The following is a 64,439-nucleotide window of genomic DNA, read 5'->3' on the forward strand; positions in this document are numbered from 1 at the left end:
CATGTTATGCTATATACATATAATACTGTACAATGTGCAGAATAATATGTATATAATGGTGAACATCCTCCATTCTTTAGTGTCAGGTCAGATGACGGGGCCCCCTGACACTGTGGGCCCCATATAGGCTGCTATGGCTGCTACCATTGTAATTACACCCCTGGTTTATTAATCTCTTTACACATGATCCAGTGGTGAGTTCCTATGATTTTCTTGTTCCCTTTTCATGTTTAGACATTGGGATATGTATTTGGAGATCTGGCGGATGGTTGAATTACACTATTTCCGCTTTGTTAAGAGACGGATGCTGATTCATATGTCCGTTTATAATATACTGATGTATTTATAAATATATACGATCATGTATGACTTTTTGCTTATTGACCTGTATAGACACATGCCACATATGGTATGGTTTCATATATGTGTATATATATATATGTGTAAATTTTTCCTATCGCTATGTGTTATACTAACACCAATTTACTATTGGCTATTATGGACATTTTTCTTTACCTCTTCATGGTATTAACTTTATTTACTAGCATTATTGTATTCGCTGTGTAGTTTTTGACAAAGGCCCGATTTGGCTCGAAACATCCATTGTACACTGCTTGCCTTCATAAAGAATTACATTATTTACAATACGCAGTGCATAGCCCTTTATTTTGAAGATTGTATTTGGGGTTGGATCCCAGGCTAAATACACAATTGAGAAGTGTGAACCATCTATATAACAGACAATGGAGAGGTAGGACAGCAATCTATCTTAGAGTGTAGATCGATTTGTGGTGGTGCCCGCGGCCAAAGTTTCTGATGCCGGAAACCAGGAGTCAGCAATCTTGAAGGAGGGAGCCACAGCACCAAAGGTCAAAATTCAAAAGGATTTATTTACAAGTGCATCCAAACGTGATAAGCGCGACGTTTCGATTCGCAATGAATCTTTATCAAGCATGATAATGTGGACAATCCTTGAGATTACTGTTAGCAAAACCTAACCTTGTATCCTCAAACACACTGGTTTCTAATATTGCATTAACTTATTGGTAATGTTTAGTGGTTATTATGTTTTAGAATTAAATTCTGCTGTTCTGCTTGGTCCACACCTATATCCTGACAAGGTATTTGTGTGTCTGAGTTGTACTGATCACACGCCCTAGTGTTTGGAATTTGCATTTTCTTCGCTGTGGATATGTCCTGACCAGATGTCTTACATACATGCACCAACTAGTGTTGATTTTGTGTATATTCAGTCTACTTGCTGGATACATATATATACATATATATATCCACCTTAAAATCTTACGTTTGCAAGAAATGTGTCTCAAATGTGTGAAATATAAAGATGAAAACACCCGTAAATTGCTGTTAAAACCTGAGAAAGTTAGGTGCCAACTGCTGGGGCTGCGGAAATGTAATAATCATTTGTGAATACAAGAGAGACCTCGTTTCTCCCAAACAATTTGTTTTAACCTATCTTCGGCATCATTTTCTGGGTGCCGCAGCAGATGGGTACCGCAATGGGCACGTCTTGCATGCCTATTTCTGACAGTTTATTTTTGCTGATAGAAAATATATGGATCCGGCCTAGATTCCTATAAAATGGTTTGATACTGTAGGTAAGATGAGTAATTATGCTGATGAGGAATTCTGCTTATAATAGTTACCCCAAATATATCTAAAACTATGAGTAAATGTAGTTATATTAGGGACTATGGCAGGATTTGTCTTAGCTGTTTTCCTGTTTTCATCGCTATATACAGATAACGTTGTATGGCTCACATATGCCCCCTACTGCTCTCAGCTGTAGGTTTATCCTCATCTGAAATCTTACAAAAATAGGCCACCTAGTGTTGATTTTGAGAATAAAAAAGGATGTAGAAAAAGTAATACTGCCATCTGGTTGTAGCTTTTTGTCTAGACTCAAATGTGGGGGATTATTTTATCACCTGTGCCAGAGGGCATTGCTGGCGGATTTTCGCTGAAAAAACTGTCTAAAGACCTTCTGGAACATTTATAAGGTTTTTAGACAATTTATTTCACTTTTCCCTCTCGTCCGACAAAGGGGCATGGCCTCGAGGAAGTAACGTGGTCCTATGTGAAATTGTTCATGCATCCAAAAAAAAAAGGAATTTAAGACCAACTGAATTCAGGTCTAAAAGTATACTTGACAGTATTCCCACGAAGACAAGTTTCTAACATGTACTCAGTATAACAAAATAACACATTCTCTAATTCACTGTTATTAACAAAAATACAGCATTTCACAAATATAATTCCAACCTGTCTCTATCAGTCCTGGTGTATACAATTTTAGTTGCCCCTGGACACGACCCTGTGACACAGAAATTCAAGATGGCTTCTCCAAACCTGAGTTTCTCTCTCTCTTCGCTCCCTACACTCTAGTCCCGCCTCTGCAGTACTGGACAGAGTTTTCTCACACTGATACAGACACTGACTTCCTGCCGACAGCAGCTTGAGGAGAACTACAAGCTACTGACAGATAAGTTATTTATCTGGGGATGGGGAGGAAGACACAGCAGATCTAATGTGCTGTGGAATAGCAGAGATGTAGCATAGCTGACTGTGTCATTGTGTGCAATAGGCATCTAATGGTTCTCATGATCTCTGATCTGTCTCATCTCTCTTTCTATGTGTCAGAAACTAGTAAAATGTTCAGAAGGTAAATGAAAGTTTATATACACCTGCACCCTAATAATATAAGCACATTGTCAGCTCACAACATTTCATAGCAAAGAGGGATTATGAAGTGTCTGATCAGAGAGGCCCCGCCCACACCCTGGAATATTACACTGACCATCACTGAGTGATAGGAGCTAAAACAGCAATAAAACGGCGTAAAATTGTAAAGTAAGTGGTCAAAAATGATCTTTATGTGTAAACATCACCAGGGAGATTTGAGAATTTTCTTTGATGGGAAAACCCCTTTAAACTGCATCAGAATCCAAGCCGCACTCCTGCTGCCACCCCAGGCTTGGACTGTTTCCTCCTACATCCCTGCTATCCCTGGCTTCCACCACGGGCCTAGTTGCACCCGTGGACTGACCTGGTGGCACCCCGCCTCAGCTAGACCATCCCGCCTTGCGCCGGGCTCTGGTGAAGACCAAGTGCCACTTAGACTCTGGTCCCGGGTGTCGGCTAGTACCACCTTCATCTCCGCCGTGGTCCAGAGGGTCCACTGGTCCACAGACTCCTCCTTCCGGACTTTTCCCACAGAGGATCTAGTTCTGTTGTCTGTGTACCGTGACAGTAAGATCCGGCCATGGATCCCGCCATGATCAGAGACTCTGCCAAGGATTCTCATCAGTTGCTGGCTGATCTTTCCGGGGTAGTTGCCCAGCAGTCCCGGCAGCTCATTTTTCGTGAAGAACAACTAGGCAGAGTTGCCTCCATGCTTCATCAGCTGCTTGACTCCCAGCAACTTCGAGGTCGGCTTTTACATCCGTCTCGCTTGACTCTGGCTTTCCAGAAGCCGCTCCAGTCTCCGACTTTTCCAGAAGCCATTTCAGTGTCAACCCCTGGAGGAACTGTTATAATAATTTTTGAATATTAGAATCACCTAGTTTCTCACAACCAATTTTGCTGGATACATCCTTTGTATTTTTAATTACTTTATTTCCAGTAGGAGGGTACCGCAATGGGCACGTCTTGCATGCCCACTTTTGCAAATTTAATATTTAGTAAATATATATTCCGTAGTTTACTTTTTTAAAGTTGTTATACTATGGGATTTATAATAATAATATACAGACTTTATGTAGGAAAGGATCTTTTACAACTGTAAACTGCATCCTATGAGTTGCCAAGAAAATCCCAATTGTTGGGAAACATAGCACTTGTAATTTTAGGTTTCTGTAGGTAAGATGAGTGATTCAGATTAACTCAATTGAAAGGTCTAGAGAGCAACAAAAGAGAAAATGTATAAGTGCTTCTAGCACTTGGACATCATAGGCCCCAATGATCCCTATGTACACAATAAACATGCCCATAGAAATGTACTGTCAGACAGAAGGCAAGGAGTATTCTTTTGGTCTCTAGCTGGTCAAGCTCAGCAGGAAACACAGGATAAAATACATAGGTTTCACTATCCCCTTGGATACTAACGACTTGGCCATTTTTTGTTCTTATTTTTCATTCTTCACTTACTACTTCACCACTTACAAAAATCTTGTCCTTTATGCATTGGGTTGCTACATTCATGGGGATTCCATGATCATGTGGAAATTTAAGCTTTATTGTGTTTTAATACATTTAAAAAAAATAAAAGCTTCTGTAGTGTCGTGAATGTCACGTCTGCATCTGCTGTCTCATCTGTCAGTGCTGGTAGGATTAGGAAACACTGGGGCACATTTACTTACCCGGTCCTGTCGTGATCCCCGATCAGGATGGTCCGATGAAGATGAAGTCCAGCGCGATTCAAAAAGATTGTGCGTCCGATATCCTGCATCTGTTGCTTCCCAGCTCAGGTCTGCTTGAGTTCACCTTCTTCCTGGTGTATGTTAGTGAATTGTCTTGTGACACAATTTAAATGTTAAATCCCGCACTCAGTCCGAATCCGTTGGATCGTCCGGTGGCCACGGCCCCCATTTCTGTTGCATGAAAGCCAGCGCCGATGCGCCAAAATCAGATCACGTGCGCCACAATCCCCTATTAAATGCGGCGCAAAATGGTAATCGTCGGAATATGCCACTCTCCTCACTGATTCTGTCTTGCAAGAGTTAACACTGTGGATCTGTAATTCCTTGCTCCTTCCACCTGTGGCAGGGCCTTGGTTACCTATAAGTGTCCTGTTTAGCTTTGACTCCTTGCTGGTCACACTGCTATCTTGCTGTGTCACTAGCTTCTCTTGTATTCTCTAGTTCTGGTTTCTGATTTTTTGCCTGTGTCTCAACTTCTCTATTTGGATTGTGATTTGGTTATTGTTTTTCCCCGCTGTTGCCGACCCGGATTGTATACCTCGCCTTATTGTGTGTGTTTGTCTTTATTGTTACGTGTTCACACCTTACCCAGGGAGGGAAAGCCACCCAGTTATTGGCCTCCGTTTAGGGGGGACCCAATAAGTAGGTAGGGGGTCTCAGTGCCAGAGCTCACTGTCCTTGTTTTTGTCCTGCCATTATAGTGAGGTGTCATTTATTGAGGGAAAAGCTGCCGTTTTGGAGACTATATGACCTTTTGATCACTTTTTATAAAATTATTTTATATTTAGCAAAATGGCGAAAATGTGGCATTGTTTGGATCGTTGGTCCTTGATAACGTCACCAGGAGCGACAACCAAAACCAATATGGCGACTCCCTCATGACTGCTGTCAAAAGCTTTGCCCCTGAAGTATGCTAGCTTACGGGTGTTACCAGTGCGTGTTTGCTGCAATACGCAGAAAAAAATAGCTTGGTTGGAGAGGGATCAACTCGTGGGCCCTCTACATGCTCCCGTAACAGACATGTAATATACTAATACGTCACACGTCATTGAGGAGCTATTTCATCCTGCTGACTGCTGTAAGAAAAGGTGTCCATTTGACGGATGAGCAAGAATATATTGATGGAGGGGCTGCATATGACGACATATCCCATATATTTACGTATAGGTTAGGAATTCTTCTGCTGTATACTTGTAACATCAGGAAAAAACAAGATGTGGACCCAAACCTTTGCTCCAGCACAAACCAGAAGCGCTTTCAAAAGCTGCAGAAACAGGAAATATATAACCAGGCATCTTCACACCTAAAAAGGGAAACCTCACAGGAACATTCCTTCTTTTGGTCAGCACACTGTCCAAAGGTGCAACAGGGTGAAAGCCCCGGATTTTATAAGACCTGGAAGAACCAACAAGTTTCTTGAAATAAGCAAAGGAAGGCTTAGGATTTCTAAGGATGAGAAGGGCCACAATAAACCTGAATGCTTACTGTCAGAGGAACACTGGAGTAGTGAAGCACCTTCACTGTGTGGATATTGTACTTTTATCAACCAAAGTGTTAGGCTGCATTTACACGAATACATGCCCGCCCGGCTACGGTGACCCCCCCTCTCCATAGAGATGCACAGGGGACACGGAGAAAGATAGGACATGTATTGCCCCGTAGGCCATTGCCGTCTATGGGGAATGAATGTACGGCTACAAGCTTGCAGCCATACATATGTCCCCCATACGTTTGTGTGAATTTGACATTTGGGTCTGAAAGGAACAAAGATCTACATGACTTGGATCTAACAGTTAGCCATGAGCTCACCTGTTGGCCTACCTCTCCTTGTTTCTATTCTACGATCACATGCACCTTAAATCCCAATGTGTTGTCCCTGACCTCAGCTTAGGGTATAGACTGGTAGGATTGACCCGCTAGGTACAGTGACCCTAGAGACAGCTACATCAACATTAAGACCACCACATATGAGGGACAGACACACCATCACTAATACCACCACTTTAACACTTTGTAGGCGGCAGACAAAGGACCATCAACAAGTGTCAGTGGTAGAGCAGAGAGCATAGTTTATAGTAGGGCTCAAATGTTGAGCTGCACGGAGTAAGTTTAACCAACAAACTGAGGGCCCCTACAACACCCCCTTTACACTTCCATGAAATTTGGAGAATAGTAGTGGGAGTTGGTAGGCCGCACCAAAATTCCAGCTTGGTCAAGGTTTGGTCTGACACAGTGTTCGCATATAACGTAAGTCTATGGAGGCTGTGAGACAGTTGAAGGCCAAAATAAACAGTTGTCTGAATGTAGAATAAAACAAAATCATGAAACGCCAGTATTAAAAGTAGCCAAATGACTTTGAGTAACCTGTGAAGTGCAGTGACTCCTTTGTAGATGAAGAATTCCTTGCACTCTGGGACACATTGGGCACCTATTTAACTCAGAATACAGGGAATCCATGCACAGTAGACTCATAATCATTGAATGTCCTACTGTCCAGTTATCAACTCATGACAGACAGGAATTCACCTTCTCCCCTGATCCGTAATATAACTTCATTTTTGGTTTGCGTGTTTCCAGCTTTTGTAATTCTTCCTCCTCCTCTTCAGTAAATCCATTGTCCCCCATGCTGGAACATAAAACGACCTCAGGTTAGACAGTAAATTGATCAGTCTGTAGAAGAATCTATACAATATTGTCTTGTCTCCCACACGTGTCCATCCATCTCTTATACTCACCGTATTTCTTGTATCCTGCAGGCCGGATCGGAGAGAGCTTCCACCAAGTCACTGAGGCGAGGACCAGACAGACGGTTATTATACAGGTAAAGGGTCTTCAGGGAGAGGTTAGTCTTTACCACAGAGGCCAACTGGGTGCAGGAAGCGTTTGGTAGATCATTACCATCCAAACTGTAAAAATAAGAGATGAGATTTGGGTGATCATTACTGTTGGATATCTGGCTGTAGTCGGTAGCCTACTGAAGTCTACTCACTAATGCCCTGGTCTATTATACTCACTATAATGTCTCTATCCTGGAGACTGGACTTGACAGAGCATCCATCAAGTCACTAAGGTAAGGACCAGCCAGACGGTTATTAGACAGCTCTAGAATCTTCAGGGAGGGAGTATTCCTTATTCCGGATGCCAAGTGTGTGCAGGACACGTCTTGTAGATAACAAGAAGACAAACTAAGAAAAAAGATGAGATATGGATGACATATATGGATGACATGGCGGCAGACAGTATCACACATGATAGGATTATATACACGCCCAGACAAAAGTTAAACTAATAGTGTGGAACATAAAATATCCATATACACCCTGTATACCACGTGTCGTCTCGTGTACACATCCCTTATACTTACAATAATGCCTCTATCCTGCAGGCTGGACTGGACAGGGCTTCCATCAAGTCTCGGAAGTGAGGTCCAGAGAGGCGGTTGTCTGACAGGTCAAGTATCTTCAAGGAGGGGTTATTCCTTAATACAGACGCCAAATGGATGCAGGAAGTTTCTTGTAGATCATTAGCAGAAAAACTGTAAGAATAAGAAGAAATTTGGGTGGACACATAAAATCAAGACCATTATTACCCTCTCAGGTGAAGTCAAACAACACGATTTACGTTAAGAACAAGGTAAATGGTAACAATGGAACCCAAGTGGACAGTAAGTCATTTCAGAGACAGGAAAAACCCAACTTGCTATGCTATACTATACCATGTGATGTTTTGAACTACTTGTATTCCTTGAGATCAGACATTATGGACTCAAGAGTCTTACACTGTGTATCCATGTGGGGAGACTTTTTTGAAAGATGCATCATAATTTGAGGGGTGGACTGATATAAATATGTGTTTGGGACCTCAAATACATCTGTTTAATACCACAGAGAGTAAGATGTATTTACCTCAGATAATTCAGGTTATGTAATGCTGGTGCAAGTCTTTCTAACCCTTCCAGACCTGAAGAACATCCAGTTAGATCTAGATCCTCTATATACGTGCAGGTCTCCATGATGAACGCTAGCACTGTGCAGTCTACAGCCGACATGTGAACTCCAGAAAGGTCTATCCTTACATATGATTGTAATGATTCTTGCACTAGAACCTTGTTCCGGGTTTCAAAAAGGTAAAAGAATATTCGGAGTAGATGTTGTTTCTTGTCTTTGCCTTTTTTTGGGCCTTGTTCTTCTAGAATGAGGTTCTTCAGCCAAGTGATGACTTCCCTGGAGGCCTGATCTGCTTGTTTGTCCAGGTATTCAGTTAGTATTGACCTGGTGGAGGCGTCTGATAGACCACACAGGAAACGGAGGAATATCTCACATCGTCCATCAGGATAGGACATGGCTCTAGTTAATGATTTCTGTAATTTCTCAGGAGAATATTCAGCATAATACACAAAGGCAGAGAAGAATTCCTGGACAGTGAGATGTAAGAAGGAAAAGGTCACAGGTTCCGCAGATTCTATCAAAAAACTTGATAAGAGTTTTGACTTATTGTCCAAAAAGAAAGTATTCAGATCTCGATGATCAAAAATAACCCTGTGATTCATGACTCCATGTTCTGCCAACCATCCGATGGACTGCAGGAGCTTCTGGGCGCCACTTTTCTCCAGGCTGTGATTGGACAGGATGTTGGCGACAAATATGGCAAAGAGCTGGGTCACGGTTTTGGGTAATAATGAGACCTGCTGATCATTACTCGTTGGTTGGAAGCTTTTAGATAATACTGTACAGATGATCCAGCAGTAGGACGGGAGGTAACAGAACGTGTACAATGTGTCATTCTGCTTCACATACGTAAAAGCTTTTTCTGCCAGTTCAAGATTAGGGAAGAAATTTTCAAAGTAAGTCTGTCGTTGTTTTGGAAAAAATCCAATGATTTCTACAATTCGATGGAAAACCTTACAATCTATTGATGCCAGTCTGGTCGGGCGACTGGTCATAAGTACAGAACAGCCATTAAGAAGAGACTTTCTCACCAAACTAACCACAATCTGACCACAATTTTTAGGCTCTTTAGGATCTGAGCACAAGTGGTGGGATGTGAAGTCCATTGTATGATTGCTTTCATCTAATCCATCAAATATAAAGAGAAGTTTCTCAGGGTCTTGTAAGATGTTCCCAAGCTCCTTCCACAGATATGGATATTGACCGAGGATCATGGTCTCCAGACTTGCCTTATCCAGTCTATTGAGTTCCCGAAATTTAAAGAAAAAGACAAAGGAGAATCTTTGATAGAGATCTCCCTTCACCCAGTCATAGACAAACTTCTGCATCAGCGTGGTCTTCCCTATACCGGGCACTCCGCTCACCATCACCATATGTGGTACAAGTCTGGATTCATGGCACCAGCGGAAAATCTTGTCAGGAGAAATGTGTTGGAATTCGTTTTTATTTTTCTTTAAACATTCGTCATGTTTTAGCCCGGTCTTTATGAGTTCATTCTCATAGCGTTCCCTAAAGTGATCAGTGGAGAATATGATGAGGTTCACATAACGTGTGCAGAAGGAAAAGCTGAGTTCCTCGTGGTTACATCGTGGAGGATTGTTCTCTAGAAGTTCATGAGTGATTTCATATAAGTGTTTCTTGTGATGGCTCTGGATGTCTATAGAAAAAAAAACATAAAATAAGTTTGAATATTAAACGTTGGATGAATAAATGTATAGTCAAGCAACAAACGGAAAGAAGGCCCATCCCGAGTTATAATTATGAGCACCTTAGATAGTTTCCACTTTAGTTCCATTGGGCAAATATCAGAATAAGATCTGTGGTCCTCCTGGCTCTTGAGGTATATGCAGTAATTTTAAGGAGATCTACCACCAGGATAAAAGACTGTATGCAAATGAGCCTGAGGGGCTCCAGGCTCTATTAACACTTATGGAACCTGGATTCCCTCAGGCTCATTTGGATACAGTCCTTCATCCTGGTGGAAGATGCCCTACAATAATGACTAAAGTGTCTCCCACCAAGCATAATAGGCTTTCCCTATAGGAAGGTGTCTGAGCAATATTGGATCCTAGACCATTAGTTCTACACAAAGGGGATCTGTTTTGTTATCCTTGACAGGCATAACATCACATGAGAGAGATGCCAATTATCCCATTGTGGGAAGAAAACATCCTTCCAGACCCCAATATGACAGAATGAACTCCTGAAGTTTTGATCTGCATTTATGTCCTATAGAGCTTTAGTGATGACCCTGGCTTCAGCTAACCTTGAATTTCTTCTGCTAGCTTTGACCTTTGGCTTGTACCTTGAAAATTCAAAACCTTTGCTTGTCCCAGACCTTTGCTTGTCCCAGACCGTACTCTGCTTTGCCCCCTTTGCACTGATCTCCCATCACCTACACAGGAACTCCTCCAAGAAGTAACTACCGTGTGACCTTGTTGCAGTAAAATCCAAATCCATATACAATATTTAGATGGAACTGGGGGTAGATATCAGGATTATATCTTAACAGGATCTTCAGCAATGATTATTGGTGATCTGTGACATCTGTGGGACATCCGTGGCACCTTAGATCAGCTAACAAATCTATCACAATTTCCCCATGAATATGTCCATGGTTATATGTCCAAGAGATGTCCACAAGCTTTTATTCCACAACGTGGAAGCCCACGCACGGCTGTAGTAATGACGTACAAAACTGCTTCATATCAATAAAAGTCTCAATGAGCCTTCAATACAATGTGCACCTACTTTTCAGTTCTGGGAGAAGTTGGTGTCCATCTTGATCCAGGAGGATTTGCTCCACTAGGATGTCACCTAATAAGAAATGACAGATTTGTAGGGGTTTGTAGGGGTCCTGTGCAAGACGCCACTGGAACCAAGGAGCCTCAGCCTATGGAGTACAGTCGCAACATGGAATCCGGACTAAGCGCAGTTCTATATTCAAACCATTTGGGGCCATAGGGTGAGCAGATATACAGTCCATATACTCCAATTTCTTTACGTGATATCATATCCATCATATTACCCTTCTACGGCCCCTATTCACATTCATTCTTCACATTCTTGTATATTGCAAGCTTGATGAATTTTAATACTATGGGATATTATAATCAGGCTATAATTAGGCTTTTCTCCTCCATACAAGCCACACAGCACAGGACCTCTGCTGCCCATGTCACATGGGCTGAGACAGGGCCTCTTCTTCTCAGTTCTATCCACATGGTCCTCACGTAACAGGTCCTCTACATATACTCTTCACTGATGAGCCCTGTTGACTTAGAGAGGGTAAGTGATGGTGTGTGGCACATGGAGGAGCTTTCCCTTTCACCTGAGAAAAATGCCCTCCACTATACAAACATCTACACCCCTGGACGAATGTGGAACCGATGCAGAATATGAATCTTATACAAGATATTACCTCTCTGATGGAGCTCCTCCAGCACAGCTTTCAGTCCTTGAGTACATTGATACTTCTGTAAGACATGAAGACTGACCCACAACGCCGTCACAGCTTGTCTTCCTCTCTGGAAAATATCTTCTAGTAAATTTCTGATCAATGTTTTTTTATCGTTTTCTGTACCCGGCTTGAATTTCTAGAGCAGATAAAAAATTTTACTATGACACGAGAACACACTGGGCTTGTACTGTACATAACTACAGATCATCTCCTCTCACCTCAAGATCTGGGATATTTCGGGAGGTCAGCTCATGCAGGAGTGAAGGAAGACTCAACTTTCGGATGATGTAGAGCAGATCGTCTTGGAAATATTCATACGTCATCCTCAGGACATGATGTTCATACTGACAAAGCCGCTGGTAAAACCTCTTGGTGTCGCCATCTACCCAATAAAGAAGATACCAACATAAGGTTTTCCAGAACATAACAGCGTTTTATATACATTATTCCTGTCCCGGATCATTTTAGAAGGGTCTGCAGCCCCCTGTGACCAGAAAAGCAGACAGTCTGACTTTTAGAATGACAGGTGCTGGCTGGAAAGTTGTTTACCACTTTACAGCCTTTCTTCCTTAAAATGGCATATTATGGGGACTCAATGTTGTTCTATGGGAGAATGATTTGTAATTGATTGGGCTGAAATAGAAGGTATATAAAGAGAACAGTCCCAGTCCCTAGTGTCTTGTAGTTAGGGATCAGAGCTAGGAGGAGAAGACTGCCAGTCTAGCTAAACAAGCAGAAGAAAAAGCTTAGATGGGGATAAAATGCCATTGACCAGGGTACCAGCCTTCTGAGAAAGAGAGGGACAGCTAGTCCAGGCCTTTCCTGACATAGAGGATATTTCAGAAGTCAACCCTTTGATTTCCTTATATTAATTTGTACCTAAATTTAGTAAAGAAGGTAACTGTTCACTGCAGACCCTAACACTTCAGACTTATTCCCCAAAGTAGTGCACCAAGCCTTACCATCCGGAGAGAAGCAACAGGTGGTACACCTTGACGATGCCTGGCTGACCCGATGGGGCTCACAATCTAATCAACCTATGTTTTGTAGTGTGGGAAGAAACCAGAAGACTCGGAGGAAAGCCACACAGCATAGTGCTGGGGCTACCCCTAACCACTGCACATAAACTATTGTATACAATGAATCACTGTAATGGAAGGATATTGTTGAAATAGAACAGATGCAAATATGAGCGATCAGAATTCAGGTATAGTCTGATTACTTTTTTAGGGCACAGTGTGGGGCATTTTTTCTAGTAGGCTGTATCTTGACATGGTTATTTTTAGGGTTTCAGTGTGGGGATGTCCTACAAGGAAGATGGAGAAGATGAGAAGCTGTCATGGAGATCTGGATCCAGTCACATATTTCAGTTTATGAAAAGTTGCAGCCAACCCAAGCCTCAACCCATTTTCCATCTCATTTGGGTATTTGATCGCCAGGGTACATTTTACTGTTTTGATTTTTCCATTAACAAAACTGCGTGAGAGCTTAGTTTTGTGAGAAGGTACCATTTACACAAAAATATGTTACATAGTGTAGTAATAATAGATATGGCCTGTACAGATACAACAAATATGTGTTTAGAGTTCTTTTATATCAATTTTTGGGAACACAGGTCACAAGTTATTTTTGATAAATATGTGATGTTTTTGAGTTCTTTTTACTTTTCTTTGTGATTGTTTTAAATATTGTATTTAGTTGTATTGTGTGACAAGGGTTGGTAGGCAACTTACACGGGCCTACGTCAGTCAATGACTAATAGATATAGAAAAAGCGCAAACAACATGTGTAGAGTAGCTAATGAACAAAGAATAACTTTATTGAAATTATTTGGACAAAGGACAAACATCAACAAGACAAGACTATTATAAAATCATTTAAAAGGGAATGCACCCTAGTGCACCCATATATACAAAATCCACTGGTGCCCGGCACCTGATAATGTCGGGTTAAACCAGACCTAGGCCTCACAAAACCATCCCACCAAAACAATGAAAGTAGACGCCGAGCATGCGTCTGTGAGTGAAAAAGATGTGAGCAAAATAGCTGTCAGACAGTCCAGCCCGAGGGTATATAATGATGAGAGCACAAAAGTGCAAATAAATCCTCTGTGCTGGAAAGGCTGAAATGCAGAGACAAACTCACTGAACGCCGGTCTTGGCTGTGATATTTACCGGGGGATGTGGAGGTGTGGACCTAGGATAAATCGCCCCACGCGTTCCGCCGCGTATCGCGGCTTCCTCAGGGGTGCCTTGCTGACAAAGTACCCAAACCTATATACCTGTGCTGGATGCAGTAGATGGGCGGCCGGTGTGTGTCGTGACCGCGCCGGAATCCGCGTCACCGGAAACAGGGAGGAGCCCACCGCGGCACGGCGTCACTTCCGCTGACGCGGCAGACCGACCGCGCACGCGCGCCTCCCGTCTCCAGGCAACGACAGGGACGCCAGTGAGTATGTGCTGGGTAAACAATAATAAATGTGAACGGGATGTAAGAAACAGGGAAAATTGCAGCCGATTAGTGAAAGTGGGTGTATCCAAGAATCTTAAGCTCAGAAAATACTGTACACGGCTAAAAGATGATAAACATAAATATAAACATAAAGTGCAAGAGTGCATATATGCAATAAGCAAAGTGCATGTGCCTAGGAGATGAACAATCAAAATTTATCCCAGCTGAATCTACATGATCAAAGAGCACCACCACACTCAGACCAGCACATATCCCTGCATGGGCCCATGCACATTCATCCAACACTCATACCAAAACATGCAAGCAAGCATGATACTCAAATCAAAGAATATTTCATGATAATTGCATCACAGGGCTGAACAGGTTAAACAATGGTGTGGTAAAAATGAGTACAAAAAAATTTTTTTGGGGATACTTAGTTTGTCACAGTGGCCAAACATATTATAGATGGAGGACTTGTATATGGTCCAGATACACCAGGGGGTAGGACCAAGAACGTGGGAGGCGAATGTCGGTCTCCGCGAAGTAATCCTGAGTTGTGCAGACAGCGTACAGATCTTGAGGGCCCGGAGTGGATGAGATCCAAGAGGGCTTTTTGTAAAATCAAATTATGTACCTAAAGGTAATGGAGCAATGCAGGGTTAGAGTAGAACCAAAAATAATACCAAAAACTAATAATAATGATGAGCCGGGAGGTGGCAAAGCAGCCAGAAAAAGGGAAAGAACAGGATAGAGGGAAAGGAGAGAAAGAGAGGAAGGACATAAAAAGGAGAGAACAGAGGAAAGGGAGCAGTGAGTGGAAGATAGCGAGGAGGTAACCTCGAATGTATGTGAAGGCCTTGATTGGAGTGAATATTGATCACCATGAGTGAGGCCCCTCAGAATGGCCCGGTGCGCTGTGTGACCGGGTTGCGGTGATAGTGAACCAGGTGCCTGCTGGAGAGTGAGGGTGGCAGGATGCCACCTGAATAATAAAGGGGTGCGTGACAAGTGGTGCAGGGGATGTGCTAGGGAAAGTGAAGTGCGCGTGCATGTATGAGGAGGGGGTCACAAAGGCAGAGGGTGGCCCGAAGTGCAAAGCAGTTGTGCGGTGTAGTGAGGAACAAAAATCGGTGACAGGCAGTGCTAGGTGCTGGTGAGGCCGCGGTATGGGCAGGAAAGGGGACGAGCAAGAAACAACGCACAAGGAGGGGGGGGGAAGGGGAGGGGAGAGGCCCAGAATGGGCAGGCTGCCAGGAAATGTGGATACCTACTTTTTGTAGAAACCGGAGAAGAGCATATCTTCGTTCATCCCCAAAGGAGCCAATGTTTTCAGTTCGAATATCCATTTGGCTTCAAGTCGGAGCAGGGCCGGGGTTGGGTCTCCTCCCCTTATATTGGATTGCACTCTGTCGAGGCCAATAACTCTTAGGCTGGAAGGGTCACCTCTATGTACACTGAGAAAATGTTTGGCGACTGTGGATAATTGTTTCCCATCCTTGAGATCCCGTTCCGCGTTGTTAATCGTGGAGATGTGTTTCTGCACTCTTTTGCGTACCTCCTGGCCCGTTTGTCCCACATACATCTTGGGGCAGGAACATATGAGGCCATAGATGACACACCGTGTCCGACAGTTGACATATGCTCGGAGTTTAATAGTCCTAGAGTCAGATGGATTCTGAATGTTGTCACCTCTTAGGATCAGGGGACAAACCGTGCAGTCTCCACACGGATATGTGCCAAGAAGTCGTTGACCATGTCCAATTGCCCTCTTGGGTCGTTGGAAGTGACTTCTGGTTAAACTGTCATGCAAATTTTTGGCTCGTCTAGCAACCATCTTCGGTACAGGGGGAATATGAATGTCCAGTCTGGGATGAACGAAGATATGCTCTTCTCCGGTTTCTACAAAAAGTAGGTATCCACATTTCCTGGCAGCCTGCCCATTCTGGGCCTCTCCCCTCCCCTTCCCCCCCCCCTCCTTGTGCGTTGTTTCTTGCTCGTCCCCTTTCCTGCCCATACCGCGGCCTCACCAGCACCTAGCACTGCCTGTCACCGATTTTTGTTCCTCACTACACCGCACAACTGCTTTGCACTTCGGGCCACCCTCTGCCTTTGTGACCCCCTCCTCATACATGCACGCGCACTTCACTTTCCCTAGCACATCCCCTGCACCACTTGTCACGCACCCCTTTATTATTCAGGTGGCATCCTGCCACCCTCACTCTCCAGCAGGCACCTGGTTCACTATCACCGCAACCCGGTCACACAGCGCACCGGGCCATTCTGAGGGGCCTCACTCATGGTGATCAATATTTACTCTAATCAAGGCCTTCACATACATTCGAGGTTACCTCCTCGCTATCTTCCACTCACTGCTCCCTTTCCTCTGTTCTCTCCTTTTTATGTCCTTCCTCTCTTTCTCTCCTTTCCCTCTATCCTGTTCTTTCCCTTTTTCTGGCTGCTTTGCCACCTCCCGGCTCATCATTATTATTAGTTTTTGGTATTATTTTTGGTTCTACTCTAACCCTGCATTGCTCCATTACCTTTAGGTACATAATTTGATTTTACAAAAAGCCCTCTTGGATCTCATCCACTCCGGGCCCTCAAGATCTGTACGCTGTCTGCACAACTCAGGATTACTTCGCGGAGACCGACATTCGCCTCCCACGTTCTTGGTCCTACCCCCTGGTGTATCTGGACCATATACAAGTCCTCCATCTATAATATGTTTGGCCACTGTGACAAACTAAGTATCCCCAAAAAAATTTTTTTGTACTCATTTTTACCACACCATTGTTTAACCTGTTCAGCCCTGTGATGCAATTATCATGAAATATTCTTTGATTTGAGTATCATGCTTGCTTGCATGTTTTGGTATGAGTGTTGGATGAATGTGCATGGGCCCATGCAGGGATATGTGCTGGTCTGAGTGTGGTGGTGCTCTTTGATCATGTAGATTCAGCTGGGATAAATTTTGATTGTTCATCTCCTAGGCACATGCACTTTGCTTATTGCATATATGCACTCTTGCACTTTATGTTTATATTTATGTTTATCATCTTTTAGCCGTGTACAGTATTTTCTGAGCTTAAGATTCTTGGATACACCCACTTTCACTAATCGGCTGCAATTTTCCCTGTTTCTTACATCCCGTTCACATTTATTATTGTTTACCCAGCACATACTCACTGGCGTCCCTGTCGTTGCCTGGAGACGGGAGGCGCGCGTGCGCGGTCGGTCTGCCGCGTCAGCGGAAGTGACGCCGTGCCGCGGTGGGCTCCTCCCTGTTTCCGGTGACGCGGATTCCGGCGCGGTCACGACACACACCGGCCGCCCATCTACTGCATCCAGCACAGGTATATAGGTTTGGGTACTTTGTCAGCAAGGCACCCCTGAGGAAGCCGCGATACGCGGCGGAACGCGTGGGGCGATTTATCCTAGGTCCACACCTCCACATCCCCCGGTAAATATCACAGCCAAGACCGGCGTTCAGTGAGTTTGTCTCTGCATTTCAGCCTTTCCAGCACAGAGGATTTATTTGCACTTTTGTGCTCTCATCATTATATACCCTCGGGCTGGACTGTCTGACAGCTATTTTGCTCACATCTTTTTCACTCACAGACGCATGCTCGGCGTCTACTTTCATTGTTTTGGTGGGATGGTTTTGTGAGGCCTAGGTCTGGTTTAACCCGACATTATCAGGTGCCGGGCACCAGTGGATTTTGTATATATGGGTGCACTAGGGTGCATTCCCTTTTAAATGATTTTATAATAGTCTTGTCTTGTTGATGTTTGTCCTTTGTCCAAATAATTTCAATAAAGTTATTCCTTGTTCATTAGCTACTCTACACATGTTGTTTGCGCTTTTTCTATGTTTCCATTTTTAGCATGTGTGTAGCCCACTCATTGGGTTTTATTCCATAGCACGGATCCCAATTCTGCATAATGACTAATAGATAAGCCATGATGCCATTATTGTGCCCCCAATTACCATAGTGACCCATCTACACCATGCAATCGCATTACTATTGGTCGCATCATCCAGCGGGTTAGACGGATCACTGTTGAGACTGCGCCTGTGCAATTTTTTGTCACATACATGAACATGGGGAAGCACCAAAACCACACGTACACCTCGGGTGTTATGATGCACCAAGGGTTTAAAGGGATTGTCTACTTTACTAAAACTTTTAATAGTCACACGTTACAACAATATTTGGCAATAGTCTACCACAAAGATTTATAGCCAATTGTGTGGTTTACCCAAAAAAATGTAACTTATTACCATAGTGTGAATAAGATATACGGCGGCCTCTACAATAATCGAGCGCATTGCAGATGCTACATCATTAGTGACGTACAATCCGCCATCTGCAATTATGGAAATCGTCAGTGAAGTATTGCAGGGTGGGGTCGGTGATATGCAATGCAGGGACCCTGATGGCTTGGTTATTGTCACTGGCGATTTCAGCCATGTGGATGGGAGTAAGATTCTACCTAGGTTTTCCGAATATGTCCTGAATCCTACAAGAGGAAGGAAGGTGATAGACCTTTTGTTTGCAAATGTAAAAGATGCTTATCGCCAGGTAACCTTACCACCTTTGGGCAGATCTGACCACAATGTAACTCTGCTACATCCTAAGTACTGTCCGGCGAGATATAGACTATCGTTCGTACTCAACAGGTTGTGGACAGAGGAGGTAGAATGCAAACTACAATCCTGTTTTGAAGTAACTGATTGGGACCTGTTTTTGAGTCTAAGAGGGATGTCAATGTGTGGGTGGACACAGACGGGCTTATTTACTAAGGTCCGCGGACGCACATTCGTTGGACTTTCTGACTTTTTCGGGATTTGCACCGCTATGACAGGTATTTAACAGGGGGTTGTGACGCACGCAATCAGATTGTGGTGCTTTCTTGCGACAGAAATCAGGGGGCAGGCCATCGGACGATCCGACTGATTTGGACTGAGCGCGGGATTTAACTTTCAAATTGTGTCGCAAGATCAAGCACTTACATGCACCAGGAAGAAGAAGGTGAACTCTGGCGGACCTGAGTGGGGAAGCAACACATGCAGGATATCGGGCACATGATCTTAGTGACTCCCTGCACAGCGCATTATACACAGATAATGCACTTTCTGTGAACTCCAGCGGCCGGGTAAGTAAATGTGCCCTAGTAACTGATTCTATATTTTAAACATGTGTACATAGGTGAGGGCATTTAAAACATAACTTTTAATGTTGCGGTTAAAAGAAAAAAACACCAAAGTGAACCATCACATAAAGATATAAACCAGAGAAAAGGCTGACCAAAGTCAATTGGTTGGTTTCTCTGTGAGGTACAGCAACCATCCACGTTTGATGCAAACACAAACAGCATAGAGTATATGAACTCTGATAGCCTAATAGTACGTTTTGCCAACCTGTAAAGGAAAAAGTGGATCCTTACGCAAACACATACAGCATCAAAACTATAGACTCTGGATGGGGAAATGTATCAATAAATACTTCAGGTAAAAATAGAAAAATTGGTCAGATCTCACCCATCCCGAGGTAGGACAAGACGAGGGTTGTAGGTGATGGGTCTCAGGCACATCGTGGTAAGGAATAGATGGATGCGCTGCCTCTAGTCGGCCCTCTACTCCACTCGCCCTAGTTTCCCAGGTATAGCTCCCGTCCTCACAAGGACAGTCCCAGGTGTTCCCTAATCATAGACTTGCCCTAGTAAGCCCTATGGGTGCTATATTCAAAAAGCGTTCCCGACGCGTTTCCAGTGCCACAAACAGTGGAACTTTCCTCAGTGGAATAATGCCAGTTTTTTCGTCCTGCTGCAGGGAAACCGACAGTGGTCAGCAAACATGGATTGGCATTGGCCTAGTCCATTGCTGTAGCCTATGCTGTTTGTGTTTGCATCAAACGTGGATGATTGCTGTACCTCACAGAGAAACCAACCAATTGACTTTGGTCAGCCTTTTCTCTGGTTTATATTTTTATGTGATGGTTCACTTTGGTGTTTTTTTCTTTTAACCGCAACATTAAAAGTTATGTTTTAACCCCTTAACGCTCTGCGCCGTAGCTCTACGGCGCAGAGGTATAAGGGATGTATGAAGAGGGCTCACGGGCTGAGTCCTCTTCATACAGAGGTGGGGGTTTTTGCATTTTGCACAAAACCCCCACCGCTAATAACCGCGGTCGGTGCTTGCACCGCGGCTATTAACCCTCTAAACGCCGCCTGCAAAGTCGCGGGCGGCGTCTAAAAGATGGCGGCGCGTGGGCGCCGCCATCTTTTTTTCGATCGCCACGCCCCCGAACGTCATCGGGGGGCGGCGATCGGTTACCATGGTAGCCTCTGGTCTTCTTTTGACACGAGGCTACATGGCTTATGCAGGTTCGTTACAATGAGCCAGTGGCTCATTGTAATGTATGACCTGCAAAAATGCCATATATTGCAATACTGTAGTATTGCAGTATATGGTAGGAGCGATCTGACCATCTAGGGTTAATGTACCCTAGATGGTCTAAAAAATAGTGAAAAAAAAAAGAAAAAAAAAAGTTTAAAATATAAAAAAAATTAATAAAATATTAAAAGTTCAAATCACCCCCCTTTCCCTAGAACGGATATAAAACATAACAAACAGTAAAAATCACAGACATATTAGGTATCGCCGCGTCCCAAAATGCCCGATCTATCAAAATGTAAAAACGGTTACGGCCGGCGGTGACCTCCGAGGCGGGAAATGGCGCCCAAATGTCCGAAATGCGACTTTTACACCTTTTTACATAACATAAAAAATGAAATAAAAAATGATCAAAATGTCGCACAGACCTCAAAATGGTAGCAATGAAAACGTCGCCTCATTTTGCAAAAAATGACCCCTCACACATTTCCGTGCGCCAAAGTATGAAAAAGTTATTAGCGTCAGAAGATGGCAAAAAAATTTTTTTCTTTTTTGTACACATTCGTTTAATTTTTGAAAATGTATTAAAACACAATAAAACCTATATAAATTTGGTATCACCGCGATCGCACCGAACCAAAGAATAAAGTAGGCGTGTTATTTGGAGCGAAGAGTGAAAGTCGTAAAAACTGAGCCCACAAGAACGTGAACGGTTTTTTTTCAATTTTTCCACATTTGGAATTTTTTTTCAGCTTCGCAGTACATGGCATGTTAAAATAAATAACATTACGGGAAAGTAAAATTTGTTACGCACAAAATAAGCCCTCACACAGGTCTGTACACGTAAAAATGAAAAAGTTACGGATTTTTGAAGTTGGAGAGCGAGAAATTAGCCGAAAAACCCTGCGTCCTTAAGGGGTTAAATGCCCTCACCTATGTACACATGTTTATGATTGGGATGGTGAATCGAGTGGCCTTTTTGACTGCAGCTTGCGATATAGCAAATTAGGCTCGTATCTAGATTCTATATTTTATGTGTAGGATTTATAGTGCCGGTCAAGAATATTAAAGTTTACCCAAATTCAAAGCCATCTGTCACGAAGGAGTTAAGAGAACTCCTAAGGTGAAAGTATAAAGCTTTCTGTTTAGGAGGAGGTCAAGGATAAGATAAGGGAGTGCAAAAAAAAGATATAGGGAAAAATTGGAACAAAAACTAGCAGGCGATCAGGCGAGTGATGTGTGGAAAGGTATGAAACTCATTACTGGATTACAGACGAAGAAGGTTTTAAATAGGTTTTCTAACAGGTTCACCAGTGAAGATGAGGGCCGAGAGGGTGACAATATTGAACGTTTTAGTTGGTCCCCTGATATAGGGGATAAAGAGTCCAGGGAATTAGTACAGGAGACAGGTCTTCATATTACTGATGAGGATGTGTGTAGGGAATTAAGTAAATTAAATGTTAAAAAATCTGCGGACCGGATGGCATTAGTGCTAAAGTTTTGCTTGTGCTCGAGGGAACTTAGTCCAGTGTCCTGTAAATTATTCAACAAAAGCCTGACCACCGGAGAGGTGCCTACACTCTGGAAAGCATCCAGCATAGTGCCCATTGGGAAAGTTAAAGCCCCTAGAGAACCTAACGATTTTAGGCCAATTGTTCTTACTCCAATAATAATGAAGGTGTTTGAGTGTTTCATCTTACAGCATCTGCCCGGTGTTGTGCTGCCATATCTTGATCCCCTTCAATTTGCTTACCAACCTACATTGGAAGTGGATGATGCACTTTTACATCTGCATTACAGGGTCTACTGTCATCACGGTGGTCAGGATACTTTTTTTAAATTTTGGAAGCGCATTTAACAGAATCATTCCAGAACAACTATGCCATAAACTGAGGGGTATGGTGGTAGGACCTACTCTAATACAGTGGATCTTTGATTACCTAATAGCAAGACCCCAAAGGGTGCAAATTGGTTCTATCATTGGAGTAACATTGGAGCCCTACAGGGGGTGGTATTAGCTCCCTTCCTGTTCACCATTTACACCACAGATTTTCAGAAGAACGGAAGTGACTGCTTAATACACAAGTATTCGGATGACTCTGCAATTATTGGGTGCATAAAACAGGGAGATCTGGAGGAGTATAGCTCGACCATAGATTAATTTATGACTTGGTGTGGAGCGAATGGACTAGAATTAAATTTAACAAAAATGAAAGAAATGGTGATAAACTTTATGAGAACTAGAAAGGGGGAGCGTGAATCCTTTCTGATTAGGGATGTTGAGGTGGAGCAGGTCTCCACCTATAAATATTTGGGAGTGTACCCTGATGGGATATCAACTCAGAGAAGGTATATAAGAAGGCATCTGGCAGACTCTTCTTCCTCAGATCATTTAAGGCAGTGGTGGCGAACCTATGGCACGGGTGCCAGAGGCGGCACTCCGAGCTCTTTTTGTGGGCACCCGACCATCGCCCCAGCACACCAGACAGGACTCAAAGAATCTTCCTGCAGTTCCAAGCAACTTAGAAGATGCTGCTTTCAGTCATATTTTGATACTTGCTTCGCTATTTGGGACTGTAGGAAGAGGAAGAATGAATAGGAAGGTCCAAATTATCTTTGGGGGACCTCCTGCTGGCCCCACGATTCTCTGTACACAGAGGGACACTGGAAAGAAGCTACGGTAATATGATGCAAATTTTCCATCTTTCTACTGTGTTGCTGTCCTCATGAGGCCAATATGATTGTTGAAGAACAGGGAGCAGTGAATTACTGCTTAAATTTTTGGTTGGCACCTCGCGATAAATAAGGGGGGTTTTGGGTTGCTTTTTGGGCACTCGGCCACTAAAAGGTTGGCCATCACTGATTTAAGGTGTTTGATGTCCAGCGTAGGAGGCTGATTGGATTTTATCGATCTGTAGTTGTGAGTGCACTTTATAACGCTGTGGTCTGTTGTGAGCATTGCAGACGCCAACAGATTTTTTAAAAAAAAGTAAGGGTCAATTGTGGGTGCTCCGTTGGAAACTGGGAGACAGTTCTGTGATCTAGAATGTTGACCAAATTGTATTCGATTTCAAGCAATAAATCCAGCCCACTGCGCACTATTCTGAATGGGGGGGTTCAGCACTTTTAGCGACTGAAATGTAGGACTAATAGATTTAAATTCTCTTTTATCCCTTTTGTGATTGGACGAGCCAACACGATGGGAGCTGCTGATTGATAGATTTTTAATTGTGATAAATGTTCTTTTTTACTTATTTATATTTGTACATCTATGTGTATGTATCGATTTATGGGGATAATAAAGCTATTATTCTATTCTATTATCTCAGGGCAACACATTTTGGGACATGTATCACTCCTATTGCTTTCTTTTCTTTTCTTTTTTTTTTTTGGTGCAACTTTTTGTGAGACTTTTCGCGGTTTGAGACTTTTTAGGTGCAGAGATACCTAAGATAGCTGCCTCCGGGATTTTATGCAGTAGCCATATTTATCCTTGTAGCCCTGATGTTTGTACAACTTGTGAGACGTTTGGGCTCTGAAATTGTCCCATTCCTGCACCTAATAAGTCCCAAAACAGATCATACTAGATCCAGGCCTACTTTTGGGAGCTACTATTTGGGACTAAAAAGACGCACACCACAAAATGTCGCCAAAGTGAGACTAAACAGGAAACTCATCACATGTATCACATAAGGGTAAAACATAAGATACATTGTAATGATTATGTAGCCAACTTGAGGAAACATGAAAAAGTGGCAGCCGAAAAACTATGATACATGCGCCCCAATGACTTGTATGTACAGATGGTGAGAGGAAAAGGAAACCCAGCAGACACTGCACCCCTACAGCTATGAGTGCACGGTATGGCGGTAATATCCTGCTCACTGCTCCATATACATGTAATGACCCAAACAGGAAAACAGCCATATCATAGTATCAACATTGTAAGAACAAAGGAAGATGAGGAACACTCACCGTCATCCTGAGTTATTACACTCATTTCTGAGCCTTGATCCATGATGAGATCCCTGTACGATGAGATAAAAACATACAAAAATTTAGGAGAAAAACAGTATAAGGGGTGCGCAGTTTACCAGGGAGAAGGTGTAAGATCAGAGCTGTGACAATAGAATTAACCTGCTGTTTGCAGCATTAAGAAATCCCCTGCAGCGCTCGCCCCTCCAGCTCTTGTGGGTGGAACATCTGTGAAGTGAAAGTAAGAATCCTGTGATGTATCACATCCTGACTCCACAAAGGGATGTGACGGCTTCAGCCACCAAATTCCCAGGAATTCAGACAGAGGTTCCTCTCTATGAACTACAATGGTAAAATTCCCCCATTTCCAGTAGTAAATATATCCGCAGACTTGTTACACTATAACAACACGTCATCCATATACCACATCTGTGGAGGAGAAAGGAGAGAATGATGGAGTCTTATACAATGTATCCCATCAAACAGGAAGAAAAGGGTTAAATAGAAACTCACGGATCTTATTTCCTCACTGTTAGCTTCTTGTAGTGTGAGGCCGCCCCTCTGTGACCCAGCTATCGAAAATATCTCTTCCCCTCTGTGTCCTCTAGTGCAGGCACAGCCAGGGGCGTAACCAGCAGAGGCTGGGCCCCATAGCAGACCTTTGAATGGGGCCCCCTTCTCTTCCGAATACATATTTATACACACACATTTACACAAGTGCAATCATTTTTATACATGTGTCTACACATTCATACATTTATTCACACAAGTATATGCACATCATATACACACATACAGTAGATACACATCAAATTTACAACATATACACAGATATACAGCATATATACACACATCCAGTATATAAATCATACACACAGATATACAGCATATATACACACACACTCATCCAGTATATACAGCACATACACACACATCTAGTATATACAGCATACACACACATCCAGTATATACAACATACATACAGATATACAGCATATACACACACACATCCAGTATATACAACATACACACACATATACAGCATATATACACACATCCAGTATATAAATCATACACACAGATATACAGCATATATACACACACACTCATCCAGTATATACAGCACATACACACACATCTAGTATATACAGCATACACACACATCCAGTATATACAACATACATACAGATATACAGCATATACACACACACACATCCAGTATATACAACATACACACACATATACAGCATATATACACACACCCAGTATATACAGCACACACATACAGATATACAGCATATATACACACATCCAGTATACACAGGATACACACACATATATACACACACATCCAATATATACACAACATACACACATATATACACACACATCCAATATATACACAGCATACACACATATATACTCACACATCCAATATATACACAGCATACACACATATATACTCACACATCCAATATATACACAGCATACACACATATATACACACACATCCAATATATACACAGCATACACACATATATACACACACATCCAATATATACACAGCATACACACATATATACACAGCATACACACATATATACACACACATCCAATATATACACAGCATACACACATATATACACACACATCCAATATATACACAGCATACACACATATATACACACACATCCAATATATACACAGCATACACACATATATACACACACATCCAATATATACACAACATACACACGTATATACACACACATCCAATATATACACAGCATACACACATATATACACACACATCCAATATATACACAGCATACACACATATATACACACACATCCAATATATACACAGCATACACACATATATACACACATCCAATATATACACAGCATACACACATATATACACACATCCAATATATACACAGCATACACACATATATACACACACATCCAATATATACACAGCATACACACATATATACACACACATGCAATATATACACAGCATACACACATATATACACACACATCCAATATATACACAGCATACACACATATATACACACACATCCAATATATACACAGCATACACACATATATACACACACATCCAATATATACACAGCATACACACATATATACACACACATCCAATATATACACAGCATACACACATATATACACACACATCCAATATATACACAACATACACACATATATACACACACATCCAATATATACACAGCATACACACATATATACACACACATCCAATATATACACAGCATACACACATATATACACACACATCCAATATATACACAGCATACACACATATATACACACACATCCAATATATACACAACATACACACATATATACACACTAGAGATGAGCGAACACTAAAATGCTCGGGTACTCGTTATTCGAGACGAACTTTTCCCGATGCTCGAGTGCTCGTCTCGAATAACGAACCCCATTGAAGTCAATGGGAGACTCGAGCATTTTTCAAGGGGACCAAGGCTCTGCACAGGGAAGCTTGGCCAAACACCTGGGAACCTCAGAAAAGGATGGAAACACCACGGAAATGGACAGGAAACAGCAGGGGCAGCATGCATGGATGCCTCTGAGGCTGCCTAATCGCACCATTATGCCAAAATTATGGGCAACAGCATGGCCATGACAGAGTGACAGAATGAAGCTAGATAGCATCTAAAACATCCAATAATTGACCCTGACACTATAGGGGACGGCATGCAGAGGCAGCGGCAGCAGGCTAGAGAGTGTCATGGCGACATACCCTAAATGGACTCAGGCTTCAAACCAATGGGTGGCAGAGAGGAACCAAAGGAGGTGAGCAAGAAGCGCTCAAATAATATCGGTACATGATAAAAGTTTCCCAGTATATTTTGTGGATTACACAGCAGGGTGGCGACAAAGTTAACATGGAAGCCATGAAAACAACCCAAAATTCTGCCTGACACAGCTCGTTTGATAAGGGGACCATGTATGGAGGCAGTGAACTAGTAGTAGATTAAAGGTGCTGCAGTTAAAACTATGTTAGTTGGATCTTGGCATGGAGCTGGCGCTCCGCTGCCAGGCGAGCTTTCGCCAATCCAAGCCCCTGTCTATAGGCTACTCCCCAAACAGCACTTCTAAGAACCTTTTGTATAAGATCAAGTGTAGTAGCGTTCTTATAAGTTTGGGATATGGCGGGTGAGGGGAATGTAAACAGATGCGCAAGAAGTGCTGAAATAATATCCCTAAATGGTAAAAGTTTGCAAGTATATTTTGTGGATTACACAGCAGGGTGGCGACAAAGTTAACAACTTTGATGTGGAATGCCCTGTAATAGCTCTTGGGCGGTGTGCCTTTTATCGCCTAGGCTCAGCAGTTTCAGCACCGCCTGCTGTCGCTTAGCGACGGCACTGCTGCTGTGCCTAGAGCTACCGACTGATGGCGCCATGCCCACGGATGGTAATTCGGAGGAGGAGGAGGTGGAGGAGGGGTGGGAGGAGGTATAGTAGGCCTTTGAGACCTGGACCGAGGTAGGCCCCGCAATTCTCTGCGTCGGCAGTATATGACCAGCCCCAGGGTCAGACTCGGTCCCAGCCTGCACCAAGTTAAGTGTAGTAGCGTTCTTATAAGTTTGGGATATGGCGGGTGAGGGGAATGTAAACAGATGCGCAAGAAGCGCATGATGCGCATGGAGCTGGCGTTCCGCTGCCAGGCGAGCTTTCGCCAATCCAAGCCCCTGTCTCTAGGCTACTCCCCAAACAGCACTTCTAAGAACCTTTTGTATAAGATCAAGTGTAGTAGCGTTCTTATAAGTTTAGGATATGCCGGGTGAGGGGAATGTAAACAGATGCGCAAGAAGCGCTGAAATAATATCCCTAAATGGTAAAAGTTTGCCAGTATATTTTGTGGATAACACAGCAGGGTGGCGACAAAGTTAACAACTTTGATGTGGAATCCATGAAAACAACCCAAATTTCTGCCTGACACACCTCGTTTGATAAAGGGACGATGTATGGAGGCAGCTATATGGACGACTTTTGGAGGTAGCAATGGAGACAACGTGTGGAGGCTGCTATGGAGACAATTTAATTTGGATAGTGCCTGTATGTGGCAGTCCCAAACATTTTTCAAACCAGAGGAGCAGGTAGGTGGCCCTCCAGTAAAATGGGATAGATTGAGTGCCTGTATGTGGCAGTCCCAAAAATGTTTCAAACCAGAGGAGCAGGTAGGTGGCCCTCCAGTAAAATGGAATAGATTGAGTGCCTGTATGTGGCAGTCCCAAAAATTCTTCAAACCAGAGGAGCAGGTAGGTGGCCCTCCAGTAAAATGGAATAGATTGAGTGCCTGTATGTGGCAGTCCCAAAAATTGTTCAAACCAGAGGAGCAGGTAGGTGGCCCTGCAGTAAAATGGAATAGATTGAGTGCCTGTATGTGGCAGTCCCAAAAATTGTTCAAACCAGAGGAGCAGGTAGGTGGCCCTGCAGTAAAATGGAATAGATTGAGTGCCTGTATGTGGCAGTCCCAAAAATGTTTCAAACCAGAGGAGCAGGTAGGTGGCCCTCCAGTAAAATGGAATAGATTGAGTGCCTGTATGTGGCAGTCCCAAAAATTTTTTAAAACAGAGGACCGGGTAGGTGGCCCTCCAGAAAAATGGAATAGATTGAGTGCCTGTATGTGGCACTCACAAAAATTTTTTCAAACAGAGGACCGGGTAGGTGGCCCTCCAGAAAAATTAAATGCATGAAGTACTATAGCAAGAGCCAGTGGGCCCTGTCAAAAAATAGCCATTTTCCTCTGCTTTACTGTACAAAGAGGAGGAGAAGGAGGAAAATGAGGAGGAGGAGGAGGAGTGGATCAATTATTCAGGTTGAGCTTCCTTCACCTGGTGGAGATTGGAAATTCTGAGAAATCCAGCCTTTATTCATTTTAATAAGCGTCAGCCTGTCAGCGCTGTCAGTCGACAGGCGTGTACGCTTATCGGTGATGATGCCACCAGCTGCACTGAAAACCCGCTCGGACAAGACGCTAGCGGCAGGGCAGGCAAGAACCTCCAAGGCGTACAGCGCCAGTTCGTGCCACATGTCCAGCTTTGAAACCCAGTAGTTGTAGGGAGCTGTGTGATCATTTAGGACGATGGTATGGTCAGCTACGTACTCCCTCACCATCTTTCTGTAAAGATCAGCCCTACTCTGCCGAGACTGGGGACAGGTGACAGTGTCTTGCTGGGGTGACATAAAGCTGGCAAAAGCCTTGTAAAGCGTACCCTTGCCAGTGCTGGACAAGCTGCCTGCTCGCCTACTCTCCCTCGCTACTTGTCCCGCAGAACTACGCACTCTGCCGCTAGCGCTGTCAGAAGGGAAATACTGTTTCAGCTTGTGCACCAGGGCCTGCTGGTATTCATGCATTCTCACACTCCTTTCCTCTCCAGGGATGAGAGTGGGAAGATTTTGCTTGTACCGTGGGTCCAGGAGAGTGAACACCCAGTAATCGGTGCTGGAATAAATTCTTTGAACGCGAGGGTCACGGGATAGGCAGCCTAGCATGAAATCTGCCATATGCGCCAGAGTACCAACGCGTAAGAATTCACTCCCCTCACTGGCCTGACTGTCCATTTCCTCCTCCTCCAACTCCTCCAACTCCTCTTCTTCTGCCCATACACGCTGAACAGTGAAGGACTCAACAATGGTCCCCTCTTGTGTCTCGCCAACATTCTCCTCCTCTTCCTCCTCATCCTCCTCCACCTCCTCCGATATGCGCTGAGAAACAGACCTCAGGGTGCTTTGGCTATCAACAAGGGAATATTCTTCCCCCGTCTCTTGTGACGAGCGCAAAGCTTCCGACTTCATGCTGACCAGAGAGTTTTTCAACAGGCCAAGCAGCGGGATGGTGAGGCTGATGATGGCGGCATCGCCACTGACCATCTGTGTTGACTCCTCAAAGTTACTCAGCACCTGACAGATATCAGACATCCACGTCCACTCCTCATTGTAGACTTGAGGAAGCTGACTGACCTGACTACCAGTTCTGGTGGAAGTTGACATCTGGCAGTCTACAATCGCTCTGCGCTGCTGGTAAACTCTGGATAACATGGTCAGTGTTGAATTCCACCTCGTGGGCACGTCGCACAACAGTCGGTGAGCGGGCAGTTGGAGGCGGCGCTGCGCTGCCCTGAGAGTGGCAGCATCTGGGCTGGACTTCCTGAAATGCGCACAGATGCGGCGCACCTTCGTGAGCAAATCAGACAGATTGGGGTATGTCTTGAGGAAACGCTGCACTATCAGATTTAACACATGGGCCAGGCATGGCACATGTGTCAGTCTGCCGAGTTGCAGAGCCGCCACCAGGTTACGGCCGTTGTCACACACAACCATTCCCGGCTTGAGGTTCAGCGGTGCCAGCCACAGATCAGTCTGCGCCGTGATGCCCTGTAATAGCTCTTGGGCGGTGTGCCTTTTGTCGCCTAGGCTCAGCAGTTTGAGCACCGCCTGCTGTCGCTTAGCGACGGCACTGCTGCTGTGCCTAGAGCTACCGACTGATGGCGCCGTGCCCACGGATGGTAGTTCGGAGGAGGAGGTGGAGGAGGGGTGGGAGGAGGAGGAGGCATAGTAGGCCTGAAACACCTGGACCGAGGTAGGCCCCGCAATCCTCGGCGTCGGCAGTATATGAGCAGCCCCAGGGTCAGACTCGGTCCCAGCCTCCACCAAGTTAACCCAATGTGCCGTCAGCGATATATAGTGGCCCTGCCCGGCAGCACTCGTCCACGTGTCCGTGGTCAGGTGGACCTTGTCAGAAACGGCATTGGTCAGGGCACGGATGATGTTGTCTGACACGTGCTGGTGCAGGGCTGGGACGGCACATCGGGAAAAGTAGTGGCGGCTGGGGACCGAATACCGAGGGGCGGCCGCCGCCATGAGGTTGCGAAAGGCCTCGGTCTCTACTAGCCTATAGGGCAGCATCTCCAGGCTAAGCAATCTGGAGATGTGCACATTAAGGGCTTGGGCGTGCGGGTGGGTTGCACTATATTTGCGTTTCCGCTCCAGCGTCTGGGGTATGGAGAGCTGAACGCTGGTGGATGCTGTGGAGGATCGTGGAGGCGACGATGGGGTTTTTGTGCCAGGGTCCTGGGCAGGGGGCTGACTAGCAGCTGACACAGGGGAAGGAGCAGTGGTGTGCACGGCCGGAGGTGAACGGGCTTGTTGCCACTGAGTGGGGTGCTTAGCATTCATATGCCTGCGCATACTGGTGGTAGTTAAGCTAGTAGTGGTGGAACCCCTGCTGAGCCTGGTTTGGCAAATGTTGCACACCACAGTCCGTCGGTCATCCGGTGTTTCCTTAAAGAACCTCCACACTTCTGAAGATCTAGCCCTCGCCGCAAGAGCCCTCACCACGGGAGCTTCACTAGTTGACAGTGGCGCTGATGCACCAGCTCTGGCCCTGCCTCTCCGTCTGGCCCCACCACTGCCTCTTCCAACCTGTTCAGGTCGAGGACTCTCCTCCGTCTCAGAAGCACTGTGTTCACCCGGCCTCTCAACCCAGCTTGGGTCTGTCACCTCATCATCCTCCGATCCCTCAGTCTGCTCCCCCCTCGGACTTCCTGCCCTGACAACAACTTCCCCACTGTCTGACAACCGTGTCTCCTCATCGTCGGACACCTCTTTACACACTTCCACTACGTCAAGAAGGTCATCATCACCCACAGACTGTGACTGGTGGAAAACCTGGGCATCGGAAAATTGCTCAGCAGCAACCGGACAAGTGGTTTGTGACTGTGGGAAGGGTCCAGAAAACAGTTCCTCAGAGTATGCCGGTTCAAATGCCAAATTTTCCTGGGAGGGGGCAGACTGGGGGGGAGGAGGCTGAGGTGCAGGAGCTGGAGGAGTGGGGATTTCGGTGACATGGGTGGACTGCGTGGAAGACTGACTGGTGGTGGACAAATTGCTCGAAGCATTGTCAGCAATCCACGACATCACCTGTTCGCACTGTTCTGGCCTCAACAGTGCTCTACCACGAGTCCCAGTAACTTCAGACATGAACCTAGGGAGTGTAGCTCTGCGGCGTTCCCCTGCTCCCTCATCAGCAGGTGGTGTCTCACCCCGCCCAGGACCACGGCCTCTGACCCCTGCAGTAGTTGGACGCCCACGTCCCCGCCCTCGTCCTCTACCCCTAGCCCTCGGGTTAAACATTTTTAAAATGAGAGTTATAACTTTTTTTTTTTTTTTACTTCTTTTTGTTTTTTTTTGTGTTTTTTTGTGTTTTTTTTTTTTTTTTGTGTTTTTTGTTTTTTTTTGAGTTTTTAAAACCAAACAATCCTATCCTATTGCTATGGCTATTTTCTAGCCAAGTATCAAAGGAAGCACACTACTATGCCAGATGAGATGACACTGAGTTAGTGCCTAATAGAAATCCAACCCCTACTGAATTTTGCCACTTCGGCCTTTGCTATGGATATGTGCGCCACTAAGCGCAGAACACAGCGGTCGCAAGTCTCACTACAAATTGCTCAGAATTGGCAAGTACATGCACTGCAGAAACTACAGCCACCAGCAGATCAACCAGAAATCAAATATATAGAACGCTACTGTAGGCTTCAAGAAGCTGTTTGTATTCTCCTATGGCTATTTTCTAGCCAAGTATCAAAGGAAGCACACTACTATGCCAGATGAGATGACACTGAGTTATTGCCTAATAGAAATCCAACCCCTACTGAATTTTGCCACTTCGGCCTTTGCTATGGATATGTGCGCCACTAAGCGCAGAACACAGCGGTCGCAAGTCTCACTACAAATTGCTCAGAATTGGCAAGTACATGCACTGCAGAAACTACAGCCACCAGCAGATCAACCAGAAATCAAATATATAGAACGCTACTGTAGGCTTCAAGAAGCTGTTTGTATTCTCCTATGGCTATTTTCTAGCCAAGTATCAAAGGAAGCACACTACTATGCCAGATGAGATGACACTGAGTTATTGCCTAATAGAAATCCAACCCCTACTGAATTTTGCCACTTCGGCCTTTGCTATGGATATGTGCGCCACTAAGCGCAGAACACAGCGGTCGCAAGTCTCACTACAAATTGCTCAGAATTGGCAAGTACATGCACTGCAGAAACTACAGCCACCAGCAGATCAACCAGAAATCAAATATATAGAACGCTACTGTAGGCTTCAAGAAGCTGTTTGTATTCTCCTATGGCTATTTTCTAGCCAAGTATCAAAGGAAGCACACTACTATGCCAGATGAGATGACACTGAGTTATTGCCTAATAGAAATCCAACCCCTACTGAATTTTGCCACTTCGGCCTTTGCTATGGATATGTGCGCCACTAAGCGCAGAACACAGCGGTCGCAAGTCTCACTACAAATTGCTCAGAATTGGCAAGTACATGCACTGCAGAAACTACAGCCACCAGCAGATCAACCAGAAATCAAATATATAGAACGCTACTGTAGGCTTCAAGAAGCTGTTTGTATTCTCCTATGGCTATTTTCTAGCCAAGTATCAAAGGAAGCACACTACTATGCCAGATGAGATGACACTGAGTTATTGCCTAATAGAAATCCAACCCCTACTGAATTTTGCCACTTCGGCCTTTGCTATGGATATGTGCGCCACTAAGCGCAGAACACAGCGGTCGCAAGTCTCACTACAAATTGCTCAGAATTGGCAAGTACATGCACTGCAGAAACTACAGCCACCAGCAGATCAACCAGAAATCAAATATATAGAACGCTACTGTAGGCTTCAAGAAGCTGTTTGTATTCTCCTATGGCTATTTTCTAGCCAAGTATCAAAGGAAGCACACTACTATGCCAGATGAGATGACACTGAGTTATTGCCTAATAGAAATCCAACCCCTACTGAATTTTGCCACTTCGGCCTTTGCTATGGATATGTGCGCCACTAAGCGCAGAACACAGCGGTCGCAAGTCTCACTACAAATTGCTCAGAATTGGCAAGTACATGCACTGCAGAAACTACAGCCACCAGCAGATCAACCAGAAATCAAATATATAGAACGCTACTGTAGGCTTCAAGAAGCTGTTTGTATTCTCCTATGGCTATTTTCTAGCCAAGTATCAAAGGAAGCACACTACTATGCCAGATGAGATGACACCGAGTTATTGCCTAATAGAAATCCAACCCCTACTGAATTTTCCCACTTCGGTCTTTGCTATGGATATGTGTGCCACTAAGAGCTAAACACAACGGTAGCAAGTCCCCCTGCTAATTCCTCACAAAATGGTAAAAGATGCAAATTAAAATAAAAAAAGTAGAACGTTATTGTAGCCCTAAGAAGGGCTGTTGGGTTCTTTGAGAATCACTCCTGCCTAACAGTAAGCTAATAGAACACCCTAACGCTTTCCCTGACCAGCAGCAGCTCTCTCCCTAGCGGCATCCAGAGACAGAATGATCCGAGCAGCGCGGCCAGCGGCTAGTCTATCCCAGGGTCACCTGATCTGGCCAGCCAACCACTGCTATCGACGTGTAAGGGTACCACGTCATGCTGGGTGGAGTGCAGAGTCTCCTGGCTTGTGATTGGCTCTGTTTCTGGCCGCCAAAAAGCAAAACGGCGGGAGCTGCCATTTTCTCGAGCGGGCGAAGTATTCGTCCGAGTAACGAGCAGTTTCGAGTACCCTAATGCTCGACCGAGCATCAAGCTCGGACGAGCATGTTCGCTCATCTCTAATACACACACATCCAATATATAGACAACATACACACATATATACACATACATCCAATAGATAGGCAGGCGAGCCATGCCGTAGGAGAGGCGGTCGGGTCACATGGGCAAAGGGTGGCGCGGACCGGACATGAAGTTGGCGGGCCTGATGTCTGGTGGGCGGGGCAGGCACCAGGTTCAGCAGCAAAGGTAGTGGGGCGGCTCCTGAGCCCGGGACGGACAGCCGAATTATAATTTGTTAATGATATGTCCCCGGGCCTGTCCCACTATGTCTCCGCCCACCTCATATGCAGTGGGACAGGCCCGGGGACACATCCATTACAAATTATAATTCGGATGTCAGTCCCGGGCTCATTGGCCGCTCTTTAAATCAGCATTCCAGCTTCCTGCCAGAGGCAGGAAGCAAGTAAATAAATTATTCTTTGCCCGTCCATCACGGGCCCCCCTGCGCCCGGGCCCCGTAGCAACTGCTACGTCTTCTACGGTGGTTGTTACGCCACTAGGCACAGCGCACGCCTCCTGTACTCATCACCAGGCTGCTGCTGCGGAAGCTCTTCTGATAAACCGTTTTATATTATGCAAATGCCTTCAATACTGTGCCAAAGTGTTATTCCTGCGCTGTGCAGTTTTTTCCTTTGTTTGTTCATTTTCATGATGTCTGTTCACTATCTAGAACTAACTAACTGGGGCAAATTTACTTACCTGATCCTGTCGCGATCCCCGATTCTGACGGTCCGACGAAGATGAAGTACGGCACGATTCACAAAGCTTGTGCGCCCAAATTCCTGCATCTGTCGTTTCCCCACTCAGGTCCGCTGGAGTTCACCTGCTTCTTCCCGGTGCTTGTAAGTGCGTTTCTTGCGACAGAATTCTAAATGTTATATCCTGCACGTTGTCCGAATCCGTCGGGTTGTCTGATGGCCCGCCCCCTGGCGCAAGCCGGCGCCGATGCGCCAAAATCCGATCACGTGAGCCAAAATCCCCTGTTAAATATGGCGCAAAATGGATATTGTTGGGAATCCGCAGACCCTTAGTAAATGAGCCCCATTGTGTAATTGCAGCTGTAGATATTGCCTGGCAAGGCGAGAGTTAAATGGTGTATGCAACTATCCAATGATATGGGTGAGAGCACATGGTCTTCAGGTTCAGTCTTAGACTGTCTGTCTCAGCAGTCTGATCCCAGAGAGAGTGAGCAGCACACCTTCAGTGCTGCCTCAGCCATCAATCCCAGGAACCTCTAGTGCCTCAGGCCTACTGCCTGGCACCCACTGCTTTCCTGTGGACTAACTCTCCATAACCTTTCCAGCATAAGGAATCTGCTGTGTAGGTTGATTTGCACAACGTTGCCTCCTTCTGATCCCTGGATATGACTGTTACCACCACGGGTTCCCCATCCATTACCCAGGGACTCATGTTACAGACATTCAGGGGTTGCCCCAGGGAGAACGAGGACATCAGCCTCTCCATCCATATTTCTTGCAAACACCACCTGCTGGAGACCTGGCAGGCTGAAGGACAGCCCTCCGGTCCCCATACCAAGCACCGTGACATCAGCGTGCCCTAGGCCGCAACTGCCAGCCACTCCATTATTCTGGGCCCTGGCTGCCTCCAGGCCCGAGAAAAGACTAGGCCCCAGTGGGGGATGTTGCATTAACATATATTTCACATAGCACAAACATTAGAACAATGTTAACACGTTTATTAACATAGCGTTTTGTAAGTTCAAATGTTAACAGCAATGTCATTAGGATTAGGTAAATCTCCTCTCCTCAGCTGTTAACGCAATGGAAAAGCCACATGTGAACACAGACTGAAGGCAATAGGACACAGAGGGGGAGATTTATCAAGCATGGGTGAATAGACCAGTGCAGAGTTAGACTGCTATTAGCTGAAACCACAAGTCCTTTCCAGACGAATTGGAAAACTGCCTCAGGGTGCGTTCACACATGGCATTTGCTTTGAAAGAGTGGTGGCCCCTATATTGAAACCTCTCATCTCCTCCTCATATTGTGGTCCCCTCTCATCTCCTCCTCATATTGTGGTCCCCTCTCATCTCCTCCTCATATTGTGGTCCCCTCTCATCTCCCCTCATATTGTGGTCCCTCTAATCACCTCCTCATATTGTGGTCCCCTCTCATCTCCTCCTCATATTGTGGTCCCTCTCATCTCCTCCTCATATTGTGGCCCCTCTCATCTCCCCCTTATATTGTAGTCCCTCTCATTTCCTCCTCCTATTATTCAACTTTATGAAATACAAATAGAGTTGAAGTCCCAGCATAGTTGGGACAGGGGTCAGAGTCAGCGATAGTGGGGGCAGAGACAAAGGGGCAGATTTACTTACCCGGCCCATTCGCGATCCAGCGGCGCATTCTCTGCACAGGATTCGGGACCGGCCGGGATTTATGAAGGTAGTTCCTCCGCCGTCTACCAGGTGGCGCTGCTGCGCTGAAAATCATCTCAACGCGCCGGAATGCACCACCTCGGACCAGGTGAAGGTAAGCGCTTCCCAAGCGACACTTTTTCGGTTTTTAAATACGGCGGTTTTTCCGAATACGTCGGGTTTTCGTTCGGCCACGCCCCCCGATTTCCGTTGCGCGCATGCCGGCGCCGATGCGCCACAATATGATCGCGTGCGCCAAAATCCCGGGGCAATTCAGGTACAATCGGCGCAAATCGGAAATATTCGGGTAACACGTCGGGAAAACGCGAATCGGGCCCTTAGTAAATGACCCCCTATATCTTTTTTTTGCACTCCCTTATCTTAACCTTGACCTCCTCCTAAACAGAAAGCTTTATACTTTCACCTTAGTTCTCTTAACTCCTTCGTGACCGATGGCTTTGAATTTGTGTAAAATTCTTGACCGGCACTATAAATCCTACACATAAACTAATATAATCAGTTACTGGGGCACATTTACTTACCCGGCCGCTGGGGTTCACTGAAAGTGCATTGTGGATTCGGTGGATTCGGGTCCGGCCGGGATTCATTAAGGTAGTCCCTTCGACGTCCACCAGGTGGCGCTGTTGCGCTGAAGAGCATCGGAACGCACTGGAGTTCACGATCCTATCCTGGATGAAGGTAAGTGCAAGCTCCGCGACACATTTTTTTTTAAAAATGTGGCGGTTTTTCCGAATCCGTCAGGTTATCATTCGGCCACGCCCCCCGATTTCCGTCACGTGCGTGCCAGCGCCGATGCGCCAAAATCCGATCACGTGCACCAAAATCCCCGGGCAATACAGGGAAAATCGGCGCAAATCGGAAATGTTCGGGTAACACGTCGGGGAAACGTCGGGCCCTTAGTAAATGACCCCCAAAGTGTTTTGGTGGACCAGTCCAACCCTCAATGTATCTCCCTTTTATCCATTTTGGACCAGACTATGCCCCCGAAAAGCATAGTCCACGACCCACCAAAATAAAGAACTTTAAGCTAGTTACGTGTGACTACACTTATTAGAGGCAGCGCGTCTACATACCTGGTATTTTCATCTACTTCTACGTGACATGAATTTTAACAGGACTTATATTTCCAGTATAGAGCATGTCAGAAAATTGGGTCTGCCCTTTCTATTTTCATGGGACAAAAACTGGACTCAACGGCTGAAGAATTTTTTTCATTTGGAAAAAAAAAACATACCAAAATGTTTGGTTTGCTTACTATTGGAGAACTGAGAAACCGCCCAATATCAGTGGGTCCATAAGAACATACCGGGCCATAGAAATGACACGTCGTGAGCAAACGACGGATTACCTGCAACTCGACTCCAGTTTTGCCTGGGTGACATGACTTACCACAGAAATCTTCTCTTTTCCGCACTTCAGCAAATCAAGCTTTCACTTTCAAGACAAAACATCTGCTCAATACAGAAATATGGCTTGTTGCTCCACAAGGACAGCAGGGGGCGACACACTTTTTTTTCTTTGGTGAATTTTTGAGACATTTGGCAGCTCAGTTTTGCACCTTATGTATGATCATGTCTTTTAACTTGTGATACATATTCAGTTTTTCCTATCCTGGCAGGCGGAAATTTTGGCTTCTTTTTTAGAGCAGGACTCTTGAAGCAGGACAGGCGAGGGGTAGCCCATGCCAGGGCCTCTCCAAAGAGCAAACAGTAGATGAACGCCACCTTAGAGCGTTCGCTGGGGTACTGGGAGGACAACAGTTCTAAGTGCTGCCAGCACTGGGAAATGAATCTCCTGCACAATTTGGGGTCGCCATCAAATTTGTCCGGCAAAAACTTTTTCGGGTCTCTACTGCCGGAAAACATAGCGGGGTGACTGAAGCAACGGGAGGAGTCGTGGGAGTGGCACTCTTTGTCCAAGAGTTCCTTTTGGGCAGCAATCTCTTGGGACTGCTGGGCGATGGTGCTAGGGAGGTCACCCAGTAGCAAGTACGGATCCTTGGGACTGTCCATGGCTTTTGTAGGATACAAGACCTTGGTGGAGTCCATGGCCGGATCTTACTGTCACAGTCTATGGGAATAGTCCCTTTGGACTAAAGTTAGTGGACCACCGCGGGAGATAACGATGCCAGCCGCAACCCGGGAGTGGAGTCTAAGTGGACTCCTGGTCTTTGCCAGAGCCCTCTGTAAAGCAGGATGGTCTTGCTGCGGTGGGGAGCCACCAGGTCGCTCCATGGGTGCAACTAGGCCCGCGGTGCCAGCCAAGGTAGGGACACAGGGCAGATAGGACCACAGGAAGGCAGGACCTCGGGAAGGCTGGGGCGCCGCGGGAGCAGCTCTGGGAAGCTGCAGAGTCACGGGAGCAGCCCTGGGAAGCTGCAGAGTCACGGGAACAGCTCTGGGAAGCTGCAGAGTCACGGGAGCAGCTCTGGGAAGCTGCAGAGTCACGGGAGCAGCGCTGGGAAGCTGCAGAGTCACGGGAGCAGCTCTGGGAAGCTGTGGAGAAACTGGGGACACCGAGACCAAGCAGGACAGGCGAAGTAGCCGAACTTGAGATGGTTCAAACCTGGACCGGATGTATGCCAGGAACTTGGTATGGGAGACCATGTTCGGGTCACCACTATTCGATAGAGGGGTAGCCCAGGCCAGGGCCTCTCCAGAGAGCAAACAGTAGATGAACGCCACCTTAGAGCCTTTCGGTGGGGTATTGGGAGGACAACAGTTCTAGATTCTGCGAGCACTGGGAAATGAATCTCCTGTACAATTTGGGGTCGCCATCAAATTTGTCCGGCAAAAAGATTTCGGGTCCAGTCTCTACTGCTGGAAAACATAGCGGGGTGACTGAAGCAACGGGAGGAGTCCCGAGAGCCTGCTGCTGGGAGGCAATCATCCGAAGAGTGGCAGCGAGTTTGTCCAAGAGTTCCTTTTGGGCAGCAATCTCTTGGGACTGGCGATGGTGCTAGGGAGGTCACCCAGTAGCAGGTACGGATCCTTGGGACTGTACATGGCTTTTGTAGGGTACAAGACCTTGGCGGAGTCCATGGCTGGATCTTACTGTCACAGTCTATCTGAATAGTCCCTTTGGACTAAAGTTAGTGGCCTCCCTGGACCACCGCGGGAGATAACGATGCCAACCGCAATCCGGGAGCGGAGTCTAAGTGGACTCCTGGTCTTCCCCAGAGCCCTCCGCAAAGCGGGATGGTCCTGCTGCGGTGGGGAGCCACCAAGTCGCTCCACGGGTGCGACTAGGCCACCGGTGGCAGCCAAGGTAGGGACACATGGCAGGTAGGACCTCGGGATGGCAGGACCTCGGGATGGCAGGACCTCGGGATGGCAGGACCTCGGGATGGCAGGACCTCGGATGGACGGCTGGCAGGACCTCAGATGGACGGCTGGCAGGACCTCGGATGACCACTAGGATACCGGACCGCCACAGGATTACAGGACCACCACAGGATTACAGGACCGCCACAGGAGTACAGGACCTCCACAGGATTACAGGACCGCCACAGGAGTACAGGACCATCACAGGAGTACAGGACTGCCACATGATTACAGGATCGCCACAGGATTACAGGACCGCCACAGGAGTACGGGGCCGCCACAGGATTACGGGACTCCCACAGGATTACGGGACTCCCACAGGATTACGGGAACACCAGAGGAACACGGGAACACCAGAGGAACACAAGAACACCAGAGGAACACGGGAACACGGAGGCGTCTGGAAAACCCTCAGGGAACTCGGAGGCGTCTGGAAATGCTCAGGAGGCTTTCTCTTTAGTAGGATGACCTGAAGATGTGGCAGGGGATGCTGGGAGTAGCCGGCTATATAGCAGAGCCAGGATGCCAGCGCCAATAAGGAGGATGCTGGCCCTTTAAATCTTGAACAGACAGGCGTGCGTCCTGGCTGAAGACCACAGCCTGGAGCACGGAGAGGTAAGTAGCAGACTAGGGGAGCGGGGACAGTCAGTGGAGCAGGGGGGCACCAGCGGTCCGCAACATGGATGACGGGGTCATCCGTCACACCAACAATTATATTGAAGTAAACAAGGGAAGGCTTTAGGATTTCTGAGGGCCAGAAGGGCTAAAATAAACCTGAATGCTCACTGTCAGGGGAACACTGGAGTAGTGCAGCAGCTTAGGGATATTCATTGTGTGGATTTTGTCATTTTATCATCTTTGGAAAGACTTATGGTCTGATAGGACCAATGTCTGAACTGTTAAAACCACTAGGCGGACATCACATGGATCTAACAGTTAGCCATGAGCTCAGGGATCACATGGAGGCACGTTGGTGCAGAATAACTTTCCTTTATTCAACGTCAAACAGCAGGCAACGGCCTAACATCAGAAGCAAATTCAGTAGGTTAGTTGGAGATAGCAAGGAAGAATTCATTACAGCCTGGTGATAACTTCAGGCTGGGCTATTGAAGATGGAGCCAAGTCCAGGTGGTGGACCTCTGCTGTAGGCTAGTTACCCGACTGGCTACAGGTGTCAGGCGGTGGCCTGTGTCACCTCTTCTTCCTGGTAGAGTGTCTGGCATGTGCAGCACTCTCACTCCTCATAAGACTGACTTCCTGGGTAAGACTGACTTAATCTGACCATGTGCTCCTACCTTCAAGGGGTTTTATACTCCCCTAGTGAGGAGGCAGTACTCTCCAACCAGGTTCCAGCTTACTTTACAGTGAAGAACACAGCATATCATTGGTTAGAGATAGTAGATATGTTAACTCTTGCCTTCCCAAGCAGTGGTCTCAGCTTCAATTACAAAGTATTCCACTTTTTGGAGACCTCCTAGAGAGATGATTAGTTTCCCTAGACAGCTCCTAACATGGAGAGGGCACTATTCGCAACAACTACCCACCCTTTGCATCGGCAGGGATGTTGCACTATGATCACAGGCACCCCATATCCCAATGTGTTGTCCCTGACCTCAGCTTAGGGCAGTGGTGGAGAACCTATGGCACAGGTGCCAGAGGTGGCACTCAGAGCCCTTTCTGTGGGCACCCAGGCCTTCACCCCAGCACAAAATTTGGTAGACATGACTCAAGGTTTCCTGATGCGGTCCAAAGCTATTTTAAAGCAACACCTTCTTGGCTGCCAGGACTACACAAGAAGTGAGAAGGTATGGTCAGAGTTGGATTATGGTCGGAGCTCCTGCTCTTGGTCCCTGATTCTTCCTCTTCAGGGGACACTGGAAGAAAGCTACAATCCAAATTTTCTTTCTATTGTATTGGTGTCCTCAGAACACCAAACAATTAAGACTTATGATACAGTTGGGATCAATAGGTTACTGCTTATATTGTCATCTTGGCACTTTGCGACATAAAAGTCGGTTTTGGTTGTAGTTTGGGCACACTGGGGCAGATTTACTTACCCGGTCCAGTCGCGATCCAGCGGCGCGTTCTCTGACGTTGATTCGGGTTCTGCCAGGATTCACTAAGGTAGTGTGCCCGATGTACACTAGGTGTCGCTGCTGCGCTGAAGTCCGCCGAAGTTCACCTGCTTCGTTCTGGTGTATGTGAGTGATATTCTTGCAACACAATTTTAAAAAAAAATTCAGCGTTTTTTCCGACGGCCACGCCCCCACGATTTCTGTCGCGTGAAAGCCGGCGCCAATGCGCCACAATCCGAACGTATGCCCCAAAATCCCGGGGCAATTCGGAGCAAATCGGAAAAATTTGGGAAACCTGGAAACTTGGGAAAGTTCGCCATCACTGGCTTAGGGTATAGACTGGTTGGATTGACCCGCTAGGTACAGTGACCCTAGAGACAGCTACATCAACATTAAAGACCACCATATGAGGGACAGACACACCATCACTAATACCACCACTTTAACACTTTGTAGGCGGGAGATAAAGGACCATCAACAAGTGTCACTGGTAGAGCAGAGAGCACAGTTTATAGTAGGGCTCAAATGTTGAGCTGCACGGAGTAAGTTTAACTAACAAACTGAGGGCCCCTACAACACCCCCTTTAGACTTCTATGAAATTTGGAGAATTTGGCTTAAAGTTGATTTGCACTGTTTATTTATCACCCTGAATACCCCCACTTGTGCTATGTACGTGTCACGGGTGGTCCCAGGCTCACCCGTGCCCCTCGTCCCTCGCCAGCGCGTCGCTCGCGCAACTTACGGGTCCCGGCTGCCGCTCCATCCTCCTCCGCCGTGTGTTCCCGACTCCTAGGGCGCCCGCGACGGCTTCTGCAAATTTAAAGGGCCAGCGCGCCACTAATTGGCGCTGGCCTTTTTAAGTAACTATATAGCCCTGCCTCCACCTGTGACCCTGCCGGATCTTCGTGCCTAGAGGCCTAGAGAAAGCTTTGTCTATGCCTTGTGGTGTTTCAGTGAATTCCTGTTGTGAATCCGGTTCCGTTTCTGACTTCGCTCCTTTGCCGCCTGCCCTGACCTGTTGCTACGTCTCCGACTCCGATACTGTGCTGCCCATCCTGATCACCTGCCTGTCCCCGACTACGAGATTGCCTGCCGTTTCTGTACCTCGACCTTGGCTACCCCTGCGGACAAGTCACGCCTGTGTAACGACATGGTGGTACCACGCCGCAACCCGCTTTGCGCTGGGCTCTGGTGAAAACCGGGTACCACTTAGACTCTGGTCCCAGGTAGTGGCTTGTGCCATCGTCCACAGTGGTTCAGAGGATTCACAACCTCTAAGTCTGACAGTACGTGAGTACATGAGTTTAAATAATATTGTAAAGAAGTTTATTTTCAATAAAAAAAATATATAACATATATAAAAATAAAAAAGATTCATCAAGATTTTTTTCGACAGAGACCAGAAAAGAAGGGAGAGTTGGAAGGAAGCAGTTGGGTATCAAGATGGAAGCATTACTGAGCCGAGATACTTGTCAGACAAAGCCTAGGTGTACATGTCAGACAACCCGACGGATTCGGACAAACCGTGAAATTTAAATGAGGAATTGTGCCGCAAGATCAGCACTCACATGCACCAGGAAGAAGCAGGTGAACTCCGGCGGACCTCAGTGCAGAAGTGACGGATGCAGGTACTTGGTCGCACGATCTTAGTGAATCGCGGCAGACCTGAATCCTCGTCAGACAACGCACCGCGGGATCGCGACTGGACCGGCTAAGTAAATGTGCCCCAGTGTGCTCACAGTGACCGCATATAACGTAAGTCTATGGCGACTGTGAGTCATAATAAACAGTTGTCTGAATGTAGCATAATAGAAAGTCACAGTCAAACACTAAAAGTAGCCTGATGACTGTGAAGTGCAGGGACTCCTTTGTAGATGAAGAAGTCCCTGCACTGTGGGACACATTGGGCACCTATTTACCTCAGAATACAAGGAGTCCATGCACAGTAGACTCAATCATTGAATGTCCTACTGTACAGTTATCAACTCACTAATCAGTAATATAACTTCATTTTTGGTTTGCGTGTTTCCAGCTTTTGTAATTCTTCCTCCTCCTCTTCAGTAAATCCATTGTCCCCCATGCTGGAACATAAAACGACCTCAGGTTAGACAGTGAATTGATCAGTCTGTAGAAGAATCTATACAATATTGTCTTGTCTCCCACACGTGTCCATCCATCTCTTATACTCACCGTATTTCTTGTATCCTGCAGGCCGGATGGGACAGAGCTTCCATCAAGTCACTGAGGCGAGGACCAGACAGACGGTTATTATACAGGAAGAGGGTCTTTAGGGAGAGGTTATTCTTTACCACAGAGGCCAACTGGGTGCAGGAAGCGTTTGGTAGATCATTACCATCCAAACTGTAAAAATAAGAAGATGAGCTGGGGGTGATCAGTAGGCTCCATAGACAATCCTCAACCATAATGCCATTTGGAGCAGAACTGAACATAATATATGTCTCCAGACATAATTTGGCGGCCCCCAATCGCATAGCAACAGTATAAGCAACAAAACCACAAGGTTAGGCAAAATTGGTCATCTCCTTTTTGGATGACCTTTTTTATACCTAGGTCTGTGACAAGGAGGAATCTGCACCTAGAAGACAGACCGTTGTACCATTATTGGACAGTATCTTTCCTGTAAGATCCTGTAGAGACTATGGGTTAGACATGATGGACCTGCATCTTGATTCAATCATATCTATTATAGTACTGTGCTTCAATAAATGGCAAGATCATGATGGTCTTCAAATTGAGCATATGGTTGCAACCTTATTTTCTTCAGCAGCGTTAAGAACTAGGAACTTAAGTCACTAGAAATAGACTCCGGGATGGAGTACCTCTTCATGTTGTTGGTATTGATACTTGGGTACTTGGCCTCAAGGAATGGATTGTATGGGCTTTTAGGTTGAACATGTTTGTGTATGGTCTATATGGCAGTAGGTCAGTCTTGCAGGGACACATCAAGGCTAGACTTCATGGTCAGGAGGGCTACTGGAGGGATGGTGTTAAATGTTTTTAAAGTTTAAGTTTAATTGGGGAGGTGCTTCCAACAGGTCCTAGACGGCTTAAGTATGTAGCACCATGACATGTTTGTCAACGGGGGTTGAAGATTGTTTTGACATTACTGCTGGATATATGCTCTGTAGTCGGTAGCCTAGTGAAGTTTTTTCATGGGGAGGGGACATTTGGGGAGTCTACTCACCAATGCCCTGGTCTATTATACTCACTATAATGTCTCTATCCTGGAGACTGGACTTGACAGAGCGTCCATCAAGTCATTAAGGTAAGGACCAGCCAGACGGTTATTAGACAGCTCTAGAGTCTTCAGGGAGGGAGTATTCCATATTCCGGATGCCAAGTGTGTGCAGGACACGTCTTGTAGATAACTAGAAGACAAACTAAGAACAAAGATGTGGATGACATATATGGATGACATGGCAGCAGACAGTATCACACATGATAGGATTAGATACACGCCCTAGCAGATAAAATGAAACCAATATTGTGGAACATAAAATAAAATCCATATACACCCTGTATACCACGTGTCGTCTCGTGTACACATCCCTTATACTTACAATAATGCCTCTATCCTGCAGGCTGGACTGGACAGGGCTTCCATCAAGTCTCGGAAGTGAGGTCCAGAGAGGCGGTTGTCTGACAGGTCAAGTATCTTCAAGGAGGGGTTATTCCTTAATACAGACGCCAAATGGATGCAGGAAGTTTCTTGTAGATCATTAGCAGAAAAACTGTAAGAATAAGAAGAGATGTGGGTGGACACATAAAATCAAGACCATTATTACCCTCTCAGGCGAGGTCAAACAACACGATTTACGTTGAGAACAAGGTATAGATTTTTGTTTGGGACATCAACTACATCTGCTTAATACCACAGAGAGTAAGATGTATTGAGTATTTACCTCAGATAATTCAGGTTATGTAATGCTGGTGCAAGTCTTTCTAACCCTTCCAGGCCTGAAGAACATCCAGTTAGATCTAGATCCTCTATATACGTGCAGGTCTCCATGATGAACGCTAGCACTGTGCAGTCTACAGCTGACATGTGAACTCCAGAAAGGTCTATCCTTACATATGATTGTAATGATTCTTGCACTAGAACCTTGTTTCGGGTTTCAAAGAGGTAGAAGAATATCCTCAGTAGATGTTGTTTCTTGTCTTTGCCTTCCTTCAGGTCTTGTTCTTCTAGAATGAGGTTCTTCAGCCAAGTGATGACTTCTCTGGAGGCCTGATCTGCTTGTTTGTCCAGGTATTCAGTTAGTATTGACCTGGTGGAGGCGTCTGATAAACCACACAGAAAACGGAGGAATATCTCACATCGTCCATCAGGATAGGACATGGCTCTAGTCAATGATTTCTGTAATTTCTCAGGAGAATATTCAGCATAATACACAAAGGCAGAGAAGAATTCCTGGACAGTGAGATGTAAGAAGGAAAAGGTCACAGGTTCCGCAGATTCTACCAAAAAACTTGATATGAGTTTTGACTTATTGTCCAAAAAGAAAGTATCCAGATCTCGATGATCAAATATAACCCTGTGATTCATGACTCCGTGTTCTGCCAACCATCCGATGGACTGCAGGAGCTTCTGAGCGCCACTTTTCTCCAGGCTGTGATTGGACAGGATGTTGGCGACAAATATGGCAAAGAGTTGTGTCACAGTTTTGGGTAATAATGAGACCTGCTGGTCATTGCTCGTTGGTTGGAAGCTTTTAGATAATACTGTACAGATGATCCAGCAGTAGGACGGGAGGTAACAGAACGTGTACAACGTCTCATTCTGCCTCACATAGGTAAAAGCCTTTTCTGCCAGTTCAAGGTCAGGGAAGAAATTTTCAAAGTAAGTCTGTCGTTGTTTTGGAAAAAATCCAATGATTTCTACAATTCGGTGGAAAACCTTACAATCTATTGATGCCAGTCTGGTCGGGCGACTGGTCATAAGAACAGAACAGCCATTAAGAAGAGACTTTCTCACCAAACTAACCACAATGTGACCACAATTTTTAGGCTCTTTAGGATCTGAGCACAAGTGGTGGGATGTGAAGTCCATTGTATGATTGCTTTCATCTAATCCATCAAATATAAAGAGAAGTTTCTCAGGATCTTGTAAGATGTTCCCAAGCTCCTTCCACAGATATGGGTATTGACCGAGGATCATGGTCTCCAGACTTGCCTTATCCAGTCTATTGAGTTCCCGAAATTTAAAGAAAAAGACAAAGGAGAATCTTTGATAGAGATCTCCCTTCACCCAGTCATAGACAAACTTCTGCATCAGCGTGGTCTTCCCTATACCGGGCACTCCGCTCACCAGCACCATATGTGGTACAAGTCTGGATTCATGGCACCAGCGGAAAATCTTGTCAGGAGAAATGTGTAGGAATTTGTTTTGTTTTTTCTTTAAACATTCGGCATGTTTTAGCCCGGTCTTTATGAGTTCATTCTCATAGCGTTCCCTAAAGTGATCAGTGGAGAATATGATGAGGTTCACATAACGTGTGCAGAAGGAAAAGCTTAGTTCCTCGTGGTTACATCGTGGAGGATTGTTCTCTAGAAGTTCATGAGTGATTTCATATAAGTGTTTCTTGTGATGGCTCTGGATGTCTATAGAAAAAAAAGGCAGAAATAGAACACGAACTTTGGATGAAGAAATGTATAGTCAAACAACAAACGGAAAGAAGGCCCATCCCGATCAACAAGTTATAATTATGAGCACCTTAGAAAATTTACACTTTAGTTCCATTGGGAAAATATCAGAGTAAGATCTGTGGTCCTTCTGGCTCTTAAGGTATATGCAGTAATTTAAAGGACATCTACCAGCAGGATAAAAGATTGTATGCAAATGGATCAACATACTTAATGGTAACAATAAGAAGGCACAGTTCTATGTGGTTATATGTCTTTGCAGGCCTAAAAGAGAGTTATACATCAGGTAGTTCCCTGTGGCAATCGGGCAGATGTCCACAAGCTTTTATTCCACAACGTGGAAGCCCACGCATGGCTGTAATAATGACGTACAAAACTGCTTCATATCAAAAACGTCTCTAAGAGCTTTCAATACATTGTGCACTTACTTTTTAGCTCTGGCAGAAGTTGAGGTCCATCTTGATCCAATAGGATTTGCTCCACCAGAATGTCACCTAACAAGAAAGGACAGATCTGTAAGGGATACACTTATATAGTTCTCATCACAGTAGATCTACAGACCGAGACAAAGCCTAATTGTCCAACAGTGGGAAAAAGACCCAAACCCTGGAGTTTGATGACTTAGTGTTTCAGATCTTATGGTAAAGGGATTCTAGCTTAAGGTCTATGTCTGGTGGCCTTATTTTACTATGTATAAGGTCTGAATGACCCTGGGAGGGGTGAGCTCCATAGAAATGGCAAGAAAACAAGTGGCACACTGCCTGAATCAATAACATGAGGATTGCCCTGTTGCCTTTTGTCCCACCAGGTGGGTTCTTTTAAGTATAAATAATGGGCTTCAAGATAAATCATAGACATATAGGCAGTCACTGATCTTGCTGCAGGGTGCCACCATAAGGCATGCTGAAAAACGCAAGGTGCCACAGGAACCAAGGAGCCTCAGCCTATGGAGTACAGTCGCAACATGGAAACTGGACTAAGCGCAGTTCTATATTCAAACCATTTGGGGCCATAGGGTGAGCAGATATACAGTCCACATAATCCAATTTCTTTATGTGATATTATATCCATAATACTCCTCTCCAACCGCTATTCACATTTATTCTTCACCTTCTTGTATATTGCAAGCTTGTTGGATCTTAATACTATGGGATATTATTATAAATTGCTTGGAGATGGTGAATGTCATCCGAACTACAAACTACAACTCCGGGCTATAACTAGGTTTTTCTCCTCCATACAAGCCACACAGCACAGGACCTCTGCTGCCCATGTCACATGACTCTCAAAACAGGTCCTTCTGCTGAGACAGGGCCTCTTCTTCTCAGTTCTATCCACATGGTCCTCACGTAACAAGTCGTCTACATATACTGAGTCCTGTTGACTTAGAGAGGGTAAGTGATGGTGTGTGGCACATGGAGGAGCTTCCCCTTTCACCTGAGAAAAATGCCCTCCACCATCCAAACATCTACACCCCTGGACGAATGTGGAACCGATGCAGAATATGAATCTTATACAAGATATTACCTCTCTGATGGAGCTCCTCCAGCACAGCTTTCAGTCCTTGAGTACATTGATACTTCTGTAAGACATGAAGACTGACCCACAACGCGGTCACAGCTTGTCTTCCTCTTTGGAAAATATCTTCTAGCAAATTTCTGATCAATGTTTTTTTATCATTTTCTGTACCCGGCTTGAATTTCTAGAGCAGAAGAAAAATATACTATGACACGAGAACACACTTGGCTTGTACTGTATATAACAACATATCATGTCCCCTCACCTCAAGATCTGGGATATTTCGGGAGGTCAGCTCATGCAGGAGTGAAGGAAGACTCAACTTTCGGATGATGTAGAGCAGATCGTCTTGGAAATATTCATACGTCATCCTCAGGACATGATGTTCATACTGACAAAGCCGCTGGTAAAACCTCTTGGTGTCGCCATCTACCCAATAAAGAAGATACAAACATAAGGTCTTCTAGAACATAACAGCGTTTTATATACATTGTTCCTTTCCCGGATCATTTCAGAAGGGTCTGCAGCCCCCTGTGACCAGCACATAATCTTTCCACTTAGGTCGGTCCTCATACTTGGCTGCCTGACCGTCTTCAGGTATTGTGGTGGTTGCCTATATTAACACGTGTAGTGGACATTGTGGACATTGTGGACATTTAAATATTTCCCTTATACAAAGTGAGCACTTCTTACTCTATTTTACATCAAGGGTTAACTTGCATGAATCTATAGTGTTTCGTTTGATGTCCAGCGTAGGAGGCTGATTGTGAGTGCACTTGATAATGTTGTGATGTGTTGGGGCAACAATGTGAGCATTGCAGACTCCAATAGATTTAACCCCTTCCCGACATGTGTCGGGTGCATGGAGAGGGATCACAGGCTGATCCCTCTCCATAGCCGATAAGTCGTTGATGAATATTGCAGCAAAGACTTACCGGTAACACCCACGATCTCTGTTGGCAAAGCTGCTGAAGGCTTCAAAAAGATGGAGGCACATGGGTCGTCATCGGGGAGCGGCGATTGGTCGCCATGACAACCTCGGGTCTCCCGAAGACCCGAGGCTGTCTCTTTTTAACCCATTTATTACAATGTGTGGTTTGCACATTTTAGTGAATGAGGTGGAAATTCTCTATATACTGCTATACTGTAGTATTTATTTTTTTGTGTGTCATTGAATTTTCTCTACTGGTTCATGCACTGTGTGGGAGTGTGGTTTTGTGTTTTAGTAGATCTTCTATTTTTAAGTGTCCGGCTTTTTGTAGAGCTGGTGTTAATGTTGAGTTGTTATAGTCTTCTTCTTGAAACTGTTGTGTTAGCAGGTTTGCTTCTTCCTCGAATTTTTCAACCATTGTGCAATTTCTTCTGAGTCATCTGTATTGACCATATGGTATGTTAGCTAACCATCTCGGGAGATGGCAGCTGTGTCTGGATATACAGGCAGTCCCCAGGTTATGTACAAGATAGGGTCCGGAGGTTTGTTCTTAAGTTGAATTTGTATGTAAGTCAAAACTGTATATTTTATAATTGTAGATCCAGACAAAAAAAATTTTGGCCCCAGTGACAATTGGAGTTTAAACATTTTTTGCTGTAATGGGACCAAGGATTATCAATAAAGCTTCATTACAGACACCTTACAGCTGATCATTGCAATCTGGGGCTACAGTAACATCCAGAGAGCTTCACCAGAGGTCAGAGGGGTCTGTCTGTAACTATGGGTTGTTTGTAAGTCGGATGTCCTTAAGTAGGGGACCTCCTGTATAGTTATTTTTGGATGTGGGCTTTCTATATGTACTGCATTCAAGTTTTCTCTCTTTTATATCTAAACTTGAAGTTTGCTTAAATTGGGTGAGAATTGAAGGTTAAATGTATTACTGTTTAGTGTTGCGATGAAATTGTCTAGTTCTATTTCACTTTTATTCCAAATTAAGATGATATCGTCTATACACCGGCACCAGAGCACCAGGCCGTCACCAAGCATGCAGTCTATGGTTAGTTCTTCCCAATATGCCATGAATAGAGTAGCATAGCTTGGGGTGAACCTGGTGCCCATAGCTTTTCCGGATATCTGAAGATAAAATTCACCTTCAAAATAAAAATAGTTATGTTCTAAAGTAAATCGAATGCATTCCAGTATGAAGTTGATTTGTTCGTTTTGTAAGATCTCCCATTTTAGTTAGATAATGTTCTATGGCTTGAATGCCTAGGTCATGTATAGAAAGAGCTCACGTCCAATGTTGCAATTGTCCAACTTTGATTCTATTTTAAATTCTCTAAAACTCCTATAAAATGAGTACAGGCAGTCCCCGGGTTACATACAAGATAGGGTCTGTAGGTTTGTTCTTAAGTTGAATTTGTAGGTAAGTCGGAACTGTATATTTTATCATTGTAATCCCACTCAGAACTTTTTTGGTCTCTGTGACAATTGGATTTTTAAAAATGTTGGGTTGTCATCAGAACCAGGATTAACAATAAATCTTCATTACAGACACCTGTGATAACTGTTATAGCTGATCATTGTAGCCTAAGGCTAAAGTACAATAAATTACCAATATCCAGAGGTCCGTTTGTAACTAGGGGGTCGTATGTAAGTTGAGTGTTCTTAAGTAGGGGACCGCCTATAGTGTCCTTTAAATAACTTTTTGTTTTTTTGACATAGTCTTGTAAAAAATTATCTATATACAGGCAGTCCCCGGGTTACGTATAAGATAGGGTCTGGAGGTTTGTTCTTAAGTTGAATTTGTATGTAAGTCGAAACTGTATATTTTATCATTGTAGATCCAGACAAAAAAATTTTGGCCCCAGTGACAATTGGAGTTTAAACATTTTTTTGCTGTAATGGGACCAAGTATTATCAATAAAGCTTCATTACAGACACTTTACAGCTGATTATTTCAATCTGGGACTATAGTAAAGCATTCAGAAAGCTTCACCAGAAGTCAGAGGGGTCTGTCTGTAACTATGGGTTGTCTGTAAGTCGGGTGTCCTTAAGTAGGGGACCGCCTGTACTGTGAAAGGTTGGCTGTCAAAGATCCTATACCTGAGACTATAGGTCTCCTAGGAGGTTTATCCTTGTCTTTATGGATTTTTGGCAGACAATAAAATACTGGCGTTCTGTAATGTTTATGTAAGATATGGTCATGTTATTTTTTCGTTAAAATTTGCATATCATACGCTTCATCCAAAAGATTATTTAATTCTTTTGTATATGTATTCGTGGGATCCTTTGACAGTTTGCGGTAAGTTTTGGTATCTTTTAATTGTCTTAAACATTCATTCATTAGATTTTTTATTGCTTGTTGTTCTAACCTCGTTAGATTTGAATATTTGTTTTAGTTTCTTTACATCCTTCTCACAGGATATTTTAAAAGAGGTCATCTCTTTGTTCATCTCCTGTCGGGGAAAAATTTTGGATTTTGGTTTTAAATTTGTGTTTATATGGTCCTATATCTGTAATTTCTTTTTTCCAAAGGATTTTTTAAGAAATATTTCTTGAGGCAAAGAAATTGCACAATGGCTGAAAAATTCGAGGAAGAAGCAAACCTGCTAACACAACAGTTTCAAGAAAAAGACTATAACAAGTCATCATAAACACCAGCTCTACAAAATGCCAGACACTTAAAAAAGAGAAGATCTACTAAAAGACAAAATCACACTCCCACACAGTGCACGAACCAGTAGAGAAAATTCAACCAATGACACACAAGAAAATAAAAGCAAGTTAATCCTACTATATAACACACAGTACAAAAAATTACAAAAAATTATTGTTAAACATTGGGACATTTTGTAGAACGACAAGACACTCCCTACTATACTACCTGACAGACCCACCATAGTTTACACTAAAGCCCCAAAAAGAACTTTACAGGTCTCATCATCCAATCATAAGATCACACATAAAATAAATGAGCTGCTCACTTGCAATAGCAGTTGTCAGGCTTAGAGGTTGTCGATCCTCTGGACCACTGCGGACGATGGCACAAGCCACAACCTGGGACCGGAGTCTAAGTGGTACCCGGTTTTTATGAGAGCCCGCTGCAAAGCAGGTTGGCCTTGCTGCGGCGTGGTACCACCAGGTCATTCCACAGGCGTGACTTGTCCACAGCGGCAGCCAAGGTCGAGGTACAGAAACGGCAGGCAATCTCGTAGTCGGTGACATGCAGGAGGTCAGGACGGGCAGCGCAGGATCGGAGTCAGAGACGTAGCAACAGGTCAAGGCAGGCGGCAAAGCAGCGAAGTCAGAAACGGAACCGGGGTCACAACAGGAATACACAGAAACAGCACACAGCATAGACAAAGCTTTCTATGGGGCTCTAGGCACAAATATCCGGCAGGGGTCACAGGAAGAGGCAGGGTTAAGTAGTTACCTAGAAATGGGCAGCGGCAATTAGTGGCGCACTTGCCCTTTAAATCTGCCCAGCCGAAGATGGCGGAGGGGCAGCAGCCGGCACCAAAGAAGACAGAGCAGGAGCCGGGGCACATAAGTTGCGCGGGCGATGCACTGGCGGGGGGTGAGAGGCACGGGTGGGCCCGCGACCCGCGATATGGGTCCCAGGACCACCCTTGACAGCAGTGGAGTGATTTATTTAATAACCTGTACACGTAACAAACAATATATTGGGAGGACAATCAGACCCTTGAAGGGAAAAATTTACGAACATCTGGGCAACATCAAAAAGGGTCCGAATGCAGCATTTTCGTCGGATTTTGTGATGATTTCCATTTTGCGCCGAATTGCCCATGGTTTTTGGCGCATGCGATCAAATTGTGCCGCATCGGCGCTGGCTTGCATGCGACAGAAATCGGGGGGCGTGGCCGTTGGAAAACCTGATGGATTCAGACAAACCGCGGAATTTAAAAAATGTTTTGTGTCGCAAGATCAGCACTCACATGCATCAGGAAGAAGAAGGTGAACTCCGGAGGATCTCGGCTGAGAAGCGACGGATGCAGGAACTCGGGCGCACAATCTTAGTGAATTGCAGCAGACGCGAATCCTCATCGGACAACGCACTGCGGGATCGCGACAGGACTGGGTAAGTAAATTTGCCCCATTGTGTCTGAAATCCTTTTCATTCTTTTTATATATAGTTAGAATAAAAGCAATATATGTACAGGAAATAAGAATAAAAACATTGTATGTATAGTGAATAAGGCTGAGACCGAGCCTTGATAGTGCCCACATTCACAAATTCTTCTATTGAAATGATTTCTCCTTTTGGTATAAAGGCTCACGTGGAAGCACACAGGAGCGGACAGTTACAAATTGATAAGTGCCACTAAAGAAAGGAAAACAGCCATATCATAGTATCAACATTGTAAGACTGAAGGAAGATGAGGAACACTCACCGTCATCCTCAGTTATTACACTCATTTCTGAGCCTTGATCCATGATGAGATCCCTGTACGATGAGATGAAAACATCCAAAAATTTGGGAGAAAAACAGAATTATATACTAGACCAGAGAGGAGAGCTGTGACAATAGAATTAACCTGCTGTTTGCAGCATTAAGAAATCCCCTGCAGCGCTCGCCCGTCCGGCTCTTGTGGGTGGAAGATCTGTGAAGTGAAAGTAAGAATCCTGTCATGTATCACAGCCGGAATCCATAAAGGGATTTGACGGCTTAAAGAGGACCTGTCATCCTAAATTATGCCCCCATTCAAACATAGTCACCCAATCCGCTCCCCAGCCCCTTTCCATTGATGTTGAATTTATCCTCCTGTCTTTAGGAAAAGATTAGGAAAATGTACCATGATTTTCTAACCTCTTACCATATGCAGTCGGGTTTGTTCATAAGGGGGGGGGGGGGGGGGGGGGTGCCGGCACTCCTCTATGTATGGCAGCTACCACCCCCCGGGTTCCAGTTCTCACGCTTGCGCACTGGATGCCGACGCCTCTGGTGTTTCTGGGTGGCACATGTGCAGTAGTTCCCCCGCGAGCGCAGCCAGGCAGATGAGGGAGCGCGCAGATGAGGGAGTGCGCAGATGAGGGAGTGCGCAATACAAGCGATGCTGCCGGCCTGAGTCACTGACATGGCCCCAAACATAGCGCATGCGCACTGGATGCCATCATCGCTGGCATCCAGTGCAAAAGTGCGAGAACTGGAACCCAAGGGGGGTGGTAGATGCAATACATAGAGGATTGTCGGCACACTCCCTTATGAATATACCCGACTGCAGGCACACAGCTCCATGGATCCGACCTCTTACAGTATTTGGTAAGAGGTCGGAAAATCAAGGTACATTTTCCTAATCTGTTCATGAAGACACGAGGATAAATTTAATAGAAAGGGGCTGGGGAACGGATTAGGTGGCTATGTTTGAATTGGGCATAATTTAGACTGATCTTTAAGGTCCTTTTTAAGGCACCCAATTCCCAGGAATTCAGCCAGGGGTTCCTCTCTACGACCCAAAATGGTAAAATATAATGTATCCCATCAAACAGGAAGGAAAGTTAAATAGACACTCATGGATCTTATTTCCTCACTGTTAGCTTCTTGTAGTGTGAGGCCACCCCTCTGCGACCCAGCTATCGAAAATACCTCTTCCCCTCTGTGTCCTCTAGTGCAGGCACAGCGCACGCCTCCTGTACTCATCACCAGGCTGCTGCGGAAGCTTTTCTGATAAACCGTTCATATATTATGCAAATCCCTGCACCGGTTGGGACATGTTCACACTGCAATACTGTGCCAAAGTGTTATCCCTGAGCTGTGCAGTTTTTTCCTTGGTTTGTTCATTTTCATGATGCTGTCTGTTCACTAATGCTCTGTAACAAACCTCTCAGGCCCTCACTAAACCGCTGTATTCAGAATAAATTACAGGCGGTCCCCTACTTAAGAACACCCGACTTACATACGACCCCAAGTTAAAAAACGGACCTCTGGATGTAGGTAATTTAATGTAATTTTGCCTTAGGCTACAATAAAAAGCTGTGATAGTTATCAAATGGGTCTACAGTGAAGCTTTATTGTTAATTTTGGTTCTTATAACAACCCAACATTTTTAAAATCCAATTGTCACAGAGATCAAAAAAAATTGGGTTGGGGTTACAATTATAAAATATACAGCTCCGACTTACATACAAATTCAACTTAAGAACAAACCTACAGAACCTATCTTGTACGTAACCCGGGGACTGCCTGTACAAACAGATCTCTATCTACCAGCTAGGTCCTTTCTAGGGCTGTGTTCACACGCAGCGTTTACAATGCAATTTGAAACACAATAAAAATAATGACATTGCATTTACAAAACGCAACGTTAATACAATGCAGTAATGACACGTTAACACAATGTTAACAGGTTAACACATATAACACAGACATTAGCACAATGTTAACACGTGTGTTAACATGGCGTTTCGTAAATGCAAATGTTAACAGCAATGTCATAAGGATTAGGTAAATCTCCTCTCCTCAGCTGTTAACGCAATGTAAAAGTCACATGTGAACACAGACTGAAGGCAATAGGACACAGAGGGGGAGATTTATCAAGCATGGGTGAATAGACCAGTGCAGAGATAGACTGCTATTAGCTGAAACCACAAGTCCTTTCCAGACGAATTGGAAAACTGCCTCAGGGTGCGTTCACACATGGCATTTGCTTTGAAAGAGCTGCGGCCCCTATATTGAAACCTATCATCTCCTCCTCATATTGTGGTCCCCTCTCATCTCCTCCTCATATTCTGGTCCCTCTCATCTCCTCCTCATATTGTGGTCCCCTCTCATCTTCTCCTCATATTGTGGTCCCCTCTCATCTCCCCCTCATATTGTGGTCCCCTCTCATCTCCTCCTCATATTGTGGTCCCCTATCATCTACTCCTCATATTGTGGTCCCCTCTCATCTCCCCCTTATATTGTGGTCCCCTCTCATCTCCCCCTCATATTGTGGTCCCCTATCATCTCCTCCTCATATTGTGGTCCCCTCTCATCTCCCCCTTATATTGTGGTTCCCTCTCATCTCCCCCTCATATTGTGGTCCCCTATCATCTCCCCCTCATATTGTGGTCCCCTCTCATCTCCTCCTCATATTATGGTCCCTTCTCATCTCCTCCTCATATTGTGGCCCCTCTCATCTCCTCCTCATATTGTGTCCTCTCATCTCCCCCTCATATTGTGGCCCCTCTCATCTCCTCCTCATATTGTGTCCTCTCATCTCCCCCTCATATTGTGGCCCCTCTCATCTCCTCCTCATATTGTGGCCCCTCTCATCTCCCCCTCATATTGTGGTCCCCTCTCATCTCCCCCTCATATTGTGGTCCCTTATCTGCCCCTCATATTATTCAACTATATGAAATACAAATAGAGTTGAAGTCCCAGCATAGTTGGGACAGCGGTCAGAGTCAGCGATAGTGGGGGCTTATTTACTAAGGGTCGCAATCACACTTTTGTCAGTCTGTTCATGGTTTTCGGGATTTACAGGTATTTAGCAGGGGATTGTGTCGCACTAGATTGAATTTTGGCGCAGCTGCGCCGGCTTTCATGCAACAGAAATCGGGGACGATCCAACAGATTTGGACTGAGCACGGGATTTAACTTTTAATTTGTGTCGCAAGATCAAGCACTTACATGCACCAGGAAGAAGATGGTGAACTCCGTCGGACCTGAGCGGGGAATAGACACATGCAGGATATCGGGCGCACAATCATAGTGAATTGCAGCACAGGGCATTATGGTCAGAACAATGCACTTTGGATGACCTCCTTGGGCGGGTAAGTAATTGTGCCCCAAAGTGTTTTGGTTTTGGTGGGTCAGTCCAACCTTCAATGTATCTCCCTTTTATCCATTTTGGACCAGACTGTGCTCCCGAAACCCATAGTCCACAACCCACCAAAATAAAGAACTTTACACTATGAGAGTATTTTTTTTAAGTTAAAATTTTTAAGTGAAAAATTTGTTTTCTTGCATGAAATCCTTCGTGTTTTATGACGTGATTTCTAGGGTTGTTTAATGTTATGTAACCTAAGGGGTCTTTTTCAAATACATTGCTCAGGAATCAGAAAAAAAGTGCAGCACTGATGGTCCATGCACATCTGGAACTGTGCCTCTGATTCTGGGAGCTAGGTGTTTGGATGGCACCACTGCAGGTGCACCAGCCATAATAATAATAATTCTTTATTTATATAGCGCCTACAGATTACGCAGTGCTGCACAAAGCATGTCAAATTGGTCCATGAGGTGACTTGAGCCTCTTGCCTCAGACAACACCACCTGCAGCAAAATGGGGGGAAGCTTCAGGGATATGGTCACCTGCTACAAAGTAGGGCCTAACTCTCAAAAATAGTGGTCAAGACCGATATCATCGTGGATGTGAGACCCTGCATGGAGAACCCACTTACTAAAATTATCCTAATTTATTACAACTGGATGAGGCAGAAGGGGGGCGTCGCAGAGAGTTTAGGTTGATCCCTACGACACCCTACACCTGTGCTATCTTCTTCATGCTGAATCCTTCATCTTTCTTCAGCAATTCTACCTGCTGCTTCTCCAGCCATAACTATTCTTGAAAAGAAGAAGAGCTGCAATAAATCACATACATGAAAGTTACAATAGAACACAATGTAGAACACAATGATAAGGCAAAATAGCCATTGCGGCCAATGGGAAAGCCCGATAACTGGAGCTGAGTGTGGAAACTGTGTTTATTACCCAAATTTGTAGTTCCCCAGAAATTCAGATCCCTCCAGCTATACAATAACACGCCACCACCCATATCACTGCATAATTTAGAAAAATCTGGGAGACAGCCGTACCAGACAATGAAATGATCAGGAACTTTTCAACACACTTTACATAAATCGCTACAATCTGCATTTCACTCTGACACATTGGGGGTCATTTACTAACGGCCCGATTCGCGCTTTCCCAACGTGTTACCTGAATATTTCCGATTTGCGCCAATTTTCCCTGTATTGCTCGGGGATTTTGGCGCACGTGATCGGATTGTGGCGCATCGGCGCTGGCATGCATGCGAAGGAAATCGCCGGGCGTGGCCGAACGAAAACCCGACGGATTCGGAAAAAACTGCCGCATTTTTTAAAAAAAGTGTCGCGGGACTCGCGCTTACCTTCACCCACAAAAGCACGGTGAACTTCAGTGCATTCCGGCGGGTTTTGGCAGACTTCAGCGCAGCAGCGCCACCTGGTGGACGTCGGAGGAACTGCCTTAGTGAATCCCGGCCGGACCCGATTCCACCGCAGAGAACGCGCTGCTGGATCGCGAATGGACCGGGTAAGTAAATCTGCCGCATTGAATGAATTCCATCTTGCTAACAGGAGGGACAGAATCTTACTGAGATTTCAGACAGTTATTCAGCATTAGAGATAAGTGGGTTGGTTGAAATTAGGGTTCGGTGGTTTTGTCCGAATTTCTGAAATTTCTGATATTGCAGCAATGGAAGTAGATTATGTTATGGACTGAATGGGGCAAATTTACTTACCTGGTCCTGTTGCGATCCCCAATTCGGACGGTCAGACGAAGATGAAGTCCTACACGATTCATGAAGCTCGTGCGGCCGAGTTACTGTATGTGTCACTTCCCCGCTGAGGTCCGCCGGAGTTCACCTTCTTCTTCCCGGTGCTTGTAAGTTACGTGTCTTGCGACACAATTTGAAATGTTAAATCCCGCACGTAGTCCGAATCCGTAGGGCTGTCCAACGGCTAGCCCCCCGATTTGTGTCGTGTGCAAGCCGGCGCCGATGCACCAAAATCGGATCGCATACGCCAAAATCCCGTTAAATGCGGCGGAAATCGGCGAAAATGCGCTCCGCGGACCCTTAGTAAATGAGCCCCAATGTCTCATCATCTACTCAGTCACATCAGGATGATGTTACCTCTGACAGTGGCGCCATCCATTAATGCCAGCGTCTCCTCCTCTGATGCCAGCATCACAGAGTTTAATTATTTTAGCATTGGTCTTTCTATTATAATCTAACCCTGATCAATATGGATTGGTACTAATGTATGGACCCAATGGGGCAGATTTACTTACCCGGTCCATTCGCGATCCAGCGACGCGTTCTCTGCAGAAGATTCGGGTAACCCGCCGTAAAAACGCCATTCGGGCCCTAAGTAAATGACCCCCAATAATGTGGTAGAACTCCACTAAGCCTTTGATTTCTATAAGGTTCTATAAGGTTCCAAATTATGTATTGCATATTTATATCCTTACTTAGTAGGACGCATGAAACAATAGGGCAGTGTCTTATTCTTCATGATAAATCCCCACTATTCTACTTTCAATTGTTCAAAAACAGATGTAATTCCAGGCATATGAGGAATGCATTTTGCTGCTGCACAGCATCGCTTCTGACCTTCATAATGAATATTGTGAAATTCTACAGTATAAAGGAATGTAATACAATTATAGCAGTGTCTACTGACACAAATAATTTAGTTTTAAAATTTGAAATCATTTCCTAACAATATCAGACAAGGGTCTTTGTTAAAAATGTAACCTCTTACAAGTTTGTACTTAATTCCTTCCCGACATGTGACGGGACATGTGACATGTGTTTTCTGCATATTACAGCAAACACCCGCCGGTAACACCCGCAGTCGGTCCTGGCACCATTCAAATGACATGTGCATCGCCATCTTGGATTTATGTTTCACATACCCTAAATATGCTGCTGCTCAAAACACAACGGGGCACTTTTACTTACCCGGTCCTGACGCGATCCCCGAGTTGCGTTGTCCAATGAGGATGAAGTCCGGCGTGATTCACTAATCATGTGCCCCCGATATCCTGCATGTGTCACTTCCCCGCTCAGGTCCACTGGAGTTCACCTTCTTCTTCCTGGTGCATGTAAGTGCTTGATCTTGCGACACAATTTGAATTTTAAATCCCACGCTCAGTCCGAATCAGTTGGGATGTCAAATGGCCACGCCCCCCACTTGTGTCGCATGAAAGTCGTCACGATTATGCCAAAATCCAATTGCATGCGCCAAAAACCCTTGTTAAATGCGGTGCAAATCATAAATAGTTGGGGAACCCGACAGAAATGCGTTGTGCGGACCCTTAGTAAATGTGCCCCATCCTGTACAGCAAAAAACAACCCCTCATTCAGTTTAGACAATAGAGAAATAAAATATGGAACAAAATTTTTTGTTCATAATACTCGATATTTTCTGATTCTGAAGGGTTAAAGAATCTTCTGCTCCTAAGAAATAAACCCTAGTAGCTTCCATTATGGTTTGTCTTTTGCTATACCTCTGAGGTCCAGTATCAGGCTAGTGCCTGGGCCCACTGGAGGATCCTTTTGGACTCTGGTGGGCCAGTCCGCCACTGCCCGTGATTTCCTTCATTTGTAGGGAATCGCTAAAATAGAGTTGAACTTAACTTCTATTAGCTGAGGCAGAGATGTGAGATAATTTGCATACCTTAAGTTCCAATGAGCAATGTGTCTTGTCAATGAGAGTTGTATCCACCACCATGATATACAGGGATACACGACTCCAGATCCATCCGGTGGTTGTAAAGTGGAATGTGGTTACTACGGGACTCCACAGTGTTAAATAAGTGTAGGACCATATTCTGGTTTTAATTCTGGAACAAGCTTATTTCAGTCTTAAAGGGATTGTCCATTCCCCCAGTAATTTTTTTAAATTACTTGCATTTATTGCTAATGGTTCCACTATTCCCTTTCATAGTACATGTCTCCCTCCTATCTTCTACCCTAGGGTAGATGTTCACCTCTCCAAAATTAAATGGGGCAGATTTATCAAGCTGTCTAAAAGTAAGAATGCCCATGGCAACCAATTACAGCCCCCTTTAAAATATTCATGAGCACTGGTAAAATGAAAGCTGAACTGTAATTGGTTGCCATGTGTTCTGCAGAGGTTCTCTGACCACAGTCTTGGATCTCATATGTGACTTGTTCCGCTATGATGACCACAGCTAGTTCTGACCACAACACCACCGATGTTATTCCAAATCACTATATAGAAGGTTAAAGGGGTTGGCCACTTTACCTCATGTGTGTAAGCGTAGGGGGCAGGTTACTATATCATTTACCAATATATATCTAGTAATAGTTCTGATATGTAAAGTGAAGCCTCCTGACTTTTACCTCATCAGCCAGACATTCCTGACCAGTGAAGTAACTTTAGAAAGCCTGAAGGGCTCTGCTGGGTGTTTACAGAGCCCCTCATTAAACAGGTCTCTCAGGTCTCCCTTCCCCATGCACTTTCTGCCGCTGCTAGATTACGCAGGCATAAGGATGAGGGAAAGAGCAGGGGGTTGGGTGAGACATGTTCTGCTCATTGTAACAGCCTATGAAGCTACAGAACGGAGGGGCTCTGGTGACACCCCCAGGAGACCTTCAGGTTCAGTAGCATAATTATACAAGTTGTTTTTAGAAGGAAGGAGGCCATGGATATCAAATAAAAGAAGATTTTCACAGTCCCGGTGCCTGGATCTATGGGTAAGTGTCCCTGGTTTATCATGATGGTCATGATTTTGCTTCTGACTTACCTTGACTCTCACTTACCATTTCCTTTGTTCTGTAACTCATGAAATTGATCGGTTCACACCCATGAAACCAGAACAATGGAAACCATGGGCGCTGTATAACTGTGGGGCTGGACTGTTCCTCTCCCTTGTAGAACTTGTTGTTCTGCTCCCTGCACGGAGGCTTCAGGTGAGAACCTCGTCTGTTATCTGCGGTAAGTAGAGAGTATTACACAGGAATATCAGGGGGCACATACTTATCACAACTTATTACTACATGTCAGAAACTTCACAGGTTCTGCTGAGCTGAGACTATTTTCAAGTAATTTTTCATTAGGGTCCTTGTTAAATAATTATTTATCACAATATTCACTTGTATTAGACCATGAAGAGTTAAAGTGATAGATATACATACATATGGTGTAAGGGATGAGCTACTGTACATTGCATCAAGCCTAAATATATATGAATACCACAGAACGTCCAATACTACAAGACACACCTCTACTATGACTATATATGTCAGACGGACAGTGTCATGGCGGCTGATACCGAGAGGCTGTGACATCAGGGCTGATACATCAAGGCTACGACAGCTGGACGACGCTCAGTACTGAA

The 64,439-nt window shown here is 45.0% G+C and overlaps 2 protein-coding genes and 1 long non-coding RNA gene across 3 annotated transcripts; 1 reads left to right on the top strand and 2 right to left on the bottom strand.

The window, feature by feature from the left end:
* Nucleotides 1–2,202: 2,202 nt before the first annotated feature.
* LOC140069399 (NACHT, LRR and PYD domains-containing protein 3-like) lies at nucleotides 2,203–25,344 on the bottom strand. The gene is made up of 11 exons (XM_072115067.1): nucleotides 25,186–25,344; nucleotides 24,835–25,101; nucleotides 24,673–24,725; nucleotides 12,065–12,228; nucleotides 11,808–11,982; nucleotides 11,138–11,203; nucleotides 8,345–10,043; nucleotides 7,804–7,974; nucleotides 7,454–7,624; nucleotides 7,175–7,345; nucleotides 2,203–7,065 (listed from the first exon to the last, which is right to left on the bottom strand). The coding sequence occupies exons 3-11, from the start codon at nucleotides 24,713–24,715 to the stop codon at nucleotides 6,945–6,947; spliced, it is 2,781 nt and encodes a 926-aa protein (XP_071971168.1). The 5' UTR covers nucleotides 24,716–24,725; nucleotides 24,835–25,101; nucleotides 25,186–25,344; the 3' UTR covers nucleotides 2,203–6,944.
* On the top strand, nucleotides 7,194–45,614 carry LOC140069400 (uncharacterized). Its single transcript, XR_011848786.1, has 3 exons — nucleotides 7,194–7,281; nucleotides 7,825–7,889; nucleotides 45,406–45,614. It is a non-coding gene; the product is annotated as an uncharacterized lncRNA (long non-coding RNA).
* LOC140069398 (NACHT, LRR and PYD domains-containing protein 12-like) lies at nucleotides 42,093–55,972 on the bottom strand. Its single transcript, XM_072115066.1, has 10 exons — nucleotides 55,867–55,972; nucleotides 55,723–55,775; nucleotides 50,642–50,805; nucleotides 50,386–50,560; nucleotides 49,287–49,352; nucleotides 47,118–48,816; nucleotides 46,776–46,946; nucleotides 46,425–46,595; nucleotides 45,385–45,555; nucleotides 42,093–45,275 (listed from the first exon to the last, which is right to left on the bottom strand). The coding sequence occupies exons 1-10, from the start codon at nucleotides 55,959–55,961 to the stop codon at nucleotides 45,188–45,190; spliced, it is 2,853 nt and encodes a 950-aa protein (XP_071971167.1). The 5' UTR covers nucleotides 55,962–55,972; the 3' UTR covers nucleotides 42,093–45,187.
* Between the last annotated feature and the right edge of the window lie 8,467 nt (nucleotides 55,973–64,439).

This window comes from Engystomops pustulosus, chromosome 7, assembly GCF_040894005.1.
Source record: "Engystomops pustulosus chromosome 7, aEngPut4.maternal, whole genome shotgun sequence".
Taxonomy (NCBI): Eukaryota; Metazoa; Chordata; class Amphibia; order Anura; family Leptodactylidae; genus Engystomops; species Engystomops pustulosus.

Excerpts from the sequence above, each read along its gene's own strand:
- LOC140069399 (XM_072115067.1), bottom strand. The coding sequence starts at position 24,715 with ATGGATCAAGGCTCAGAAATGAGTGTAATAACTCAGGATGACG. Across the intron at positions 12,229-24,672 it reads TGTAATAACTCAGGATGACG|ATGGCGACACCAAGAGGTTT; the intron begins GTGAGTGTTCCT and ends TTTATTGGGTAG. Across the intron at positions 7,625-7,803 it reads TGCAGGATAGAGGCATTATT|TTTGTCTTCTTGTTATCTAC; the intron begins GTAAGTATAAGG and ends CTTTTTTCTTAG.
- LOC140069398 (XM_072115066.1), bottom strand. The coding sequence starts at position 55,961 with ATGACAGGATTCTTACTTTCACTTCACAGATCTTCCACCCACAAGAGC. Across the intron at positions 55,776-55,866 it reads CTTAATGCTGCAAACAGCAG|GGATCTCATCATGGATCAAG; the intron begins GTTAATTCTATT and ends CTCATCGTACAG. Across the intron at positions 46,947-47,117 it reads CATAACCTGAATTATCTGAG|TTTTTCTGCTAATGATCTAC; the intron begins GTAAATACTCAA and ends TTATTCTTACAG.